Raw genomic sequence first — 71,982 nt, forward strand, 5'->3', positions numbered from 1 at the left:
GCAAAGGTACATAATATTCCTTCCCACTACGTGTCACAATAGAGACTGCTTGGACTTGTTCTTTCCTAGACCCAATTTGATGATTAGGGTTACCTATTGGTTGACTAGGTAACTAACCAACCTCCCTCCTACTGATGGCATCAGCTAGTTGACCAAGTTGGGTTTCTAATTTGTTAATGGATTGAGAATGGGAATGCAACAATTGAGTGTTTTGCTCTAATCCACTAAGTGCTTTTAGTACCTTATCCTCAAATGATGAATTATGTGATGGTTGTGGAGATGATGGTTGCTCATTCCTATAGGCATTTTGGTGCATATTAAATGGAGGTGGCCTATAAGGTATTTGATTAGAGGGATTGGGCATTGAGTTTTGCCCTGAAAAATTGGGGTGATTTCACCATCCTAGGTTGTAGGTATTAGAATATGGATCATTGCCCAATTTAGAGACTACTTGGGCCAAATGTGCATGCTCTTTAACAAACTCAGGGTATTGTGTAGCCAAACAACAATCAATGACATAATGGGATAGGCTAGAACATAAAACACATGCTTCAATCTGATTAGGTGGAGAGAAACTTGTAGGAAGTGGAGATGGGGTTTGTTGTCCTAATGACAAGAGATGGTCCAATTTCTTTGATAGCAAGTCAACCTTAGTGCTCATCTCAATGGTAGGATTGATCTCATAGAGACCACTCCTCTTTGGTTGCCCAATGGATGGAATCTCAGTCCTAGCTGCTGAAGCATGGTGTTGGGAGTTTTCACTAAGTGTCTCAAAAAGTTCCCATGCCTCATTCTCATTCTTGTGCATGAAAGTCCCACCACAAGAAGAATCAACCATTTGCCTATGTCGCTCTCTAAGGCCATCATAAAAACATTGAACCAATTGCCATTTAGGAATAGCATGGTGGGGGCACTTTCTAAGTAATTCTTTTAGTCTTTCCCAGGCCTCATGAAATTGTTCTCCTTCTTGTTGGGAGAAACTTGTTATCGCTCTCCTAGTGCTATTAGTACGGCCAATGGGGAAGAACTTTTTAAGGAACTCCTGTTGCATTTCTACCCAAGTAGAAATTTTAACATTGTCCAAAAAATGAAGCCAATGCTTAGCTTTATCTTTAAGGGAGAATGGGAAAAGTAGTAACCTTAAAGCATCAACTTAGAGGTTTTGAATTTGAACCGTGGAGGACACCTCTAACAACTCATCTAAGTGCTTATAAGGCTCTTCATTGGCAAGTCCATAAAAATATGGTAGCATTTGAATCACACTAGATTTGATCTCATATTGAGCCACTTCTATGTTAGGCAACTTAATACAAGAAATCGGAGTATATGTCGTAGGAATGAAATGCTCACTCAAAGGCCTCATTGGAGGCTCATAGTTTGCCATGGTTCTTTGCTTTCTAAGGTTGGCCAAGGTCTCTTCTAACTCTAACTCAGGGTTTAGGGATCGACGACCATGCATACACACAAAAAACAAGCTAAATAAATAAAATTAGAAGAAAATAACTACAGGAAAAGAGAGAGTTTAGGACGTACCTGAAGCGCAATCCATGTGATCTTTCGAACAAAAGTTACACATTGGGATCTGAGGGATGGGGATTTAAAAAAAATTAACCTAAACAACCCAATCTACTGTAAAAACTAGAATTGAAATGTCCTAAATACAATTATATCTAAGAAATAAAAGATAACAACCTAAACTAATTATCGAATCGCTACTCTTGTAGTTACCTACAAAACAAAAGAAAAAGAGATTAGTTAAATAATCAAAGAAAAAAATTAGAAATTAAAAACTCTAAAATTACTCTAAAAATTATGTCTAATTGAAAAAAATCAATCTTAGCAACAGTGCTTTAGTTCCCCGGCAATGGCGCCAAAATTTGATCGTGTCACTAACCAATCAAAAATAAAATCTTATACTAATCTAGCAAGCAGAAAGTACGGGGTCAAACTATGGAGAACTAAAAGGCTAAGTCACTAAGATTGAATTCAACAAAACTAAATTTAAATTAAATCTACTAATTAATGCAAAAACGTTAACTATGAATATGTGAAGATCTTTGAGATTTCGAATCCCCAATGCTTTCCCCTAATCGATATAACTCTACACTTCAAAGTAAATTATGGATGGTCTTCCCAGATATGCCCTATCTTCGCAAGACTATCATCCTTCGCGGAAGCTTGGCACGCTTAGTTTGCCGAGCTATAGAACATCTTTGGCCAAATTCAAACAGAATCAACTAAAAGATATAGAACAATCAAATTAATGAAATACGCATGGTTCATCTAAATCCCAAAGAAAAGGAACTAGTTACTCATTATTAGAAAGTTCATAAGAAAAATAAAGTTGAAACATAGAGGGAGAGAGAGAGAGAGAGAGATGTAGTCTTCTTCTTCAGCAATGAGAGAGATGAGAGCCGCATTCGCCGTCTTCCTCCTCTTCTCTGTGGCTGTCTTCTCTTTTATGCATCCCGCACACAATGAATCCCCTCTCTTTACCCATCGATTTGACCTTTATTCGTTTGGATTTTGGAAAAACTCAATACTGTAAAGTTGTAGATATTTTCAATATAGTTCCATAGAATCTTGAAGCACCAAAATCCAAGCTCATACGAGAGATATATGCCAAAATTACTGAAGGTAGGTCTGTTTACCCGATTTTCAGATTTATTACCAATTTTGTTCCTTAGACCTCCACCTGTTTCCAATTTGGCTAAGATCTCACTTTTCATGATTTCTTCGGCAGCAAGATTGAATGCCATGATTTAAAATCCACCAATATCTAATATATTTGCCAACTTTACTCTATATTATCTCTAATAACCAAAATCACCTTATTCTTGAAAAATACACAAAAATATTCCATTAGCTCTCTTTAATTAAATAAGTATGGGAATTAAATCAAATAAATAATGGTAAATGCATGCTTATCAGAAACAACTGTCCTTGCCTTAATTGACTTCGATGGATATCCGAAGATGAAAGAGAATGGTTCCAAAGTTAGCAAATAAACCCTAAACAAACATAGATACAACATTAGGAAAGAGGCCTAGAAGATTAGAGGTCAAACAAATCAAATCTGACGAAGAACACAACTACTGTCAGCCTTGGTCGATTGGGTAGTAGCTTGGTCCAATTGACCAAGCAATCGACCACATGAGTACGTAGCAGAAATCAGAATTTTGATCCAAAACTCATCTTCCAGGATTCAAAACACTCTGAAATTTCAAGGGATCATTAAGAACAGTAATCTAAGACTACCTAGCATAGATTAGACACCAACAATGGTCAAAAGCAATACTTACTAATTTGGAAACATGACTTTCTAATTCGGTAAAAATCATAGTTTTCAATGAAAACAAGCTATGAACTCAAGAGAGGAACTAGAGATGATAAGATATCATTCTAGTATAACATAAACAGTAGATCATACATGAATCTATCATGAAAACAGATCTAACATGCTAAAGAAATCAAATCGCAAGAATGATCATGACTTCATGAAGAAATCATAAGAATTATTGCTATGATCAAGTATGAAGATTATTGGAATGGATGGAGATTCATTCCCAACCTTGAATACTGTAAAAAGAGGTGTTGCAAGTATGCAATACCTTCTTCATAATCATAGTACAGAGGTTAGATCATGCAAGAGTAAATCAGCAACAAGTATGAGAGATTACTAACCTTGATTGAGGAACAATCGATGAAAACTTTGAAAACTTGCAAATAGATCTCCTTCATCACAAGAGAGGCTTTGAGAGGGGTTCTCCACGTTAACTAAGGGTTTTAGTAACAAAGGAGGCTAAGAAACACGTACTTGTATTATATAGAGCACCAAAAGACCTAAATAGAGGATCTTGACAGATTTTGTCCGTGTTGGTCGACCAAGCATGTCAGCAAGGCCTAAACTAGGAAATGAGAGCCTAAACTTAATCCAAATCCAATGGGCTTCTCCCAACTCAACATATGGCTTACCTAGTATAGAGGAATGCCTTCAAATCATGTCCAACTAAGCTTTAAGTCCATCAACTAGTCTCATCTTCATCAAGGTGCAGTTTCATTTCCAAATCTGTCAAAGCTTCCAAGTATGGAACACAATCATCAACTTTCATGAGTTCTGGGTCAAACACCATGTCTTCCACTGAGATGGCCAATAGTTGACTTCTTCCTTTACTTCGGGTCTTTGGACCTACAAACAACAGGGTTTCCGGGTCAAGGTTAGGGCTGGGTTTCAAATATTCGATTGAGACACAATTATGTGAGACAATTATTACTAATGAAGTGATTACCATCGATTTCGTAAGATCCAACCAAAATTTTGCAAATCCATTAATGAAAAGTCTTACAAGGAATTTGGTAAACAATACTACAAGAGGGATGGGTATTAAGCACATGTCCAAGATCACCAATAGACAAAACTCATCTCATTTCAATATTTGAAATTTCAAGATTGGGTTCAACAAGTAACGTACTTTATATGGAGCGATTTGCAAGCACTAGACACTGTAATCATCTCAAGGGTAAGTGCTTGGTAACTATAATGTGTAGAGATGGAGGATGAATTATTTACTCTTAATAGACTTATAACAATTTTTGTTGAGGTGCTATGTTACAGGGCAACTTTTATAAGATTATCCAAGCGAGTGAGTGAAGTGGGGCCACTTCTATTGGGATTTTGGCTTAAGCTCTAAGCCGCTCATGCTACTAGGATATAGACACATGGCCTTTATACGTGTCGGCTTATAAGTGTACTTGTTGAGATGATGTCAAGTTTTTGAGATGCGCCCGCCTTGTCATTCATGGATTACCAGTTCAAGGATTTATCTACTATGTACTTTTGATTCGCATTGATGAGTTCTATTAAGTGGATGTTCAAGTCAAAAGATACCTACACTTATGCATTTGATCTCTAGGGTTGTTTTGTAAGAGTTCCATTATATTCAAAATGGTGGGGGATTGTTGTAATATTATAAACATAATGAATTTACTTTTTGGAGCTCATTGAAATTAATTAAAGTGTTTTTTTCTTTAAATCATTCTTTATTAGGAAAGTATATCATTTAGTCCAACATTGAAAAACTGAGGAATTAGAATCCGAATTAATAGGTGATTCCTATTAACCGCATTTTATGATAATAGGATACACTAATACTTGTGACAATATACAAGCGGGTACGGTTATCGTTCGAGAGCACACGGGCACCCACATGCACGGTGTGGGCTATGGGCTATTTAAGTACTTTGAGAAAGATCTGATCTAGACCATTTAGTTTAATCCATGGTCAATCAAAGGTAATGGAGGTAGATCCATCAGACTTCAAGAAGATCCGACGGTTGGATTTGCTTAAGTAATCTAATGATTATAAGGACCTTAACCAGCCAAGTAAGTTCAAAAGGGATCCCATTAGAACTCTCTTTAGACCTCTACAATAAAGTAAGTTCTGCTTGGGTGATGTACAAGGATAAAGCAATAAAATCCATGTGTCCCAGGAGTGCTGGTGGGAGGTGTCATCCTGAGGAAGGTTGGTTTAAAGTCAATGTGGATGCAACATTATGCAAAGGCAGGTTCAGTCAGATAGGAAGTTTAATTCGAAACATAGACGGCAAGTTCTTGGGAGGCTTCATGAAGAGAGCAACGGAGACTAATATCTTGGAAGCTGAGCTACAGGCGATCTCTGAGGGACTCCAATTTGCAAGCAAGAGGGGTTTCATGCCTTTATGTTGAATCTGAAGGAGAATAGAGAGAATTGTGCATGCAATAAAGGACAGAGAGGGAACTATTGGAGTAATAAGATTCTAACATGTACATCGGGAGTCCAATAATGCTGCTGAATGGCTTATGAAGAGACTGATAGCTTCAGAGGAACCTTTGTGAGTCTTTCTGGATCCACCCTAGGAGTTCAACTATGTTGAATGCATCTAAGGGATATATGGGAAGATGGCAAAAGAGGCCTTCATTTTCTTTCAATCTTTTTATGGAGGAGATCTTATTGGCGGATAAAACTTTGCAAGCTTGAGTAGTGTTTTTGGGTTGATTAGCCCCGTTTGTTTGTAATAGGAGAGTAAAAAAAAAAAAAAAAAAAAAAAAAGACCTTAATCAATATGCTTGACCAATTTGGACCATTGGATCATGTGCCTAAACAATCCGACGGCTCAGATTTAATCATGTAAGGATGTGACTATATAAAAAGGTACCTACATGTATCAAGTCATGACTATATTGAATACGGTACCTTTGCCAAGAGACACCCCCTAATTTACAAAATGAGCTATTGAATTTTTATAAGAACTCTGTGTGGTACAGGCAAGTTAGTGCATGACGAAACCTAGAGCAACAAGTGTTGGTCTTCTTGCATCTTGGGAGATTGTTCAATGTAACCTTTTTGCACACACTGGTGGAGGAGAATAAAGTCTTAAGCGACATCGTAATGCATCTGAGAGTGCCAACATTCAATCTCTAATGTGCTCTTCCGGATTTCTTTCCCAACAAAAAGGAACTAGAATAGCTAAACTCAGAGATGAACTGACAAATAAAGCTGGAAAAATGTGAACTTAACATAGGATTTTTATTATTCTTTGTAGCATAGTTTTGGGGATATTCATATTTCTTACATTAGATCAGTTTTTATAGAATCATTTACCGTACAGCATTCCAATAGGTCAAATGGTTTAAACACTATCAATAGATTGGAATATTTCCCTTAACATCTGAACCTTCTACATAGGGTATTGATTAAGGGAATTGAAGTTGGAAATTCCCTTAATCCAATCATGTAAACTGAACTAAATCAAATTTACAATGGTCTTCAAACAAATTAAAGCCTTTTACAATATGATAAAAGAAGGATGTGAGAAGATGTTCTTTGTTACTATCAAAGTATCACTTTCTTATCCACATCTTTGCTTCCAAACCAATGGCAAAAAGCAACAAAATTGCAAGAATACTGCCATAGCCTGCATTCCAATTAGTCCCTTCATGCCCTAAATGGATTCCATAGAAAACATTTGCTATTGCGAACACAACCATGATCCTTCCAATGTTGTGGTGATACCAATTCCAATACTTACGTACTTTTGAAGTTGGATGTGGCCGAACAAGAAAGGCCATCACCTGCACAATTCGATAGAATGAATTAATTATCAAATCATTGATGCTTATAAGATGAAAAAATAGAAAAGTTGCTGCATAAAATATGATTAAAAAATGATAAAAAGAGGCTTTGAAACACATTGAAGTATTCATACCTTGAATTGCCCTTATCTACTAACTGCAGCCACCTTATCACATCTTATACTTCCTTTATGGTCCATGAAATTGCCCTGATCTGCTTTTGGTTGGCATAGATGGCTCTCTTTGAGTCCTTAAACCCAAGGACTTTCCTGAGCTTACACTAAAGACATCTTTTGCAAGGTCTAACTTTTCAGTACTCCCTCAATACCTATAAGGCTTCATTGAGGTTGGATATATGGCCCCTAAACTAGACTCTTGACGAGCATATTTTTTACTCATAAAATGTTTGAGTAGCTTCATTATGGTAGATTATGTTTGCATTCTTTAACCTTAAAGGGATATCCTTGTAATAGTATAGGTCCTTGGCTATGTACTGGAAAAGAAGAAGAAAAAATCCTTGTCTTGATGGAACTAGTTGTTAATTCACGCATTCTAATCTAGCAAGAATATGCATCCATGAAACTTATAATCTCATGACATGTAGTGGCATCAACAAGCACATTATTACAAGAGAATACATAGATTATTTGGGGAAAACATTGTTTAGGTTGGTATAATTTGTGCAAGTCCTCTGCTTCTCACTAGCTTTAGAAACTAATACCACATTAGCCACCTAGTAGGGATAAGGGATTTTGAGAATCTATGCTTAGGATAACTTGTTAGGATGGACAGTATGAAATCATGAACATAAACATAAAGACTTGACATGGTTCATACCAATGCAGTGTGCTACATCCACAGGAGAAGAACTTTCATTATTTAGGAAGATTATAATGGAGATCTCTAAACCAATCGCCAGAACTATGTTACAAAAGCACTACCCAAAGGTGCAAATCTTACAATTACCTCATAAGAGAATACAAGGTACATATTTATAGAATTTCAATTTGGAAAATGGGTTGAGCTATCAGGTGGTATCATATTGTACTGTAGGAGTGTCACACTCGCACCTTCATAAGAAAACAAGATCAATGATGGGCTCTTGGCTTGGGTTGGGCCTCTACTTGCATCACAAATCTCACACAATGGGTCGTTCAGGTCACCCACTAAGTATGTCAATGTTAGTCCATCTGCAATCTTAGGTACAAGATTTGGGTCACACATAACAAATCTTCACTCGACTTGATTTGTTCCAACTAAAAAGCACATCGTTGATTTATCTTCATCTTCTCCAAAACCTCACTTAATGGTCTAAGCTCTAATGCGACCAACACCAATCAAGTTCATGCAATGCTCAAACTTGACAATACAAAAAGGCAATCAACATATCAACTTGATACCAACCTTTAACACCTTGATATTACCTGTAGCAACTCTCTCTGATATAATGACACTGGACATCGGTGTGCTTCGTCCTCTCATGATACATTTGATCTCTAGACAAGCAAATAGAACTCTAGCTATCATAGTGGACAACAATCATCTCCTTATCCATATTGAGTTCATCAATCAAGCCTCTAAGCCAAATAGCTTCATTATCTTCTTTAGTCACTTGCACATGCTCTAGTTTTGTAGTAAATAATGCAAATGTAGCCTACAAAGAAGCCTTCCAATTGATCACACAGCCTTTAATAGTAAACACATATCCTACGAGTGACCTTTTTTTGTCAAGATCACCAGCATAGTCTGAGCTAACATAGCCTTTTAAACTATCATCGTTCCTCTAAATCTCTAAACAGGCACCGGAGGTCCCTTTGCATGCAAGTATCGATTTTACAAATTCCCAATGAATTTTATCTAGCACGATAAATATCTTCCCACCACACTAGTTGCTGTGAATGTCAGATCAAGTAGACACCATAGCAAACATAATGGAACCAACTACACTAGAGTATCAAACACATGACATATTATTCAACTCTTCATCTTTTGAGGTGATGGAGGCAGCTAGAAATGTGAGATGCAATTGGAGTGCTGATAGGTTTTGCATCTTTCATGCCAAAAGGCTTCAATACCTTCTCCATGTATTTCTACTAAGATAGCCATAGGTTCCTTGCCTTTCTTGATTTCCATACCAAGCATCTTCCTTGTTGCCCCCAAGTCCTTCATTTCAAACTCAATCACTATTGCTTCAACCTAACAATCCCAATCAACCTCTAGCAATGATCATTATAACATCAACGTGTGACAACAAATATATGAGTGAACCCTCTAAGAGTCTTCTAAATTATACACAACAGTCATATTTGCACCTGTTGTAGCCTGAAGTATCCATAACAAAATCAAACCTCTTATACCACTGTTTAGGAGACTACTTCTGTGAAATCCCACCTAACCCTAACCTTGCTGCTGTGCCAAATGCATACATACCATATGCATTGTTTGATTTATTCTCTGTCGTATGAATTGCCTAGTTTCGTTTGGTAGAAGTTTACCCTCGAAGCTGATCCATTCTCTATATTATTTCTTTTAGTGCCTTTTATTCCCTTTGATAGGAGGGTGATCTTAAGTCATTCCCATGATTGATCCTTCTATCCCTACTGTTCTAGAGTGGATCTCCATACATTCTATAACCTTGTGAATTCTCCACATGATGATTTTGAAAGGAAATCAAGTGTGATCTTCATGATTTGTTAACCCTTCAAATTGTTTCTGATTTCAAAGCATGTTAGATTTACTCCTTTGTTTTTCTTACAAAATACTTATTGTTATTTGTTTCCCGTAAATTTTGGAAGAAGGAAGTCAAGATTAAAGCAAAGTATCTCCATCTCTTTGAAAGCCAAGTACCCTCCCAATTTCGAGGATGAATTATTTTAAGGGGGGAGAATGTGAAATCTAGCCCAACCCTAGCCTAGACACCCTATTTGTTTTGGGTGAAGAAGAGCTTGTTTAATGTTTGACCTTGAAGTACCGTGTTGTTATCCTTGGAAGGACCTAGGAAGTCAAGTCAGACCTCTCCCTAAGTGTAAATCCTAAGATCCGAAGTGAAGGAAGAAGACTTTGTGGGCCATCTCAGTAGAAGACATGGTGTTTGACCCAAAACCTATGGATTGATGATGGTGTTTCCTTATTAAAACCTTACTTGATTTGGAGTTAGACTACTCATTGATGAAGAAGAACTTCGCTGATGGGCCTAAAGCCTAGTTGGACCTGGTTTGAAGTTATCCCCACATACTAGTTAAGTAGTATGATGTGTTGAAAGAAGCCCATCGAAAAATATTGAAGTTAGGCCCACTAAATCCCAATTTTTGAGCAAGCTGCTCAGGCAGGGGCAATTTGGTAAAATTCTATTTTTAGGGTTTTTAAAGCTTTATTTATTGGAATTTCGTGGTAAACAATCCCACTATGTTTCTAACCCTCTAGAGAACACGGGAAGGACCTTAGAACCTCCTCTTTGACAACCAATCAACCAACAAGGGCAGTTTGGTCAGTTTGGTGAAATCCTGGTAATTCTTAAGACTCTTTCTGCTATTTAAAGGGGGGAACCCCATGTTTTCACTCACAATCAGTTCTAAGCCTCTGGAGAACGTGGGAAGAGCCCTAGAACCTCTCCTCCAAAGCCAAGGATGATCCTTAAGCATCCATTCAAGTTTCTTCATTGGTTCTTCTTCTTAGAGGTTAGTAATTGATTCGTTTCTTCTTGGATTTGTTCTTTCTTCTATACTTTGAATCTTTTGAATATGAGAAATGTATTACACTACTGTAATGGCCTCTTCTCTAAATCTATTAGCCCTAGAGTGAATCTCCCAATTCACTCTATGTTCTTGAAGCCATATAGCGATGATTCTTGAAATTGACTTCACCCATGATCTTGATCACTCCCTCATTATTATTCTACTGATTTTGGTGATTGTGGGAAAGGTCTCACATCAGTGCTACAACATTTCCTTCTATCCCCATGATTGTTAGGTTGATTCCTTCTTTCCCCCATCCTTGGAAACCAAAAGTAAGGGTTATTCGATGAGAGCTGATTTTGGGTAACTCTCATGAGAGGTAACCAAATTAGGAAACCGTAATCATTTATTAATTGTTAGACCCTACCCAATACCTTTCTTGATTATGTATTTCTACTCTTGTTTTCCCTAGGATGAATATTTGTTCTCTATAAACCAAAAAGAGGGTGATTTTTGTGAGAGTCCAAATTGGGTACTCTCATGAGAGGTAACAAAATTGGGGAATCCAAATCCACTTTTAATTCATTGGATCCTCCCCAAAACCTTTCTTTAATATGATTTCTTTATCTTTATTCCCTAGGGTGAACCTTTATTCTCCCTAGTCTTTCTGTGGGATACACAGATTCTTGTTGGTAAAACCCTAAATGTAAGATTATAATTTCCTTACTTTGATTTAATTGAGAACCTTGTTTTCTCTCATTGTTAGACCTTTCCAATACCTTTCTTGTGTTTGAAATGCTATTCTTTCTTTCTTAGAGTGAATTCCCCTATTCACTCTATGTTCTTGAAGTTCTTGAAGTTCTTGAAACCATATAGTGATTTTCATGTTTCTTGATTCTTGACTATTCTTTCTTTCTTAGAGTGAATTCCCCAATTCACTCTATGTTCTTGAAGTTCTTGAAACCATATGGTGATGTTCTTGTTTCTTGATTCTTGACTATTCTTTCTTTCTTAGAGTGAATTCCCCAATTCACTCTATGTTCTTGAAGTTCCTGAAACCATATGGTGATATTCCCTAATGTTATTGATTCTTGATTTTACCTGAATTCTTGATTACCCCTTTGTATTGTTTTCCTACAAAGTCTTTGGTTGTGGGGGAGGTCTCATACCATTACCATGACCTTCCCTTGTGCTCTCATGATTGAGGAGTTGATCCCTAATGTTTATTGGACAATTGGAAACCCTTATCTGAAGAGATTTTGGGAGGAAACCCTTGGGTAATCCTCATGAGAGAATATCCAAATTGGGTAACCCTCATGAGAGAGTATCCAATTGGGAACCCTATTATTTCTAATCCTCCTCAATTGCATTCTTTGTTTTGAATTACTAAACAGATGTTTCCCTTTCACTATGTGAACCTACTTTGGGTTATTTTGAGAACCAATCTAGGGGAACCTCCATGAGATGATATTTAATTGAAAACCCTAATCCTTTTCTAATTTTTGGGTCCTCCCCAAAGCTTTCCTAAGAAGTGGTTTTGTACTCTTTTATTCGCTAGGGTGAATCTTTATTCACCCTAGCCTTTTCATGAGAGCCATGGTGGGTATACGTTAAAACCCTAAATCTTTATGGCTCAATCAAGAACCTATATTTTGACCATGACTTGATGCTTTGACCTTCTTGGGTAGTCCTAATATGTTCTGGGATGCTCCCTTTCGAATTTCGGACCAATCGGACTTCAAACGAAGAAGTTATGATCAAATTCGGCTTTGCAGCCCCGTATTGTTCCATTGGTCGACTGGTTGGTCGACTAGGTCAGTAGACCAACCAATTGACCAACACAGACAGTAGCCTCAAAACAGCTCTGTTTCCTTCCATTTGACTCCTAATCTTCTAGGTCTTATTCCTAATCATTATTATATGCTTGCTTAGGTTGTAATTGCTAGTCTTGGACCTCTTCCTCATTTATTCTATGGAATCCTTTAAAGATTACTTAAGGTAAGGATGGTTGATCTCTAATAACCTAATATGCATGTCTACTTGTATTTTTTTTAGAATTACATGATCATATCACTACTATAATTAGTTTCTTATATGATCATATGGCTACTGTAGTTCTTCAACTATAGTAGTACTTGTTCTTATTCAATTGTTATTTCAATTATGAATGATTATATGTTGTATTAACAATTATGCTTGTGAATGACTGATTGGGAATGTGATTGCCTAGGTTGTGATTGGGGAATAGGGAATGGGGAATGCTCTTTTGGCGTTCTTGCCTCTAGACACCAGTGGAGGTGGTATGGGACATTTTCCTATGGTGCCCCTTGGCGCTTTCCCTGATTACTGGTTGACATACCTAGGGCATGTCTAGAAGTGTTTGGCTAGGATGTCCCTATTATATCAGACCCGATCGGAAGGGAATTGAGACCGAGCAACCCATGGTAGCAATGGGGATTTGTGGGCACTTCAGATACTAGGTTACATCTGTTTAGGACTTGAATCACATTGCAGGTACAGTTGCAGAAGTGGAACATGTACCCCTGAAATCAAGATCGGTAACCAACCCATGAGAGGAAACAGAAGTACCTGTTAGCTTGATGTAACTGGCCAATAGGGTTGATGAGTCTGTAGTCCAAGATGGTGGATTTTACCATAAAGATGCGATGACTCTAGGGTGAAGGGTACCGAAAAGGATCGCCCGGGGCAAGGAATGGAAGTATCTGGAACTAAGTTGATATAACTAAGTAGAAGACTTGCATTTGGCTAGGCTTAACCCTGACATGTGCCAATACTTGACCAATGGTGATGTGAGAGAGCGGTCACCTAAACCCCAGCCACGGAATGTTCGAGAGGGATGCCTTAACCCAACTACCACAACAAACCCAAGATATCTTAAATGGATGAGGGGGAGTGATAGACGACCCAAAGAAGTATGGTGCTATGACTTAAAGCATGTCTGCCAATAGAGACCAGCATACATAGAGTTAGAAGCATATCTGCATTGTCTGTTTCATATCATTTTGCATTCTGTATGGTTTGCTTCTATGTGTTATTATGTTATTATGGATTGAACTGCCCTGCAGAGTTCTTTTGAACTCACTCCTTTTTGCAACATCTTCTGTTAGACTTCTCTGAAGGTAATACTACTACCGTTGACTATGATGGTCAGTATTATGAAGACCAAGTTGATGACTCATACTATGCTGGCTATGGTGATTGCGTTGGTGAAGACTATCAGTACAAGGCTGATACTTATCAGGAGTAGTTCAGCTTTAGCACTTGTGTGCCAGCGATGGAATATCATTCCATCCTCTTTTTGACTTTTATAGATTCATTGAGACCTTAGTTGTCCATTCCCCCTTTTTCTGTTGGGAACCGTTTGTAACCTTTTGATCTACCTTCCACTTGTCTGTGGAGTGATTTTCCGCCTCACTCTACACTTGATTGGTATCATTTTCCGCACTCTGATGTTCTTTTGTGATCCTTTTGAGATCCTTTCTTGACTTTTATTATCAAATTACTTGAATACAATGATTTATTCTTGCTTTTTATTATATTATTGTGCTAAGTGGATATGATCATTCCAAACCTTGATCTTCGAGGCTGTGGATCACTCCTTCGGGTATTCCAAATAGGGCACCGGCTGACAAAATACCCAGCTAGCTAGCCAGCCGATACCCTATCTGGAATACCCGGAGAAGTGATCCACAGCCCCGAAGATCCAGTTTAGGAACGATCATATCCCTTTCATAGGAGAATAAAATAATCAAAAGCAAGAACAAATCATTGTATTCAAGTAATTTAAAAATAAAAGTCAATAAAGGATCTCAAAAGGATCACAAAAGAGCATCAGAGTGTGGAAAATGATACCAATCAAGTATAGAGTGAGGCGGAAAATCACTCCAAAGACAAGCGGAAGGTAGATCAAAAGGTTACAAACAGTTCCCAAAAGAAAAAGGGGGAATGGACAACTAAGGTCTCAACGAATCTATAAAAGTAAAAAAGATGATAGAATGATATTCCATCGCTGGCACGCAAGTGCTAAAGCTGAACTACTCCTGATAAGTATCAGTCTCGTATTGATAGTCTTCACCAACGTAATCACCATAGCCAGCATAGTATTAGTTATCAACTTGGTCTTCATAATACTGACCATCATAATCAACGGTAGTAGTATTACCTGCAGAGAAGTCTAACAGAAGATGTTGCAAAAAGGAGTGAGTTCAAAAGAACTCAACAAGGAAGTTCATTCCATAATAACACATGGAAGCAAACCTACAAAATGCAAAATTATATGAAATAGACGATGCAGATATGCTTCTAACTCAATGTATGTTGGTCTCTATTGGCAGACATGCTTTAAGTCATAGCACCATACTTCTTTGGGTCGTCTATCACTCCCCCTCAACCATTTAAGATATCTTGGGTCTGTCGTGGTAGTTGGGTTAAGGAATCCCTCTCGAACATTCTGTGGCTAGGGTTTAGGCGACTGCTCTCTCACATCACCATTGATCAAGTATTGGTGCATGTCAGGGTTAAGCCTAGCCAAATGCATGTCTTCTACTTAGTTATATCAACTTAGTTCTAGATACTTCCATTCCTCGCCCCGGGCGATCCTTTCCGGTATCCTTCACCCTAGAGTCATTGCATCTTTATGGTAAAATCCACCATCTCGAACTACGGACTCAGCAACCCTATTGGCCAGTTACATCAAGCTTACTAGTGCTTCCGTTTCCTCTCATGGGTTGGTTACCGGTCTTGATTTCAGGGGCCCACGTTCCACTTTTGCAACTGTACCAATGAATGGACTCTCACGAGTATCCGCAATGTGATTCATGTCCTAAACAGATGTAACCCGGTATCTGAAGTGCCCACAAATTCCCATTGTTACCATGGGTTGCTCGGTCTCAATTCCCTTCCGATCGGGTCTGATATAATAGGGACATCCTAGCCAAACACTTCTAGACATGCACTAAGTATGTCAACCAGTAATCAGGGAAAGCGCCAAGAGGCACCATAGGAAAATGTCCCATACCACCTCACTGGTGTCCAGAGGCAAGAACGCCAAAAGGGCATTCCCCATTCCCCATTCCCCAATCACAACCTAGGCAATCACATTCCCAATCAGTCATTCACAAGCACAATTGTTAATACAACATATAATCATTCATAATTGAAATAACAATTGAATAAGAACAAGTACTACTATAGTTGAAGAACTACAGTAGCCATATGATCGTATAAGAAACTAATTACAGTAGTGATATGATCATGTAATTCTAAAAAAAATACAAGTAGACATGCATATTAGGTTATTAGAGATCAACCATCCTTACCTTAAGTAATCTTTAAAGGATTCCATAGAATAAATGAGGAAGAGGTTCAAGACTAGGAATTACAATCTAAGCAAGCATATAATAATGATTAGGAGTCAAATGGAAGCAAACAGAGCTGTTTGAGGCTACTGTCTGTGTTGGTCGAATGGTTGGTCTACTGACCTAGTCGACCAATCAGTCGACCAATGGAACAATACGGGGCTGCAAAGCCGAATTTGATCATAACTTCTTCGTTTGAAGTCCGATTGGTCCGAAATTCGAAAGGGAGCATCCCAGATCATATTAGGACTACCCAAGAAGGTCAAAGCATCAAATCATGGTCAAAATATAGGTTCTTGATTGAGCCATAAAGATTTAGGGTTTTAACGTATACCCACCATGGCTCTCATGAAAAGGCTAGGGTGAATAAAGATTCACCCTAGCGAATAAAAGAGTACAAAACCACTTCTTAGGAAAGCTTTGGGGAGGGCCCAACAATTAGAAAAGGATTAGGGTTTTCAATTAAATATCATCTCATGGGGGTTCCCCTAGATTGGTTCTCAAAATAACCCAAGGTAGGTTCACAGAGTGAAAGGGAAACATCTGTTTAGTAATTCAAAACAAAGAATGCAATTGAGGAGGATTAGAAATAATAGGGTTCCCAATTGGATACTCTCTCATGAGGGTTACCCAATTTGGATATTCTCTCATGAGGATTACCCAAGGTTTCCTCCCAAAATCTCTTCGGATAAGGGTTTCCAATTGTCCAAGAAACATTAGGGATCAACTCCTCAATCATGAGGGCACAAGGGAAGCTCATGGTAATGGTATGGGACCTCCCCCACAACCAAAGACTTTGTAGGAAAACAATACAAAGGGGTAATCAAGAATTCAGGTAAAATCAAGAATCAATAACATTAAGAAACAAGAACATCACCATATGGTTTCAAGAACTTCAAGAACATAGAGTGAATTGGGGAATTCACTCTAAGAAAGAAATAATAGTCAAGAATCAAGAAACAAGAACATCACCATATGGTTCCAAGAACTTCAAGAACATAGAGTGAATTGGGGAATTCACTCTAAGAAAAAAAGAATAGTCAAGAATCAAGAAACAAGAACATCACCGTATGGTTTCAAGAACTTCAAGAACCTAGAGTGAATAGGGGAATTCACTATAAGAAAGAAATAATAGCATTTCAAACACAAGAAATGTATTGGAAAGGTCTAACAATGAGAGAAAACAAGGTTCTCAATTAAAGTCAAAGGAAAGAAATTATAATCTTACATTTAGGGTTTTACCAACAAGAATCTGTGTATCCCACTAAAAGATTAGGGAGAATAAAGGTTCAACCTAGGGAATAAAGATAAAGAAATCATAATAAAGAAAGGTTTTGGGGAGGATCCAATGCATTAAAAGTGGATTTGGATTCCCCAATTTGGTTATCTCATGAGAGTACCCAATTTGGACTCTCACAAAAATCACCATCTTTTCGGTTCATAGAGAACAAAGATTAATCCTAGGGAAAACAAGAGTAGAAATACATAATCAAGAAAGGTATTGGGTAGGGTCTAACAATTAATAAATTATTAGGGTTTCCTAATTTGGTTACCTCTAATGAGAGTGACCCAAAATCAACTCTCATCAAATAACCCTTACTTTTGGTTTCCAAGGATGGGGGAAAGAAGGAATCAACCTAACAATCATGGGGATAGAAGGAAAGGTTGTAGCACTGATGTGAGACCTTTCCCACAATCACCAAAATCAGTAGAATAATAATGAGGGAGTGATCAAGATCCTGGGTAAAGTCAATTTCAATAATCATCGTATATGGCTTCAAGAACATAGAGTGAATTGGGGGATTCAATCTAGGGCTAATAGATTTAGAGAAGAGGCCATTACATTAGTATAATACCTTTCTAATAGTCAGAAGTATAGAAGAAAGAACAAATCCAAAAAGAAACGAATCGATTACTAACCTTTTAGAAGAAGAACCGATGAAGAAACTTGAATGGATGCTTGAGGATCATCCTTGGCTTTGGAGGAAAGGTTCTAGGGCTCTTCCCACGTTCTCCAGAGGCTTAGAACTGATTGTGAGTGAAAAACATGGAGTTCGCCCCTTTAAATAGCACAAAGAGTCTAAGAATTACCAGGATTTCACCAAACCGACCAAAGCGCCCTTGTTGGTTGATTGGTTGTCAAAGAGGAGGTTCTAAGGTCCTTCCCATGTTCTCTAGAGGGTTAGAAACATAATGGGATTGTTTACCATGAAATTCCAAAAAATGAAGCTTTAAAAACCCTAAAAATAGAATTTTACCAAATTGCCCTTACCTAGGCAGCTTGCTTAAAAATAGGGATTTAATGGGCCTAACTTCAATATTTTTGGATGGGCTTCTTTCAACACATCATACTACTTACCTAGTATGGAGGTATGTCTTCAAACCAGGTCCAACTAGGCTTTAGGCTCATCAACCAAGTTCTTCTTCATCAATGAGTAGTCCAACTCCAAATCAAGTAAGGTTTCAATAAGGAAACACCATCATCAATATCCATGGGTTTTGGATCAAACACCATGTCTTCTACTGAGATGGCCCACAAAGTCTTCTTCCTTCACTTCGGGTCTTAGGATCTACACTAAGGGAGAGGTCTGACTTGACTTCCTAGGTCCTTCAAGGATAACAACATGGTACTTCAAGGTCAAACATTAAACAAGCCCTTCTTCACCCAAAACAGATAGGGTGTCTAGGCTAGGGTTGGGTTGGGCTGGATTTCACAACTTCAAACCATATACGGACTTCTTCACCAAAGAAAACGAGGGCCTCTTTTCCTTCTACAACAAAACCTCGAACTTATGCATATAAATCCGTTTCTGGTTTGCCATACAAGAATGCACTTTCACATGAGTTACTTCAACACCAAATTATGTATAGCAACTAAAACGAGCAACACATGAATAGAGTTGTGCTTAACGACAGGTGAAAAACCATCATTAAAATCAACTCCCTATACCTGAGCATAGCCTTTTGCAACCAATTGTGCCTTGTATCCGGCATCTTCAACAACAATGGTAGACTCTTTCCTCTTGTAGGTAGACCCATTTGGAGCCAAAAAAAAATTATTCCCTTATGATAGATTAACAAGCTCCCATGTTTGATTTTATAAATGACTCAATCTTCTCATTCATGCCAACAACTTCTTTGAAGAATCAATTACAGAGATTGCTTTTGAATATGTTGCAGACTCATTGTTTTTAATTACATCTACAATAGCCAATGCATAAGTGACAATTGCAGCATGCCCATATTTTTCTAGTGCCAAATGTTTCTCCTTGGCCTATTTCTAGCAATGTTATACTCCTCTTCTCAATTCCCTGGAGCATCTTCTTCTTCAATAAAAATGGGCAGCTAAACTGACGTTGATTGCGCTTATTTTGAAGATAGACCGTCCACTTTACTTTTCCCTAGAATTTTTCTGGCTTACATCACTTTGAACATAGGATCTGAGTAACACAACTGACTCATCAGATGTTACATTTATGCTAAATATAAACTTAGGATTCTTTTGGATTAGGACACCATAACCTAAATCCCTTAAATCTAGTCCTTACCCAAGAGAAATACACTTTTCAGCCCTAGATTCCAACTTCCCATCATTCACATATGTAAAAGGAAGACATCTAAGAGTCTTTAAGTTATAGTAACTAGTAGATTTGTGAATCCCCTAGATTCCTAACTAGATAACCCATCATTACAGGTCCAAGAATTCAAAGTGCTGAAAGTAGACAACTTTGGACCATCGAGTCGAGACCGTGAATTCAGGGGTTGAACTTATAGACACAGATAAGATAGGTGATGACCTAGCCACCTTAAATGATTTTGGAAGGAGAAAGAAAGCCAACCTGTATGGCTTAGGAAGGTGGATTTGGCACACACATAAATCAAGGTTGAAAGACTCCAATGCCCAGGTAAATGTTCCCATTAAGTCAAGCATGGTTAGGAAAGTATCCTGACCATAGCCTAACGAAAACCGCTTTTGGATGAGAAAGATATAAGGGCGGTCTCCCAGAGGCAATTGGTTCAGTTGACTGACTTGCCCCTACCCAAAAAAGGGTATTTTTGGGTTTTTGATGTTTGAAAACCTATTTTATTGTTCTTTTGCCTCTTACATGAATATTTTATATTATTGAAAGCTGAGAGCTTGGGAGAGGAGAAGATCTTGGGGATTTGTGGAATCTTTGCAAGTTTGGTGGTGCCGAAGCGCGAATAGCAAGGATAAAGGCATGTTGAGGTAAAGAAACCTTCAAAACCCTTTTTTCAACTATTCTATTTAGGTGTTTATGTTGATAGATAGCACTGATGGTGGCGGCTGTGGCAGTTGGTAGGAATTGAATGTTTATTGATGATTCTAATCATGTCTCCCAACCCCATTGAGTGGTGATTTGTGTTGTTTCTCCCATTTGAGTTTGATTTGCCAACTCAAAGACACTTGCGGGAAGCTCTTTATTTACCAATTTGGGGATTTATGTAAGGAGACTTTGTTAGATGTTTTGGGAGTGTTTTTGGAGCATTACTACTATTCTATTGCAGCTTCAAAAGCCTACCAAAGGTGGGGTTTCAAAATGAAGCAAGAAGAGACCAAACTTGGTTCGCACCCAAGGGGTAGTCGACTAGCCCTTTTAGGCTCAACTGACCAGCCCATCCCAAGTTCGATTAGGTAATTTGTCTGGTCTCAATCTGGTTTGATTCCAAATTTTAATTCATAGATTCCCCTTATAATTGATAGGTTTTGGATGATTTGTTGGCCTTCTTTTGGTGAATGATTTGATACTTCTAGGGAGTGCTGACGCCATGACAGGTGAGAGATACAACATTATGTATTTGCGTATTTAATCCATATTCTAACTCATGCTATTAGTCTTACTTGTGTGTGTTCTTATGAATGGTAGTATAGGGCATGCATGCATGGGTGGTGATGTTAATATATTTCTATATACTATTCATTTATTTATTTCATCTCAATTTATTATTGTGAATATGATATGTTAGGAATTGGGTGGTTATATATTACATGTACATCTACTTGGGGTTATGGGTTTGCTCATTGCCCCTAGTGCCTTACATTCATTTGGACATTTATGTGCATTACTTTTAGGTTTCTAGACATGGCTAATTTACCCTTTTTACGTGCTACTACCCATTCAGCATGGGTTTGAAGCCAAGTGGCCCATGATAGCAGTGGCTGGGTATTGTGGGCATCCAACAAAGGTAACCAATCCATGAGGAGACACAGACCCACTATCGTATCTTGCAATGGTGAGGTTCCCTATGTGGAGGGTTGGGCTTGTGGTCATCCAACAGAGGTAGCCAGTCCGTGAGGAGACACGAGAGCGTCTGCCAAAGCATATGTGTACGACTATAGGTTTTACAGAATGATAATCCAAAAGAAGTAGCTATTCTATGAGGAATAACATTCTAGGTGGAGAAGTATATGCGGACCAACAGGGCATTAGTCCAAACCACATGTAGTATGAAACGTAGTTGACCTTGCATTGGGCTAGGCTTATCCTTGATGTGCGCCAGTACTCATACCAATGGGATAGTGAGAGAGTGGTGACCTAACCCCCAACTATGGTGTGGATGTAGACCGTACCCCTATATTGCGGGATCCCAATAGAGGTAACCAATCCATGAGGGATTAGAGTGACGAGACTTCCCAGAGGAGGTTGATGTTCTGGCTTCATGTGTGTCTACCATAGAGACTAGCACCAGTTAGAGTTATTGGAACATACTTGCATACATGCATTATTTCATTTCATTTACATTTACATCTCATATTTGGCACATGTGTTAAATGCTTGATATGTAATTTTGTTGATCTCACTAAGTTTGGTGGAACTCATTCCTCGAGAAAACATATTTCTTTAGATTCTTTGACAAGTTATGAGAACTCCATCCTTCTGGAGTACACGGAGCCATTGGAGCCATTTGATATCCTGACAGATGAGGATGTGGAGGCCCACGATGACTTGTGTCCAAGGATGGATTGCTCTTACACTGTTCAACTCTTTTGATCGCTATATAGGTGATTATTTTTAGGGATGTGATGGAGTTTGATTAGGATTGCATTACCTAAATCTAGGAAATTGAACAATTAAGCTAATTACACTTTTAAACATAATTCAGTCTTAATACTTTAAACTTAGACTTCCGTTGATTTGACTTTGACATTAATTCTAATTTTCATTTTGGATAATTGTAATTACATTATATTTTGATACCTTTATTATTCCTACTCCTTGATTATGCTATTGTGTGTGTGGTTATGGATTGACCATAAACCAAGATCTTGTGGTTATAGATTACAACCACGGGTATTCGAGTAAGTCCAATATTGGTTGTGTGGGGTTTGACAAGATTCACTAGAGCAAACATCCTTTGGAGCCTTGCACACTATAGTTGCATTGAGAGACCTCTTCACCATCTATGTTTCTGTATTTATTGCTTTTGCTCAGAATTCCATGCCTAATCCTACATTTGACAACATGCACATTGCCTTCTCTAACAATGTTGTATCAATGCACTCTGCTACTCTATTTTGTCATCTCCACAACTGGATGGTGTGTTGCAATTCCCTCATTCCTATGGAACTCATTGAATAGAACCTTTAATTTTCTTAATCACCTTGTTTGTCTTACCACCACTAATTCTAGGCTCCAAAATAATAATACTATTCGGTCTGTACTCATTTTTATATTGCTTTAGGGTGGTAGAAAAAGTTTTATTACCTACACCCTACAATTCCAAGAAAAAAAAATTCATTAGACTAATAACAATCTTCATCCATCTTCGTAACATCACCATAGGGACAACTTTGCCTAGCATTCTCCAGCGACACAACATTTGTTCAATTTGGATATGAGAGAATTCGATCAGGTGGCTTTGCTTGATTATAGAGAATAGCCAACTCACCTTTGTCGATTCTCTTTCCTAACTCCAAGAAAGAGAAACCTTCCATCAATAAGTTTTGGTAAATATTTCTTCACCTAAAATAGGTTCCATATAAAGTTGCATCCTTTAATTACTAATACTACCCAAATCATCTATTGGACTCACCCGCACGTCATCAAGCATAGTGTAAGGCATCCTTATCCACAATCTCGAGGATTGAGCAATAAAAGAAGACTCCCCAATTGGTCCATTATTGCCTCCAACTTCCATAAAATCCTCCTCCTTCACATTTCTAGTATTGAAATCCAACCAATTAGCATGGAAGGATTGACGAGTATTTATGTGGCTTCTAAAATTATTCTCCAGGAGCCCCACTTCCCTATCCTCTTCATTATCTTCCATTCTCAACACATCAAAACAAGAAGTTCAAACTGCCAGCATATCTTGGTTTCCATTCCCGTCATGGTTCAAATTGCCTCTTTTCAATTGCTTGATTACCCCCACCAGTACCACTTCTGGATCCACAGCGAGCATCTTTATAAAAATTTGGCTTTTGAGCACGCATCCAGGGACCATAGGTGTCCACTGTTTGCTTTATCCAACAGTGGAAACAAATGAAAGTATATGTGGCACTCATATATTGAGTGCCACTAGATGGTTGCTCAATTCTAGGCCACAGAGGATTTCAACCCCTTATTCATAGTATGATTCTCCTTATGACGACTAAACGAACCACATTCGTAACAGAGAAGGTGCAAAGATTTTTATAGAATATGATGAACCCTCCCTTGAGTTTGAATTTGGATAAAAGAGGTTCTTCACACCCTAAAAACTGATTTTGCTTGGGAGCAGCGCTGCTCTCAACAATCAAAGGCCTAGATGCAATTTGGAGTTCATAGCAAATCTAGACCGTTGAGTAAAGTGTTCATTCAACGGTCCAAATTTGCTTTGGACCCCAAATTGAATCTAGACCATGCGCTATTGAGAGTAGCACTGCTCCCAAGCACATTCCCTCAAAAACTTGCCCCTTGTCGCCCGCTCTATTGTGAAATCAATCTTAATGGCCCCCACTTTCCTCTTAGATTAGTGAGAGACCTTCTATCAAAATATTCGATAGATATTCTTGGGAACCTCACCTAGACCACCAATTTCCTCAATTCAATGCTCATGGAGTTGAAGTCAAGTTACGGATTGAAAGATAATGATTAGCAACCATCCAAGGGCTTTTTGTGCACTTTCCCGTAATCACCAATGAACCCAAATTTTGCCATATAGTAATGGGGACAAATCGTCTTTTGTGCACATCTCTCTACTGTGCGTAGCAGTGCAACACCACAATTTGACACGTGTTATCTTCTTAATAAATTGTGAAGATTAGAAAGCTAGTTTTTAGGTCAAAGAGACTCATTTTTATGACCAATTTTGGCTAAAACCCACCCATTTCTAAGACCCGGTTCTAGAAATGAGAAACCCACCATTTTCCCCATTGTTTTCCCTTTCAATCCATTTCTTGGTCTCTCATTCTCTCACTCCATCTCCCATTTCTTAAGCTAAGAAATGGTACCAAGAGCAGCTACAGGTAGAAGGAGGCTTGTTTTCTTCTCCCTATGAGTAAATTTATTTGCTTGTATTGGAAACCGATGTTCTACTTCCACAGTACAAATGCTGTATTTCTAGTGTTTCTTGACATGGTTGAATGGCAGAGACATATTGGACAAAGAAAAGAAGAACAGCAGAGACATAAAATGCAGACTAGAGGCAGCATTTAATAGAAAACATAGATGTTGCTACAACCATGAAATTGTATTTGAGTCTACAATTACCAAGCACTGAGAAGCAATGCCAACCTGCACTTGAGATCCCTAAGAAGTTTCTCAATCTGTCAGTGAGTCATTGTTTAGTTATTTACTTTGGGGTAAACCACTATGGATGCAAGTAAAAGAGAAAATAAAATAAAGAAGAAGAAGAGAAACAAAAGAACATGCAAAATAAATTCTAGCTCTTGGTTTATGTTGTTCTTCAAAGAGAAATGCCTTGGCTGCTTGAGGATGTTTTCACGAATCAATGACTTCCATTGAGTCGAAAGAGATGAAGAAAGGGATTCTCAAATGGGAAGGAACAATAATGAAGAACAAAGCAAGAGATGAGGAAGAGACACCATGGAAGAATGGGAGTAAGAGGAAAGGAAGGTTGAGTTGAAGAGGCAGGAAAACGATGGGAAAAATGGTGGGCTTTCTCATTTCTAGAACCGGGTCTTAGAAGTGGGTGGATTTTGGCCAGAATGAGCCATAAAAATTGGTCTCTTTCACATAAGAACTAGCCTTCTAATCTCGTCCATTTATTAAGAATATGACACGTGTCAAACTGTGGTGCTGTACTGTTGTGCACAGGAGAGAGATATGCACCGCAGATGATTTTTCCGGCCGTAGAGTAATTGCAACTAATGTCAATCAATTCCAAAGTCCCATTCGGCTTCCATAATTGCTGAAGTCTCCTGGACAAAAATTTAAAACCAAGAGATTTTCCAAGGAGTTTGATGATCAAGGATTGCCTAAATGATTTCAATAGAAACTCCTCTCAAAAATCAGATAAATCATTCACATAATAAAAGAAAAAATCAATTAATTACCATTAAAGGATTGGTTCAGTTGGCAATAACCAATGCTACTTAGTGAAGAATTTAAGGCTCGACTCTCTCTGACGGTATATGTATGTAACAACAACCCCCACCCCTATGTATATAAAAAATCACTAATTCCAAAAAAACAGTCTGCTTTAATTACCAATATATATCCAAGGTCATTAAAAATGCATTTAGTCCAAACTAATTAATATTGGAACAGTCAGACAATGATATATATATTTACTAACCTGGAGGCAGCCAAGGACAAAGATGAAGATGCCAAGACCCCTGTGTGTTGAAACCTTGACATGGAGACGATCCTTTAGGACGAACCCTAGGATTACTCCTATAGTTCCCAAGATAAAAGCAGATACTTGGATGCAAGCATGAGAATAGAACCAAAAGGGATCCCAATGCCTCAAGTAGCGACCACAAATGATTCCAATTATCGGAAGAAGACCCCAACCCATCATATTCAGGATCCCATGGCCCTTCCTTAGTCTTGAATATGGCCTTTCCACGTTGCTTTCACCTGCAAATTATTTCAACCGTACGGAATTAATTTTAAGTTAAGTTCTCCACTAAACTAATTCATCATGGATTGCATTAAGGTCGGTCCGATTTTCTAAATTGCTAACCTAATGCTCTAGCTTGGCCTTGACCTAGGGTGACCCTACAAGACTGGGTTAGACCAAGTCAGGCTAGATACTAATCTTGCCCAAACCCTCACGATGGCCTCGACCCTAACCTTGTAAGGTAAGGGGTGAATTGGCTTACGTATCCGGATATCCGAATATATATAATTGGGATCTTTCCTATGGATAGAAGATTAAGTTTTTTTTTTTTTTTTTTTTTTAATATTTATTTACTATATATTTAGAAGGGAGATTCAAACATATGGTGGAGGGGTGTGATAAGAATATAGTCGTAAAATCCGGACTTTTATCAAGCCCATTTCCTTTCGACAAAGAAATGGACCATCTATTTTCCTTTAGATGAAAAACACATGTCTATCTGTCACATTCAAAGGTTTGATTAAATAAAAATAAAAATTTTCTATCTTCTAAATCTTATCTCAACCTTTGGATGTAACTGATAGACATATGTCTTTCATCTAAAGGGAAATAGATGGTCTATTTCTTATATAAAATTCTCGTATAATCGTCTATCCTTATTCTTACCACAAAAAAATATATCTATCATGTCAATGCAGGGTTGATAGAGTGATAAGATCCATACTTCTCAGTGGAGAGGTCATGAGTTCGACCCTTGCGGACGACAAACATCCCCCTAAGGATGTAATCAAGGTGCGCAAAAGCTGGCCGGATGAACCTCGGATACCAAAAATAACCCCCCCCCCAAATTCTTCGACTAGTCTCAAGATGACCCAAAAAAGAGAGTTATAAGATTCAATCACATATAATATTTTAATTTAAAGATACTCATTACCGTCAAAGTTCAGCTCAATTGATAATAATCAACGCTTTTAATAGAGAGGTCATAGTTCGATCCTCCCGGATGATGTGTAATAACCAATGTTTTCAATGGACAGGTTAGAGTTCAATCCTACCTAATTATGTATGTAATAATCCTCACATCCTATTCCTAAAAAGTTAATATAAAACACATTTTTTAAAAGAAACATGCTCATCAATTTACCTTAATCTTTAAATTAAAATATATATACATAACTAATCTTAGAAATCACGACACATTATTTTTCAAACCCTCCAAAGAAAAGATGCAAACCCATTGTACATTCGTAGTCCTCACGACAAATTCCTTGTGGTTTGGATGCTCTTCAATTCAAAGATATTTGGCTACCAAAGAAAAAAATTTTGAAGAAATTTTAAATATGGGGGAGGTGGTGGCTGAATAGCCGTGTAAATTTTTTTTATTTTTTTTTAAGCCTCCCCATGAGAGTTTGGCCTTTTAACTGTTCAACTAATCCACCATTGGTATGAATGACCATACAAATTGCTTGGTTGGATGGTCCTAAAAAACATACTATTAAATTTGGTAGAATTAAATCTGAATCGTCCATCACAAATAGTTCAAACTTAATTCAATAGATTTAATGGTATTTACATAGTCGTTCAACTACATTTATGCTTAAATATATATATATATATACTTTTAAGTCTGAAATTCTCACACCAACCCCACAATCTTCAAATTCTATATCGTACATTTTCTTTGTTTTTTTCCAATAAATTTATGTCATGGATATTCACCACGTCGAAAAATGGATAAGATATAATAATTTCTTCCATATTATTTTCATGATCAGTTCAACAACACTAACCTTCTTCTTTCACCACACGGCAAGTAAATTAGTGATAGAGAAATATCATCTAAGCTTTGATGAATGGGTGGGTGGACAATCTCTTTCTTTTTCTTAAAATGAATGGATGGGTAGGTAGTCTTTTTCTTTATATTCCCATAGGCACCAAACCTCTCAACATGAAATTGTTCGCACCCGGTTTTTAATATAAATGGAATCTTTTACTTCATGAGGTTAGGTACACATTTCACCTTTTTTGTGTCTACTTGTCGATTTTTGTATTTTTTTTGGCTAATCGTTTAATTGTCGATGTCATGTAGTTAGTTTTAAGCAATTTCTTTTCCCTTTCCTTACCAAAAAAAGTTGGTAAACTTCTTTTCCCTTTTTCCATCTTTCTTTATTATTATAATAAAAGAAAATAACGCATAAGTCTTTGGATTTACCAACTAAAACATATAATTATAAACATGGTTAGTTTACAATCACTTCCACTCGGAATAGTATAAAACACTAATTTTCATCTATCACACAATCAGGTAGGATCTCTATCTATAAAAGCCGACAAAATGAGACCCCCTCATTGTATAATGGCGAAAGTAATGGACGGTGTTATGTATCATCCTCAAGAAAAACAGATCGAGTTCTTATCAAGTTTTGATAGTAAAGTAAATCCTAAAAAGAGTTGTAGATCAAAGTTATCCAAAGTTATCCACCCTGTACCCCTTAAAAAAAAACAAGATATGCTAAGAAAAGTAGACGTTTGTAATTAAAAAGAAAAGAAAAATACTCTGGTTTGTAGATTATTAACTTACACCTTTGAATGTTTTCTATTACAATGTCATCCTTATGTTTTAGATTATATATCAAACGTATTACGACCATTAGAACAATAAGTTTAAGTAATAACTCAACATCTATTGTATTTTTAAAATTTTTGTATTATCCTCATTTACTACAAGGAATATATATATATTTTAAAAGGAATTGAGAAGTTAGGATACTTTCTATGTGATGTTGTGTATTCTAGTTACTTTTAAGTATTTTCAAATTTTTTCGTAATTATACGAAGATACAATAGCAACAAATATATATTTTCTATTTAAAACTAACAGTGTTAATTTTAAGAGTAGAGTGTAGATCCTCAACCCATAAGGGTAAAAGACTATAAAATAAAAGGTAGGAGTAAAGTCTAGATCTTCTGAGGATTGAGAAGGATAGTCTTACTTTCACAAACATAGTATTTGTGATCGTGCTTTTAGCATGATGGTGACAGCCTCTTGCGTAGAGGTAGTAAAACTAATAAGATATTTGGTTTAAGTCTTTATCTTTACGGATCATTTCCCTCCCCAGCCTCTCATTTGATGATGACCAAGAAATGAAAAATAAATAAAAATAAATAAAAAAGCCCAGGATCCCAACTCGAGGGTGTATACGTAATTTGATAAAAAAAAATATTAAAAAAAAAAATAGTAGAAGAAACTGGAAATTAATCGGGTAGTAGTGCTAACCACTCACCTGTGACAGAATTCCATGAAGTTGAGATCTGATCACGATGTTGCCTCAAACGGAAATCCGATGCCGGCAACCAGTTTTTGGGTCCGACGGAATAAATGACATTCGGTTGAGGTTGTGATATGTTCAGTTGGAAGGCGAGGTAGATCCGTGGTGTTTGATATACAATTTGAGAAGAATTCTCAACCACCGGAAGGTTCCCTTCATCTGGTACGACCAAATTTGGTGAAGTTCCTGTCAGATGGTACTGCTTAATCACTCCATTCCCATCCAGTTTAGTCCAACCCACCATTGCACTGCTTCCGACCATGTTTCCATCTTTGGAGAAACCCATGGCAACAAAAGAATTTGTATAAGGTGCTGATAACACAAAGCTCCATAGGTTTGGTCCAGTTTGCAGATACTGAATTCAGAAAATATTCTTCTGTTATTGTAGTGAAGCCATCCGAATATAAAACTAAACAGAACAACAACATAAACATGAAGTGATGATGATGAAGTTCTGAGTTCTTACCCTGAGGATGTAATCTTCAGTTTCCCAAACAAGTTGGCATTTGAAAGAACTAGTGTTGAAATTGATAATACCACTGAAATCGACATTAGAACTGCATGAATCTGTCTGAGAATACACAAGAGAATGAAAGGTAGATAACAGTAAGAAGAATAAGAAAGATGTCTGCAACTTCATGTTTATCTCTTCTTTTCTTTCTGATCAACTAGTTTGGAATGATGGGTTTCTTGGTTTGGAGTCAAATAATTAAGATCTTAATTTGATGCGCTGGTACTGATTTTATAAAATGGGGGCGGTTGGGGTATTATATTATGATTTTAATTTAAAAACAACGTCAATCTGAGATGTTTAATTCTGATTTTTTTTTTCTTTTTTTTAATTGGTTATATACTTTATGATAGAACAGCAAATCCCAAGCATGAATGTGGTGTTAGTATTATTAGCTCATCTTCCACGATGGTGGAGTGGTTTACAATATAATTTTATGGTACGTTGAATAAGGACAATTAACTATTCACCTGGGGGCCCCCCTGCGGGGTTCCCTTGCGTTGGGGGCTTTATTTTGTATAAAATAAACACCAAAAAAAATAAAATTCATTTCTTTGTGTGGTGTCTCGTCCCCCCCCCCCCCCCGCCTTTTCTTTTCTTTTTCTTTCCCTTGCCCCCTCCCCCTGGCGTGGGTGGGGCCGCAGCGCGCGACGCATCTCCTTCTCGGTCCGGGCGGGGGTGGGGGGGGGGGTTGGGGTTGTGTTTTTCTTTGTTATATCCTCTCTACAATTTTTGAATATTTTGTTAATATGATTTTGTTTTTGTGTTATTTTCCCCTTAACATTTACTTTATATTTTTATTAACTTTTTATATATATTTTTATATAGGTTAAAAACCCAAATCAATTTAAAGAGAGCTGGTCAAATGATCCACTGAAGGAACTCCTCTATACCTTGAGGGGTTTCTGAAAGAAATGCGTAGGAGACTCCAATGTTGTTGTTCTCTTCGCCATCCAATCGGCAACCATATTTGCTTCTCTATTAGTATGAGTAATGATGATATTTCCATGCAAATCTACCAACTCTCGAATCGCCACAATAATCCTTGTCATCCTTCCTTGATGTTGAGCACTCAGTTTCAAACAATCGATTGCTTGTGAAGAGTCGGACTCCATGTAAAAGGTAGCATATTTCTTTCTCTTGCATAGCATATGCCTACACAAATAGCATGGAGCTCAGTTTCAAGAACACTTGTCTTGGGGATTCTATGCACAAAACCTCCCAAGTACACCCCTTTTGAGCTGCGAAAAACCCCTCCAATTTGATTGAAATCTTCTTTACCAACTGCAGCATCTACATTGCATTTTAGCCACCCTTCCATTGGTCTTTTCCACTTTGCCTTTCTTCTAACACTTCGTGATAATGATTGTGGATTATTTTCCTGGGTCCAAGCTGCCTCCACATGTGAGTAGTATTCTTTTATCATTTCCACCCCTCCTCCTGGTCGAGTGAAGTCTTCTTCATGAGTATCACGATTTCTCCAACCCCACAGTAGATATAGTGTGATGGCGAAATTGGCTGACCATCCTTTTGTTGTTGTGATAGATTTCCACAAATGTTTAGGTAAAGCCAATCACGACGATCACAATTGAAGAACTGTCCTTGTTGATTCATTGGGATTAATCGTTTCCATACTCCACTCGCATATTGGCAATCTCTAAACACATGTAGACTAGTTTCGGCTTCATGAAGACAGAAGTTATAGAATGAGTGGTTCATGAGTCCCATTTTCCACTTCCTATCATTAGTTAGCAGCCTGTTCAGACTTAGAACCCACATGAAACAAGAGATTCTTTGCGGCACCTTTAACTTCCAAATGGCCTCCCAATACTTGTTATCAAAAGAAATGTCCACACCAAGACTATTGGAATCTTCTAACACTTCATATGCAGATTTTATTGTAAAACATCCATTCTGTGATGGATTCTATAGCCATACATCCTTTCCTCCACTTTGTACTTGGTGGTGGGCATGCTTCAATTTTAATGCAACGATCGAGAAGGTAATATATTTTCAAAATTTTCCTTTCTCCAACCTCCATTTTCATCCACATATGATGATATTTTTTCCTTACTCATTCCACTGGGTATATCATATATAGCTTTTGACTTAAGGTTCTGCCCCACCTCCAGCCAATTATCTTCCCAGAAAAAAGCTGAAGTTCCATCGCCAACATCAACTTTGCTGTTGCTCGGCACTTTGGGAGCTACGGTACAAATTGCTTTCCCGGATGGGAGAGTCACTCGGACTAGCTTTGAATTTCTCTTTTCTTTTACTACTTCCATATTTTGCTGCAAAACTGATTTCAGATAGTATTATAATTTAAGAACCCCCAAGCAAGTTTCATCCGGAAAGCTTCATTCACCTTAACAAGATTTCTAAAGCCCAATCCACCTATCTCTTTTGGTTTTGCGAGATAGTGTCCCACCCAATGAGATGAGATCGCCTTTTGTTTTGAGTATCACCCCATAAAAAACCTCTAGCTGATTTTTCAACATCTTGAAGTATTCCTTTTGGTAAGGGTCCTATTGCATAGAGTAAACTGGAATAGCCATAATAATTGATTTAGCAAGGGTTATTACGCCGACCCAAAGAAAGTGAATTAACCTTCCAATTCGACAGTCTACTCTTCACTTTAGCTAAAATATGGTGGTAATTTTCCTTCTTAACCCGTCCATTCCAAATTTGGGTTCCTAGATATTTACCAATTTCTTTTGTTTCGGTGAACTTGCTTGACATGGGTGATGTCTCTAGCTTGATTGCGATGACATTTCTAGAAAAGAAAATTCTGGTTTTCAAAGTACTGACCTTGCTACCAGAAGCCATACAAAAATTGTTGAGACAATCATTGATTGTTGCTACCTGTTTAATCGTGGCTTCGGCAAAAAGAAGTACATCATCTGCAAACATTAGATGATAAATGCATGGCCCGATCCTCCCAATTTTGATAGGTTTCCATCGCCCATCACTTACAGCATCCTGTATACAATATGATAACCTTTCTATGCACATCACAAAAATATAGGGTGACAAAGGATCTCCTTGCCGAATGCCCCTAGTGGGTTGGAAAAAAGTTGTATCTTCCCCATTCCAAAGAACACCCAGCTGCTGTGGTTATACACTTCATAATCACATCAATCAAACTACTCGGAAGATTGGCAAGTGTGAGGGTTTCTTGTATGAAGCTCCACCTAATCCGATCATAAGCTTTCTCAAGATCAATCTTGATGGCCATAGTGAGTTGTTTGTTGGATTTCTTGCACATAGTATGAAATATTTCTTGTGCAGTAATGATATTTTCCTGTATATGTCTCCCTGGAACGAAGCTAATCTAATTTGGAGATATGAGGCATGGCATATACTCTTTTAATCTAGCAGTAATAACCTTAGTAATTATTTTCATGCTCACATTACACAGAGAAATTGGCCTGAATTGAGAAATTAACTCAGGTTTGTCCACTTTAGGGATGAGGGCTAGATATGTTTCATTCAATTTGGCATCTATTTTTCCTTCAAAAGCATCTTTCACCATCCTAGTGATTGCTTGCCCTACCACTTCCCAAGATTTTTGGTAGAAGGCGGCTTGGAATCCATCGGGACCCGGTGCCTTCCATGGACTAATCTATCTAACCGTCTTGTAGACCTCATCTTCATCAACCATTTTCCCAAGTGACAATAACCAATCATGATTTAATGTAGGAAAGCAATGAAGGGAGTGAAGTACCTGGCTATTTGATTGCTCCTCAGAAAATAGATTTTTATAAAATCCAGTGACATGTGCCTGTAGCTCAGCTGGATCGCGAATCCATTCACCTTCATTAGATTTTAGTTCTTCAATCTTATTCCGCCGTCTTCTGATGATGGTTGAAGTGTGAAAATATTTTGTGTTTTTGTCCCCATGTAACATCCACATTTTTCTAGCTTTTTGTGCCCACATAATCTCCTCTCTATCAAGAAGATTTTCCAATTCAGCTCGCAGTTCTTTTTCAAGTTTCTTGAGGAAAGGGTTAAGTAATCCATCTGCTAGTCGTTTCTGAATACCCCCTAGCCGAGCATGCAGTCTTTTCTTTGCCACATTAATACTCCCAAAATTATTATAGTTCCAAGTAACCAAATGATTCTGTAAAAAGTGAAGGGCTTCTGGAATCTCTTTATTGCTTTCCCATCCATCTGCAATTACTTTAGGAAAATCTCTATGAGTCATCCACATAGCTTCAAACGAAACACTTTCTTTTTCCTTTTTTGAACTATATGTTGCATATCAATGACTAGTGGGTGGTGATCAGATTTAATTCTAGGCACAACTCGAACTACAACATCAGGATAAAGTACTCTCCAATCAGCATTGCACATACCTCTATCGAGTCTTCTATACGTTCTCTTGTAACCCTCCCATTTAGGTCCACGCCACGTGAATTTTGGTCCCATTGCTCCCATATCAATAAGATTACACCTGTTAATATATTTGCTGAAGTTCTCACATCTTTTAATCTGAACTGCTGCTCCTCCCTTTACCTCTGATTCATCTAGGACATCATTCAAATCTCCAGCTAAAAGCCATGGTAGTTTAAATTGATCAGCTGCAGTTGCCAATTCTTCCCAACAAAATCGTCTATTGCCTTCCTGTGGACTAGCATATACAGCAACAAAAATCCAAGGAATATTATGTTTATCCATAATTTCGAACAAAAGGAATTGGGGGTGTTCACAAAGTAACTTCACCTTCAATTCACTGTTTAAAAAAATGCACCAAATTCCCCCTGCTAGACCTATTGCATCACTCCGATAACTAGCAACACCTTTCATTTTCTGTATAACTTTTGCTGCTCTTTCACCACTTATTCGGGGCTCCATAATTACTATGCATTCTAGATTATAAGTACTTCTGTAATGCTTAAGAGCAGAGGTGAAGGCTTTACTCCCTGCTCCTCTGCAATTCCAACAGAAAACTATCATTAAAAATCAATTATTTCGGGGAATCTCCCCATCTATCATCATCTCTTCCCTAGTAGCGGAATTATCTCCACTGCTCTTTTCACATAAATCATCCATCCTCTGATCCTTCAAGCATGGTTCTTGGCAATGATCCGGTGGCTTCCCATGGTCCCTTAATATATTTGTTTTCCTTCCTTCCTGACTCCGCTCTAAGGCAGAATTGGTTAGTGTTGAATTTTGAATATTCGGATTTCGATTTTCCTGATTTGAAGGAGCTACCACTGGATTATTGCTTATCACTTGATCATTGCTGTCCTCATTTCCAATCCTGAATTTTGCATTCGCTAAAACTTCGGTATCCTATAGGGAGTCTTTGTGTTTGAGGCTCTGTAATTTCTTTTTTTCGGCACATGTCTCTCAAATTGATTACCATCCAATACCACATTATAATCCTTATTGTTTTGGCTTCTAATCTTCACATGTCTGTATTGATTCAAAGAATTTAGTTGCTGAGATGAGGCCACATCAACTTCCTTAACTACATTAGGATTTTCTCCCAATATATCTTGGTTATTCTCCGTAGTAAGGGCCATGAATCTTGATCCAAATACCACTCTTCTAGTTGAGTTTCCACCTGCCACAAAATTCTCTACCCTTCTATCACTCCCACCGGCTTCCCCTCCTCCCATCATTTTCCTCTTGTAATGTGGTTTTTGGGCGATCATCCATGGTCCATAAGTATCAAGAGGAGGGAGATTGTTTCTACCTGTAGCATTGATCAGCTCTGCTTGGGCTTCCTCTCCTTCATTAGTAGTAGGTTCTATTATATCCTCGTTTCTTATAGATGGACACTGATCTTGATTATGACCGAACTTCCCGCACTTGAAGCACAACAGATGTAGCGATTCATAGAGGATTTGATGCACTCTTCCTTTCCTCCTGAATTTAGATAATAACGGTTTTTGCAAATCTATCTCCACACAGACCCTTGCAAACCTTCCTCGTGTGGCAGCCTCCGTAGTGGAATCAATTTTAATAACCTTCCCTATCCTTCCTGCAAGATTAGATAAGAAGTGTGTATCAAAGTATTCAATTGAAACTCCTGGGAACCGTACCCACACCACTAATTTTCGAACCTCTGCTTCTGCTGGGTTAAAATCAGGTTCCCACTTTCTAATGGAGAGATAATGGTCGCCAACAATCCAAGGACCCGTAGTTAGCACTTTCCTGTAGTCTTCCTGTGCTCCAAATTTTGCAATGAAAAATTCATTCCCTATATCAATTAGGTCTAGAGAGCCTACCGGTTTCCATAGTGCAGGCAAACGCTTAGATAAGAACAGGAATCTCGTTGATCGCCCTACTAATTTAATTATGAGCGATTGTTGCCAAGGAGCTCGTAGCCTCTCCTTTTCCTTTTTTGATAACACAATTGTTGGGCATAATTTCTCTTCCTCGTTAAGAATTTCTTCATCAATCTCCTCACTATCTGTCTCCCAATCTGAAAGCCCCTCATAGGAAAACTCATCGTTGTCATATCCTTTGTCTTCCATCTTCTGGTCATCTTCTATTCGAGTGGTGGATCTTGAGCCTCTAACCATGTCGACATAAGAACGAGAGGAAGGAGAAATCCATGCGTCTCTATCCATGTCAACCTGCGAACAAGGAGGAGAAGAAGAATTTTTTGGATTATCCCCTTGGCATGGTTGTCCACGCTTTACTTTCTTGCTACTTCTTTTCAATTGATCGAGTTCCTCCGTCGAAGCACCAATCATCGCTAAGCTCTCTTCCGATATCATCGCTAGGGTTTTTTTTTTCTTTTTCCCTTCTATAAATATGTTTAAACCTTATTTAATATTATTTTATATTTTTATATGTTTTAATTGTGTCTTTTATCCTATGGTTTTTATTTAGTCCCACATCAGGTTGAGAGGAGCTGATTATTTAGTTTATATATAGTAAGGGCCTATGTAATATTAACTTGGGTGAATCCAACCCTGTGCGACGCTAACCAAGCCTGAACCTTGTTGTGACCCTGCCATGGTTATATAGATATATATTAATATTAATAATACTATATATGACTTGGGACCTGGGCCCATTTTGTCATGGGCCCTATTCCGGAAAGCCCACTATTGGGTGAAAACGTAGATGCTATAAGAGAGGCACTTTTCTATAGGGAATTGAACTGAATAAGTACCCTCACAAAGAGAGGTGACCTTACCCTTTCACCCACAGCCTTCTTTCTTTCTTTCTCTCCTTGTTGTTATTCTATTAAGCAGTGAACATCACCTAATTACACCTTATGTAACCTTTACATCACCTGATTACACCTTATGCAACCTTTCTGGTGTGCACTTTATGTAACCTTTTTGGGGTACAACCTTTACACAATTTAGGGTGTCTAAATACCTTAAAGAAAGTACCCGCCCCCCTCCACCTAAAAAAAGTGCTCTGAAGAAAAGAACATAGTGAACCTGATTACACCTTATGTAACCTTTCTGGGGTACAACCTTTGCACAATTTAGGGTGTCTAAATACCTTAAAGAAAGTACCTAGTACGTTTCAGCTCTGAAGAAATATTGTGATTACAACAACAGTTCAAGTGTGTATACAAATTCTTAAACCGGTTTCAGCAATTATTTCTTATTATTTTCATTTTGTTTTTCTGAAGAGATCAATTTGTCAGTCTTGTACTATTGCAATACCATTCTTCGGTAAAAGGAGAGACTGAAGACCTTGAGAAAAAGTGTAATGGGATTCCCTTGAAGTTCTGTCATGTTACATAATTTGATCATAGGTGTGTATTACTTTTCCTTCGTCAGAAGGTGGAATTTTTATTTATGTGTACATTAAAAATGGTGGCAGAAAAGAAGGAAATCCATTTTACAATAAGAATGGTTTCAGTGATGCAGTCAATACTGTTTTCATGTTCTGATAAAAGCCAGGTCAGAATTGGAATATGGGTTTACTGGTCTTTAGCATTATTTGATGTATCTTGTAATGTTTTATTGAGGTTAGAGTTTCATTCCGTTGTATACTTAGTTTGGGTTGGTTAATTAAGAGATCAATTTTTGTTGCTTGTTTCGAGTTTAGACCGGCACTAATGTAACTTTTCAACAAGAAGCTTTGATTCTCTGTTAGAAGCTATGTTGCATGGTCTTGTGGAAGTTAGTCAAAATTTTGCTTTTCATAGCTAGGAATTTAGTTGGCATTAAATTTGTGAGCATTCCTGTGAAACTTATGTAATATATCGTCAAATTGTCTATTGTGCTCGAGCGTATTGGGTGGAACTTCTTCCGATTCCTCCTTAGTTTAAGGCATTTTCTTTTCATCAAAAAAAAAAAAAATTAAAGATTTGCTGCATTTTTGTAGACTCAGTTGCTAATGGATCAATCTATTGCTGTTAACACTTGGAGTTGTTTATTGTCAAAACACAGTAGCTTGCAAATGGTGGATAAAATTTAAGCAAGATTGATAGGACTTCTTTCAAAAGTTGGAAGGGTAGAACCTGCAAAGTTGATGATTTCAGGAATGCTAGTCCACAAACCACAATGACTCTCCTTTTCCTTTTTTCGGGTGGAATTTCTCTGTTCACTCTTGTCCAAAATTAGAAAAATTTCGTGATTACTGGTGTTTATATAGGACAATAAAGTTAGTATGTATCCTGGATCCCCAGCATTATCTAGACTTGGAATCTACAAGCAGCAAACAAAAGATCTTCGTGCAAAGAGAGAGGCCATTGGTCTGAGGATAAGGACGTTCTAGAGACACAAATAGGGCATGCCTATGCATGCTGTCATGATAGATAAAGCGAGGTAATGCACTGATAAGTTCTTTCTGTAGAGCTTCTTATGGAACTAGAAATGAATCTTTGAAGGAGGGTAGCAAATACTCATCTATTTTACCAACTTCTTATGGCCTTGATGGGAAGATTTTGAGGACAAAGCCACAACCATATCTGTAATAACCCACGAAATTCTAAACTGGAATCCGTATTGCACACTCAATTACCCGAAGTTCCAGCCGGAAGAAGCTGTGGGCTATCTCGATTGAATCCCATGATCTAGACTCTAAACCCATAGATTTAGATACAAAAAGAACTTACCTTACTGGGAATCTGAAGAAGATCTAGTGGAAACATGGACGGATTGGACAAATGGATTTCCTGCATGAGACAAGTCGAGTTTGAAGATGTACAAGATTAAGATAAGAACTCCCCACGTGTTAGTTTAAGTTAGATTGGCATTGAGGATCAACCGGGAGAGCAAAGCAGTACTGAAAAGTACTAGGGGGCGGTTGCTTAAGGCAGTTGATTGACCCAACCAACCGCCCCAAGCGACCAGTTGGTCTGGTTGCAACTTTTAAACCCTGTTTTGGCCCCGGCCCTCTATAAATAGTCATCAACAACATAATTTCGTATTATTATATTTTTTGAGGTTACTGTGCACTGAGGAGAGGTTGTGTACACGTGGTTGGTGGTGAAGAACCCTCGATTCGCGAAGAAGGCTTGGATCTTGCTTTGACATTCAAATCTTTTTAGAGTTTAGTTAACACACACTCATTTTACTTGAATTCTATATTGTTAGAGAGTTATTCCTCCCTCTAAAATTATGTAGTGGTGAGTTGAAGTGTTTAGAATGCTTCCCATTAATGATCTCGACTAGATCACGCCCAAAAATGGATTCCTATATCCGGATCAAAGGTTGATTTGTCAAATAAGATGAAGTGAATTTTAGATCCTTCTCTTCTATGATATGGTATATGATGATCTCTCTAGAGTCCTAAGGACAAAATTCGGATTTGAATCACCCCAAAATCATATCGATAATGAGTGATCAAAAGTTTGAATTTCGGACTTGAAATTCTACCCGATAGAGGGGCGGTCGCTCAGGGCGCGCAATTGACCCAACCAACCGCCCCAAGCAACAAGCTGGGTCACAATGGCTATGTCAATGATTGTTTTGCTCCGTTTGGATCTTAGACCTTAATGAAACTTCTCAACCAATCTGTGGGAGTTGTTATTTGAGAGACTTAATACGCTTTTTGGTGATATATCCGCTAAGATAGGTAAGGTTACAATTGCATATATGATTGACATATGTTATGATGAATTGCCCATCACTTTGAACATGTATGTAGTCTTATAGCCTGCTGTAACAGTAGCTAAATATGATTACTGGATGATGACATATTATGGATGATGTTAGATGTATTTAATTTATTATTTGATGTAGAATGATGTGTTTGGTGCGACTATGATTGAGGGTTATCCTTGTTGCGTATTCATTCCTAGCTTGGGATATCAAGAATTGTGGTATGAGACATTGTTCTCTGATACCCCTAGCACTATCATGGTTGCTGGATTACATACCTAAGAGGACTAGACTGCATGGTTAGGTACCCTTATATGCAACCACCCTTTTGGCAGGGGTATTAAAGCCGAATGACCCGTGATATCGGTGGTGTGACATTGTTTCATTCTACAGTAGTAGCTAGTTCGTGCGAGATTTAATGGTCCACTATTGATCATGTAATGGTAGAGTTGCATATGTTAAGGTTGGGCTCATGGGCACCCAATAAGCAGCTTGGGAGTCGTGAGGGGACATGAGAGCATCCACCCCAATAATATATGGATGACCATAGAGTTAGGAAATGGAGTCTAACAAAAGTAATCAGTCCATGAGAATTCTCATTCCTAGGTGGAGAAGGATACTGAACCGAGTTGGCTGGTGTCATAGGGGAGTTATCTAAATCACATGTATTATGTTACCGTAGGACCTTTCATTGAGTTAAGTCCCCCCACATGCACCAGTACTCATGCCAATGGTTGTGGTGAGAGAGTGTGGACCTAAACCCTAGCCAAAGTTGATTGACGAAGACCGTACCCCTTGCCTGATATCCCAACAGAGGTAGTCAGTCCATGAGGGATCAAAGTGACGAGACCTACCCAGAGGAGGGCTGCTATTATATCTTAAATCATGTTTGCCTTATTAGAGACTTGCATGGTTAGTTCCTAGATGCATCCATACTATTGCTTATCTCTTCTTTATTTTTACTCATTATGTGTTTGTGATGTCGATGTGTATATGGAATTGTTGCCTTACTGAGTTCGTTAGAACTCATTCTTTGTGGATTATCTCTATTTTCTTCAAATGACTATATAAATGTGGGAGAAGTTCCATATATATGGAAAAACTCTAATGAAAAGACTATGGAGATGTTAGAGATGTCAACGATGCAGTTTGGGGCAATTTTGGGTTGGGTTTAATGATTTCGGGCTCAAAAAACACATTCAGCCCAAACACGGCCTGTTAGCAAAATAACGGTTTCGGGCCGGTTTCGATTTGGTGCGGTTTGGGTTCGGGCTAACTAACAGTTTGGGCTAACAATTTATGGTATGCAAGAAAAATAACAAAATGAAATAGTTGAGTATCCTACAACAAGAGCCAAAATTCTATGGAAAGCAAAATTACTATTGATCAATTCCCAATAAAAAATGAAAAATCATTCTACATTATAGAAATTCCGCCCACCGTATAGAAATTAATAACTCATATAGTAAGTAATAACATAGAAATTGCAAGCTCATTCCTTAGGCTCCGCTAGATAGTCCTCCTGAAACAAATTTTCAAATTAAGAACCCTTTTAAAATTCCAACTTGTGCTATGATTAATTGTCTTAAAATTGGGTTATTGTTTTGTGAGAATGTTGGTTTTTTCCCCTTCCATAAAATCCGTTTCTTTTTTGGGTTGGTATTTAGCTTGATATGCAAAGAAATACCTCTGGATTGGATAAATATTTGCTTAATTTAAATAAACTTGGTACATTCAATTCGGCATTCATACTTAATCATTATAATTGTCCTTTACAAGTAGTAAAACACTATTTGATATTTGAATTCATGCTCAATTTTTCTGATAGTCTATACCAACTACCTAGTGGTAATATGATGATTCAAACAATATTTAATGTAAAACCATAAAACGGGTTGTAAAACAATTTATAACGGGTTGCGGTTTGGGTTCAGGTTGGTGCGGGCTCTGCCACTCTCAGCCCAAACACAACCCATTAAGGTTTGGTCAGGACCGGTTCGGGATATAACGGGCCGGTGCAGTTCAATTTTAACGGTTCGGGCTGCAAATTGACACCCCTATGAGACATCAATGGGAATTGGTGGTACACAACACAAAGCCTCCAGCGGGTGCATAGAGTGCTCTTATGGCACCTATTGACAGCAAGAGGATCCAAATGGTTCGTCATTTGGATAGATCGATGAGAGAGGGTTTTATGACACCTTTTATTGAGAGATTAGAGGAGCGTTGTGCCAATCTTGAGAAAGACAAGAACAATAATTACACTTTGAAATTTTCTTTGCTTCTGCTAAAATATTCTTTTGGATACATTTCTTTTGATTCATTCCTTGGAATACATTTGTTACATTTCATAGGACTTTAGACTCTTTGTTCCTTTACATTAATTATTGAACTATTCTTTGCTCTTGATTTGGCGTCATGTATATTTATTAATATTAATGGTTAAACCGTGGATCTTGTGGTTGTGGATTGCACCCACGGGTTATCAGGCGGGACCGATGCCAGCAGGCGGGGTGTGACAGTATCGGACTTCATTTGAACAGTGAATGGACTTCCCTCTTAAATATCAAATGAAGATTAGTGCACACCCATTTTTTGCAAGGTTCTAAAAGGATCTCTTTTTTGGTAGAAGGTTTTGAAAAGAGCAAATGTACACAATCGAGAACACTCTTACCTTTGTATCTAGCGAGACTATTCCCAGGACTTGATACAACTCTATTCAAGATGTTCTTTTTTTTCTTTTCTTTTCTTTTTTCTGATACTATTCATGGATATATTACAAGGTAAAAATGATCAGAAATGAACGTATGAACCATTTTGCATTTAATGCAAGACTTAGACCTTCATCTTTTTTTTTTTTTTTTTGCTAACATAAAGAAAGTTATATTACTTAAAAACACTAACAAATATTAGTTTGCAAACCATTAGCTTCTATCCCTAAAAAAGTAGCCCTTAGACCTAGGTTACTAATCCATTGATGGAACACCGGGGATGGGAATGCATCAAATCTAATAGTTTGTGTTATGTTAGCTATCTGCATTAAATTAACTCTTACGTGTAGTGGCCAAAAAGTAGCGACAGGCTTGGGTAAGAAATTTGATAATGCCGGGTGGTTACTCCAAATTTCTCCCAATTGTAATCCCTACTCCTTCGCAACTGTAATTCCTACTTGTAAACCAAAGAGTGTTGCTTCCAATGCATCTTCAGTATTCAACTTGCCAAAATTGACGGACATAATATGTCCATCTACTGCAATCCCCAGGCTCCATCCAGCAGTTTTCATCTGTTTGTTAAAAATCCATGCACACATTAACACAATATTAGATTCAGATACAAAAAGAACCTGCCTTACTAGGACTTTGAAGAAGATCTAGTGGAAACACGGACGGATTGGACAAATGGATTTCTAGCATGAGACAAGTCGAGTTTGAAGATGTCCAAGATTAAGATAAGAACTCCCCACGTGTTAGTTTAAGTTAGATTGGCATTGGGGATCAACCGGGAGAGCAAAGCACCCAAGTATTGAAAAGTACTAGGAGGCGGTTGCTTAAGGCAATTGATTGACCCAACCGACCGCCCCAAGCGACCAGTTGGTCTGGTTGTAGGTTTTAAACCCTGTTTTGGCCCCGGCCCTCTATAAATAGTCATCAACAACATAATTTCGTATTATTATATTTGTGGAGGCTACTGTGGACTGAGGAGAGGTTGTGTACACGTGGTTGGTGGTGAAGAACCCTCGATTCGCGAAGAAGGCTTGGATTTTGCTTTGATTTTCAGATCTTTTTAGAGGTTAGTTAAGCACACTCTTATTTTACTTGAATTCTATATTGTTAGAGAATTATTCCTCCCTCTAAAATTATGTAGTGGTGAGTTGAAGTGTTTAGAATGCTTCCCATTAATGATCTCGACTAGATCACGCCCAAAGATGGATTCCTATATCCAAATCAAGGGTTGATTTGTCAAATAAGATGAAGGGAATTTTAGATCCTTCTCTTCTATGATCTGGTATATGATGACCTCTCTAGAGTCTGAAGGACGAAATTAAGATTTGAATCACCCCAAAATCATATCGATAATGAGTGATCAAAAGTTTGAATTTCGGACTTGGAATTTTACCCGATAGAGGGGCGGTTGCTCAGGGCGGGCAATTGACCCAACCAACCGCCCCAAGCAACATGCTGGGTCACAATGGCTATGTCAATGATTGTTTTGCTCCTTTTGGATCTCAGACCTTAATGAAACTTCTCAACTGATCTGTGGGAGTGGTTATTTGAGAGACTTAATATGCTTTTTGGTGATATGTTCGCTAAGATAGGTAAGGTTACAATTGCATATATGATTGACATGTGTTATGATGAATTGCCTATCACTTTGAACATGTATGTAGTCTTATAGCTTGCTGTAACAGTAGCTAAATATAATTACTGGATGATGACATATTATGGATGATGTTAGATGTATTTAATTTATTATTTGATGTAGAATGATGTGTTTGGTGCGACTATGATTGAGGGTTATCCTTGTTGCATATTCATTCCTAGCTTGGGATATCAAGAATTGTGGTATGGGACATTGTTCTCTGATACCCCTAGCTCTATCATGATTGCTGGATTACATACCTAAGAAGACTAGACTGCATGGTTAGGTACCCTTATATGTAACTACCCTTTCGGCAAGGGTATTAAAGCCGAATGACCCGTGATATCGGTGATGTGACATTATTTCATCCTACAGCAGTAGCTAGTTCGTGCGAGATTTAATGGTCAACTGTTGATCATGTAATGGTAGAGTTGCATATGTTAGGGTTGGGCTCATGGGCACCTAATAAGCAGCTTGGGAGTCGTGAGGGGACATGAGAGCATCCACCCCAACAATATATGGATGACCATAGGGTTAGGGAATGGAGTCTAACAAAGGTAATCAGTCCATGAGGATTATCATTCCTATAGGTGGAGAAGGATACTGAACCGAGTTGGTTGATGTCATAGGGTAGTTATCTAAATCACATGTATTATGTTACCGTAGGACTTTGCTTTGAGTTAAGTCCCCCCCACATGCACCAGTACTCATACCAATGATTGTGGTGAGAGAGTGTGGACCTAAACCCTAGCCAAAGTTGATTGACGAAGACCGTACCCCTTGCCTGATATCCCAACAGAGGTAGCCAGTCCATGAGGGATCAAAGTGATGAGACCTATCCAGAGGAGGGCTGCTATTATATCTTAAATTATGTTCGCCTTATTAGAGACTTGCATGGTTAGTTCCTAGATGCATCCATACTGTTGCTTATCTCTTTTTTATTTTACTCATTATGTATTTGTGATGTCGATGTGTATATGGAATTGTTGCCTTACTGAGTTCGTTAGAACTCATTCTTTGTGGATTATCTCTATTTTCTTCAAATGACTATACAAATGCGGGAGAAGTTCTATATATATGGGAAAACTCCAATGAAGAGACTATGGAGATGTTAGAGATGTCAACGTGCAGTTTGGGACAGTTTTGGGTTGGGTTTAATGATTTCGGGTTCAAAAAACACATCCAGCCCAAACACAGCCCGTTAGCAAAATAACGGTTTCGGGCCGGTTTTGGTTTGGTGCGGTTTGGGTTCAGGCTAACTAACGGTTTGGGCTAACAATTTATGGTATGCAAAAAAAAATAACAAAATAAAATAGTTGAGTATCCTACAACAAAAGCCAAAATTTTATGGAAAGCAAAATTACTATTGATCAATTCCCAATAAAAAATGAAAAATCATTCTACATTATAGAAATTCCGCCCACTGTATAGAAATTAATAACTCATATAGTACGTAATAACATAGAAACTGCAAGCTCATCCTTAGGCTCCACTAGATAGTCCTCTTGAAACAAATCTTCAAATTAAAAACCCTTTTAAATTCCAACTTGTGCTATGATTAATTGTCTTAAAATTGGGTTATTGTTTTGTGAAAATTTCCCCTTCTATAAAATCCATCTCTTTTTTGGGGTTGGTATTTAGCTTGATATGCAAAGAAATACCTCTGGATTGGATAAATATTTGCTTAATTTAAATAAACTTGGTACGTTCAATTCGGCATTCATACTTAATCCTTATGATTGTCCTTTACAAGTAGTAGAACACAATTTGATATTTGAATTCATGTTCAATTTTTTTGATAGTCTATACCAACTACCTAGTGGTAATATGATGATTCAAACAATATTTAATGTAAAACTATAAAACGGGTTGTAAAACGGTTTATAACGGGTTGCGGTTTGGGTTCAGATTGGTGCGGGCTCTGCCACTCTCAGCCCAAACACAACCCATTAAGGTTTGGTCCGGATCGGTTCAGGCTATAACTGGCCGGTGCAGTTCAGTTTTAACAGTTCGAGTTGCAAATTGACACCCCTATGAGACATCAATGGGAATTGGTGGTACACAACACAAAGCCTCCAGCGGGTGCATAGAGTGCTCTTATGGCACCTATTGACAGCAAGAGGATCCAAATAGTTTGTAATTTGGATAGATTGATGAGAGAGGGTTTTATGACACCTTTTATTGAGAGATTAGAGGAGCGTTGTGCCAATCTTGAGAAAGAAAAGAACAATAATTACACTTTGAAATTTCTTTGCTTCCGCTAAAATATTCTTTTGGATACATTTCTTTTGATTCATTCCTTGGAATACATTTGTTACATTTCATAGGACTTTAGACTCTTTGTTCCTTTACATTAATTATTGAACTATTCTTTGCTCTTGATTTGGCGTCATGTATATTTATTAATACTAATGGTTAAACCGTGGATCTTGTGGTTGTGAATTGCTCCCACGGGTTATCAAGCGGGATCGATGCCGGCAGGTGGGGTGTGATAGTATAGGACTTCATTTGAACAGTGAATGGACTTCCCTCTTAAATATCAAATGAAGATTAGTGCACACCCATTTTTTTACAAGGTTCTAAAAGGATCTCTTTTTTGGTAGAAGGTTTTGAAAAGATCAAATGTACACAATCGAGAACACTCTTACCTTTGTATTTAGAGAGACCATTCCCAGGACTTGATACAACTCTATTGAAGATGTTCTTTTTTTTTCTTTTTTTTTAATTTTTTTTAATTTTTTTTATTTTTTTTATTTTTTTTATTACTATTCATGAATATATTACAAGGCAAATGATTAGAAATGAACGGATGAACCATTTTGCATTTAATGCAAGACGTAGACCTTCATTTTTTTTTTTCTAACATAAAGAAAGTTATATTACTTAAAAACACTAACAATTATTAATTTGCAAACCATTAGCTTCTATCCCGAGAAAAGTAGCCCTTAGAGCTAGGTTACTAATCCATTGATGGAGTACCGAGGATGGGAATGCATCAAATCTAATAGTTTGTGTTATGTTAGCTATCTGCATTAAATTAGCTATTACATGTAGTGCCCAAAAAGTAGCGACAGGCTTGGGTAAGAAATTTGATAATGCCGGGTGGTTACTCCAAATTTCTCCCAATTGTAATCACTGATCCTGCGCAACTGTAATTCCTACTTCTAAACTAAAAAGTGTTGCTTCCAATGCATCTTCAGTATTCAACTTGCCAAAATTGACGGACCTAATATGTCCATCTACTGCAATCCCCAGGCTCCATCCAGCAGTTTTCATCCGTTTGTTAAAAATCCCTGCACACATTAACACAATATTAATATTAAGTGGTATAAATGGACAGATATGTTCTTCTACACAAGTAGATAACATAACATCATTAATTGAATCATCAAGTAGTATCTCAAGGTTCTCATTCGCATGTTGTTGTAACTGTAAAGCTACAATCCATCTATTAACCTGAAAGAGTACCAATATTGGGTCTGGTCTCTTGTGTAAATACCCTAGAGTTTCTTTCTTGCCATATAAAATAACCGGTGATTATAAACACAGAAAAAATCCATGTAGCCGTTGACTTATCTGCTTGACATAGAGTATTGTGACACATGCTCAATAGTGATGTGTCATTCCAATATTCCGTTATCAAGTCTAATGGCCCAACTGCATGAATTCTCTTTGTCCAATCACACAATATCAAGATATGCCAAATGGTTTCCATTCCCTTCCCACACAAGACGCAATCAGGTTGAATGTTATTCCATTGAGCAAGTTTCGCTCTAACTAGTAATCCTTCATTCGTAACACGCGTGAAGAAGACTTTCAATTTTGGGTGAATTGGTAGTTTTCACATGAACTTCCACCATATAGCCACCTAATCTGCTTGTGGTGATGATCGCAAATCAAGTATCGCGCGGAGAGCTAATTTAACCGAAAAATCTCCATTTGGGGACAACCTTGATAAGCAAACATCATCTTGGTCCAATAGAGTAAATGGTAAATTTAAAATGGGGGTGGCGTTAGAAAAGTTTGAGGAAATCTCCATGTCAATCATTTGGAGGTCGTTGAACACTTCAGCAACTGTAACGTGCCTTCTCCATAGGGAAAAATCTTGGACATTTGACAGCAATTATTGTTGTTGTGGTAGCCAGGGAACAAACCAGAAAGAAGTCTGTGTTCCATTCCCTAGCTGCCGACTCACCATTGTTTTTAGTTGTGGGAGTATACTCGAGATACTATTTCCCTATTTTCTTACCCACTTTGGGATAAAAAACCAAACAATTTTTTAAGTATCTCGCTCTCGAAATCCTAATCCACAGTGACTGCGGTTGAGTGATTTAAGTACCAACCTTGTTTAAGTAACAAAGCTGAGTTATAATCATCCATTTTCTTGAATCTCAGTCCGCCCTTTTCTTTAGGTTGACAAAATTTCTCCCAAGAAATCATGTTTAATTGTCTATGTTTCCCTGGATTCCCATTTCAAAATCGTCAATATATTGCATCTATTTTAGTGCATATGTTCTTTGGGAATCTGAGGCATTGCATCCGATAGAGTGCCATTTATTGGATTGCAGACCACATTAATATTCCCCTTCCTGCAAATGATAGATTATTTGCTTTCCAACACGCCATCTTCCTAGCCATCCGATTCAGCCACTACAAAAAAAGGCAATTGTCGCCAAAAACCCATAAACCGTCGCCAAAAATAATGGGCGATGATTTCCTACCATCGCCACTGACGTTGGCTATACCAGCGTCGCGGAAAACCCGCGACGGTCTTTTGGGTGCAACTGGGAAAATGGATTCGGCGACGGTTTATCTATAATCGTCGCCAGAAATTGGATTTTCGGCGACGGTTACTTGTTAACCATGGCAGAAAATGATTTTGTTTATTAGTATTTTTGTCGTATTTTTAGCGACGGTTTTAGATCAACCGTCGCCAAATATCCAAATTTGGCTGACGACTTCTCATATAACCGTCGCCACAAAAAGGACTTTTCGGCGACAATTGCTTGTTAACCGTCGTTGAAAGTGACTTTTGAATAGTATTTTATCGCTTTTTTAGCGACGGTTCATTGTATAACCGTAGCCAAAAATGCCTTTTTTTTTTTTTTATTCATGAAAATCATCTTAATCCAGAAAACAGACAGACACCTAAAATGACAAATAGCATTTAAAATTATCAAAATCCTAATATATATATATATATATATATATATATATATATATATATATATATATATATATATATATATATAAATATATATATATATATATATATATATGCACTATTTTTCATGTACCAGTAAAGAAAAATATTGTATAACAATCAATCATTATATAATACAATGAAAAATTGTTACAATTGACCTGAAGTACATGAACCCCTAGCAATTCCAAATGAACAAAAATATATAATATGTTACTACAACGAAAGGAGAGGGAAAAAAAATATTAGTATTTTTACAAAGCTTGGTTTGAAAATGACTGATGTTTCTTGTTATATCAACATATTCCTGACAATGCTAAGTCGCCTAGTTTTAGCTCCCGCGCCCCGCAAGAAAAGCTGCATGCCTCTACGAACTTGGATATCAGTTGCATCAAGTTCATACCCTCTGGCTAGACAGATCAGCTTTTTCATTCACTTCTGCATCAATTCAAGTTTCTAGAGAAGCAAATTGGATTCATTTTCCATACCTGAAACACACAAGGAAAAATCATATGATTTCATATAGAATCCTAACCACTACATGTGTTAAAAAATGTTACCTTTAATGAAAGAAAATGATGAACCACCTGATGCAGTAGCATTATTGGAACCAGATACAATGTGTGTATTATCATTTCTTGGAACCTTGAGATTGAAGACATAAACAGTGCCCTTGTCACTTAACACAGCAAGCCGCTCTGTAGAGGAAGAGAAAGCCAGACTGTAGATCTCTGCCCTATCAGTACCCCTACACACCTGCATCATATATCCAGTGAATGACAAGGCCCAGAAAGCATGTAAAAATATACCAAATGATGAAAACCAACATTTGAAGTACAAACTCCCAAAGAAAATTTATACCCACACCAGATATAAGCTGAAAGAACCTGCCACAATTATCTATCCAAAGTCAATAGAGCCTCTAAGAAATGAATTTCCAAAAAACAGCCTCTAAATGTTGTATATGCTCCCCTTCTTGTTCATCATCAAGTGTATAGGAAGTTGAAAAGTTTCAAGTACTCTACAAGATTTCTAGAGATCTCCTAAGAGTTGGCTCTTAATAGTGCCTGCATCATTTTTGAAGGGTGGAATATCTCAAGCAATTTGGACCCAAAGAATAATGGGCTGCATTCTTATCATCAAGGATTTGTTGAACCATTGATGCAGATTTTGTGTTTAAAGGTACTAGCCACACAACTAATGTAACCATGCATCACTAGTATACACCATCAACTAGTATACAGTACTCAAAATGTAACAACCAAAAGTACAGTGAGAAATCAAGCATCACAAGCTCAAATTTGAGGAAGAGCAATATTCTACACCCAAAGAACACCGAATGGAAATTATATGGCCAAATAAATGAAAACAAGCAGCAACACTTTAGGTATTAGTCGGAACCACAAAGAACCCTATATACCCAAGGCAATGTCCTGTTACTTTCTTTAAAAACTGGCGATTTTCAGTAATAGATATTTAACCCAGGAATGGAAGTACATGCAAGAAGAGACTCAGATTGTACAACACCACAAACATTTAAATTTTAATTTAGTAACTACAGAGAACTCTCAAGGATAAAGACCAATGCCTTAGCCATCCTCCCAGTCAAAATACCAATGTCAGTTATTCTCTTGATGTTTGCCTTGAAAAAGCAGGATCCCCTCCCTCACCACGCCCAATCCCCACCCCCACCCCCTCCAAAGGAAAAAACAAAGAAGAAGAAAAGAGCACAGATTTCACTAAAAACAAGTAGAAAATTTTCTTACAATCATATGAAAATTGCTTATTCTTTTCCTTTTCCTATGAATTATCATCAGATTTCATGAAGAATTTTCATATCTTGGGAGATTTCATGAAGAATTTTCATATCCTTTTCAGATTTCATGAAGAATTTTCATTCCTTGTGGATCAACTTTGGTATAGAAAGCATCCCAAGTGCACCACCCAAACCAATCTAAGTTGTCCAGGATCTATTTGGTTAAATCATTGAAAAAGAAAATGCACGTAAAACATTGCTCAATTGCTCATCCTTCCAAAGACAGGGAGTGTACATGACGGAAAACAAACTAAGTTGACCCACCACCAAAGCCTTCTTTTAAGGGTCAATTACTTTCAAGACCACTGCTAATAATGCCTAGCCTCCTTGGAAGAAAAGTATTGTCTCTGCTAGTAAGATCTAGCTTAGAATATAGTCACTAAAAACTAATTGATGAAACCAAATAAATAACTCAGCAACCAAGATCAGAACCATGTAAACATTAGATAAATAAATCAAGAAATACATAAAACCCCATCACTGACAAATACTAACTTGGTAATGAAAACGAGAAAACAAAGTGAGAACTTTGTGGTGAAGATAAAGAAAAGGATCAGAGCAGGGATACAAGACAATGATGAAAACCTAATCCTGTTATAAAGGACCCAGAGAATAAGATCATAATGTAAGTTAGAATGGATCTTGGCCAGCTTGCACAAAACCTTTGGGTAACCAACTTAAGTATGAATAAGCCTTAGATGGTGGAATTGCATAACGCCTTCTATAGCTAAACCAAGGTACTTAGGCTAAGGAGCACCATGTTGCTTATCACACAAGACAGAACATTAGACTGTAATCCAATAACATTAATAATAGGATCCATATGCAGCAAGAACATTCATGAAAGATTTCACCTCAAAATAAATGCTGGCACATCTCAAATTTCAAATCTATTTACAGATTCAGGAATTACCAGGCTTAGAGTTAGACATAAGTGATATGCAATGATTTATCGTTACCTGAATGCATAAAACCAAAAAACCCCATAAATCCTAGTATAGTAAAACATTGCCAAAAAACCAAAGTGTAATAAAACATTCATGTGTTCTGAAGTTGAAAATCAAAGTATTCTCATGATTCTAAGGTTACTGAAAAAATCAAAGTATTCTCATAAACCAAGAACAAATACTGAAAAAATGCAGCAAACCTATCTGAATTAAACTTGCCTAAGATGAAAAGAAGCACAGAGACACAAATAAGTGAACTTTCTTATTGCCAAAGCAGTGTCTTAGGCATCTGTCAAATGCACAGCAACAACTATACATATCTAACATTACAAAATTTATCGGTTCAAAGCTTTGATCATCTTCAAAAACAAGCTTTGATTATCTTTAGAAAATGTTTTTAAGTGTAGAACTAGTAATAAAAGAAGTGGAAATCCAACATTTCTGGTCACACACGACTCTTAATGTTCATGGCTTGATATTGAGCCAGAGACACAGGTGTACCATTGCCAGGTTTGGGGGGCCCTCCCCCTGGTAGGGTTACTTATATTTTCAAGCATTTCCCATGTCAAGTTAACCTCTGCTCAGCCTCTCCAGGTTTATCACTCTTTTAACTGTTTTGGGGAAGGTTGAACATTATTGTAAATTCAAATACTTTAGGCTACAACTCAAATACTATATTCCTGCCCATTAACACATTACCAATTGTAAAGTTCTTTGAGGTAAACCACGGAAAACAAATGCTGCTATATTCAACTTGATAGGATGCTACAAGAGTGCATATGAACACAAGAAATAAGAAGCAGAAAAATAATAGAGGAAAAGAATTGAAGACATGGCATCTGATTATGTACCAGAAACCAAACTTACACAACAACGTCGCCACCTATCACCGGAAATTCAATAGACAAGCATACAGTTTAGCATAGCAGAGTGGTTGATGAGTGGATCAACAAATACCTGTGATAGCAAAAGAATGATGATAACCAGCAGAAATTTGTACCACATTCTTTTTCAGCCCTGTAACTTCATCTGACTCCTGCAAAATCCTAGGAAGGATTAGTAAAAGAGTCAATAAAAACTACAAAGAATTGTTAATACAATTTGGCACAACTTATTCTTTTTGACTCTAGTGTCAATAACCAGAGTTGAGTAATTGTGATGAAAATCTATACCTGAATAGATGAATTAGAAAGCTATATCACTTTCACTACCAGTCCTAAGATTGTGTGTGAGGAATGAACCTGCATGACTTTGGCAAATTGAGACATTGCAATCAAACTCTTAAGGTCTAAAAATTGAGGTAAGGAGAAACCAAAAGTTTCATTTAATGGTCCAGTGTACCTCAAGAATTCCAAAAACCAATATAATCTGGGTCACAATCCTTCTCTTGGACAACAAGAACTTGCAGACATCATAAAAATATTTCCCTTTGCGTTAGCAAGACTACATTCCCTGCAACTGTAATTATATAAACAGTGAATTACAATAATTTGAAAGAGACGGGGCAAGATTAGGACCTTCTTGAAATCCTGCAGTTTCAAATAACAAGCTGCTTGATTAGAATGTTGCTGGCTTACCAGTTTACATGGAAAATAAGCCTTGGCAGACTACAATCACAGATGAAGGCTTCTTCAATTGAAAAACTAGGGAATCTCTCTCACAGATTGAAGCTATTAAAAATGACAATTATGATTCAAGAAAACCATCAAGAAATTGTAATGAAAAAATTGTTTTATAGTGTTTATGGTTTAAATTGATAATATACCTATGGCTCAATAGAATCTGGAGGTTGTGTAGAGTCTGTAGACTGTGTAGATTGTGTGGACTGCATTGACATGAAATAACGTCCCATCATTCGTAGCTCAGACTGCATTGTCTTCATGGTTTCTCCTTGCTCTTGTACTTTGTGCTTCCATTGAGATAGCTCCTCTCCTTGTTTCGACACAACATCTTTTAATTTCTCATTTTCCTCTCCTTGTTTCGTCACAATATCTTCCATTTTCTCATTTTTCGATCTTAAGTCTTCAAATTGAGATGCATTATGTTCCTCACGCATAACCTCTTGCCCCACAATTTTTTAGCAGTTACTCCAGCACCCCACAAGCGCGCTTTCCCACGAGCATAGGTTTTAGCAACTTCTTTAGCAGCAATTTCAAAGATTTCTTCCCGCACCTCAATGCTTTGTTGGTTTTCTTCACTTTGCTGACTCAATTCATCTTGAACTTTCTCCTGCAGGTTATATAAAACAATAACAATGAGAGTGATGGGAGTTTAAGAGAAAGATTTTATCACCACTATTAGATACATAAGTTACAATGTAAACCATAAGCTTCTCTGATGCAGGATCAACATATCTTCCAGTTTTCTTTGACTTATGTGTGATGTCAAACATGTCAATGCGAGTAGGAGATAAACGTTCTGGATGCTCGTTTTTCTTAATAAAAAAAATATAAGTCAAATATAAATAAATATGAATCTATGAAAAATAAATGATTAATATTAAACAACTATAAATTTAAAACATATACACGTACCTTCCTTTCACGTATCACTACAAAAGTGGTATTCCCCGTCGTATGACGCATAATTTGTTTGGACTTGTTCTTAGAATTCTTCAAAGAGATTTCCTATATTGAAATTGTTATGCAATTAAAACAAGTAGAAAACTTATAAAATTTACACTCAATACAATGAAAAATAGAATTTTTACTTGATGTTTTCATCACCCCACATCTTGAACATTATTTCCCACTTTTCTTTGGGCATAATTTGTAAATCAATGTTTGCCCACCGCTCTGAATCTGTTTCATGACAAGTATAATAATCTGCTTTCAATTGTGACTTGTAGTCTCTCCAACGATTACAAAGTTTTTCTAGAATTCAGTTCTTACTAGATTCATCTATATCAAATTTTTGCTGCAATAATATGGCATCAATACAAAAAGCTAGTTAGGATAAGTATATTATTATGCACATAACCCATACAAAGTGATAGTTTTCTATAAAAAGAATACCTTTATTTTAGCATATGCATCTTCTTTGTATGGTTCTGGTACTAACCGCCAACTGGGGTACGTGAGAGGTAACAAAGAAGTATTCCTAGATACTATACCAATCCATATAGATAACTTCTTTGTAACTTCACTGGAAGATTGGCCAAACTGATTAACATCAAGATGGATTTTCTCCCCAACTGGCATATTTACAATGTCAGGAGCCAATGTTCTCCCCTTCTTACCTTTTCCCTTACTAACTGTAAAAGTTATAACACAAGAAAGGAATTAATATATGATAAAAAAAACATATATACATGCTTGATATGAAATTTAAATAGTAATGATATAATTGGCAAACCTGTAACACTAATGTCACTTTGCTCTTGACTCATTTTTCAACCTTTGAAGCTTATTGTTTATTAATAGAAGCAACAAACAATAAACGAAAATTTTTCTCACAGCAATAGCCTTAAACAGAAGAATTTAGAGGGTCTATCTACATTCTTAAAGTAGGATCCGATCATTCATATTATGTATAAAATAAAAATATGGAATAACAACAATTGAAAAACCATACCTCACAGACCCTCTAGTTAATTCTGCTCAAAAAAGCCAACCAGGATGACATACCTCACAGACCCTCTAGTTAAATGTGTGCCAATTGGCTACTAATACCTATCCTAACCAACCAATTAGACTCAACAATATTAGAGCTCCAAATGCAAGAGACGAGAGTATTTAGTAGAAATTGGGACATTTTGGCTCCAAATGTGCTTGGTCTAGAAATAATAGGAGGTGTTTCCTAGCCTAGGAGAATCCACAATACATGATAATCTTTTGGGTAATGCAGGCTTGCAATGAGGGATCAAAATTTAATTCCAACAATTGCCTACAAGCACTGCCTTGCTATAAGGGGTCCAGCCAAATACCCTTTTTAGTATTAAAGTGCAAGGAAATATTAAGAAACATTCACAGTGGATGTCAACATAATCCAATTAATACACTATTCTGATGTGGGAGTGGGACTATATCTTTATGATTCCAAACATCAGAACCGATTCCAGATGTAGCTCTTTGATTCCAGATGTAGTCTCTTTTCCCAGGCTCCGACCACAATATCTGATAAACCTACTTGCTTCAATTATTCCTTTGAGAACATCTTATCTAATTCTGATAGCTTCAATAAGATAAGTTAATGCACCAAAATTTTAAGTTACAGGTAAAAACTAAAGAAATCCCTTTGAGAAATATCACTTAAAAGCAACATTTACTTGGACCATCTCAATCTAGTTCTGGTATCTGCAGGCCCTCATGGAGTCATGGTGCTTATGCTCAGCAAGTGCAGCCGTGGGGACACTTACTTTCAGAGCTATCTCTCTCTCTCACACACACACATTCATGAGAAAGCTATTATTATTCCACTCCAAGAAGTAAGGAAAGCGTAGAAATAAAAACTGGGCAGAATTTAATTTACTTCTGTGAAAAACCAGACTTCAAAACTATTATAAAACAGCAGAGAAGAAAGACTTTTTTCAGTAACCAATGGTCCTTCAAATGGATACATCATGATGTGAAGCAAATGGATTTTGCCAGCAGGCAAAGCGTGTGGACCACATGACTCCCATAATTCTTGCTTTCTTTTCAAAGAAACTAAAAGCAATAAGGGAGATGGGGAGACCAAGTTCAGGTCGGTGAAGTGCAAAGAACAAAGCAAGAACTGTGACCAAAAACATTTAGAGCTTAAATTAGAAAATTAAATCTTCATTCAAGCAATTAATCGAATGGGTTTAATCCTGAAACAGAAACAAGTAAAACAATCCATTCATCAAAATGGCGGGCAGCTAAATAAGGGCCATGGAACCAAATTAATTAACAGTCATTTCTGAATCAAATTCATCAAAGCTACACGGAAAGAAGCTAACAGAAGCTAATTGAAGCATAAAAGAAATTCATCGCCATTGTTGATCGATACCACCAGAAGAAAAACCCAAAATCCCAATGATTAGAAGGTAGAACACAGATCTACCAAAAAACCCAAAGCTTAGAAAGGAGAAATTACCGGCAAATGAGAGCAATGCTTGATAGTAGATTATCTATTGCAGATACAGCGACGGCAAATCAGATACCCTTATCTGATGTCCGACTCTGAAGTCTTATCTTCTAATCGGTTGGTCCAACCTTTGAGCTACCGGCAAATGAGAGCAGTGCTTTATGATTCCAAACAACAGAACCGATTCGAGAGGGAGAGAGCGAGAGAGCTGAGGAAAAGCGAGAGCGAGAGAGCGGAAGGCTGGAAGCACGATGAACGCAGGGAGAGACCAAGAGAGCGAGAGAGCTGAGGCAAAAAGCGAGAGCGAGAGAGCGAGAGAGCTGGAGGCAGAGGGAGAGAGCGAGAGAGCTGGAAGCAGTGAACCAGAGGGAGAGAGCGAGAGAGCTGAGGCAAAAAGCGAGAGCAAGAGAGCTGGAGGCAGAGTGAGAGAAAGATGGAAGCAGCGAACCAGAGGAAAAGAGTGAGAGAGCGTGAGTGAGGCAGAGATAGAGAGCGATCAGGAAATTAAAAGCGGGAGAATGAAAAGATTGGGCGCGCCGAAAATGAAAATACTGTATATAGCGACGGTATCTCATAATCTGTCGCTGAACATATTATATTCTTATTAAGCATTTAAGCACTTTCGGCGACGGTTTGTAACAAACATTAAATTTGGCGACGCTTGAAAAAATAAGCGTCGCCAAAAATGACTTTTTTTGTAGTGAGCATAGATTGTAGTAGTCTTGTTTTTCCCTTTCCCACCAACAGTGTTGTCCCTAAGTAAGAGGTCTCCTTTTTTTTTCTTGTCACTTGCAAAATAGCCAACATCTGATTTCTGTCTTCTCTCGGTACACTCTTGTTGAAGAAGGCTCCACTTTTGTTGAAGTTAATTTCTTGGCCTGTCAAGTTAGAGAAAAGTTCCAAGACAGCTGTCAAAGCAAGTATTTCTTCCGTCTCAGCTTTACAGAAAATAAACGTATCATCAACAAAGAAGAGGTGGGAAATTTCTGGTGCCCCTCGTCCCACCTTTATTCCACTCAGAAGGTTCAGATTCTTGTACTCATTAAGTAAGCGAGATCAGACCTCCATGATAAAAAGGAATAGATAAGGACTCAAGGGACAACCTTGTCTTAATCTTCTGGATCCAAAAAACCAATGGTAAGGAGACCCATTCAGCTTAACTGAGAAAATAGGTGAAGAAATTAGAGCTTTGATAAGTGTGCACCATTTTTCATCAAAACCAAGAAAATTAAAGAGTTTTACAATAATATCTCTATTAGCTCTATCATAAGCTTTGGACATGTCCAATTTCAAAGCTAAAAACTCAGTCTTGGTTTAAGATGTTTTCATATAATGAAAATTTTCATTTCATGAGCAATGATGACATTATCAGTGATTTATCGGTTTGCCACAAAGGCCCCCTAGTTTGGGGATATAAAACTGGGAAGAAAGGGTTTCAGTCTTTTAGAAAAAAATTTTGCAATGATTTTATAAGACACATTACACAAGCTAATAGGTCTAAAGTCCGATACTTCCTTCAGCTCATCCCTTTTAGGGATAAAACATAACAGAGTATGGTTAACTCTTCGGGGTGGGCATTCATCATGGAAAAAGGATTTAACAAAATTAACCACCTCATCTTTAATTAACTCCCAAAATTTATGAAAGAGAAAGCATTAAACCCATCCACCCCTGGAGCTTTAAAGGGTCCAAGGGAAAATACAACATTTCTTACCTCTTGAAGATACGGACAAGTTTTGGCATCTAGACTCAAGTGAGTGGACAAAGAATCTTGTATACCCAACAAGGCACTCAAAGCTGGCCGATACTCCGTGGGTATTTTGGTCATTTTCCAAGCCCCCTTTTGGGGATGAACCAAAGAAGGAAAAATCTTTTGGAAGTTGGCAACACAAAAAAGGCAGTTGATACAACTTTTACCAAAAATGTCGGTGAAAATTTGTCAATTCATCGTTTTTATCAAAATCTCACGATATTTGGTGATTTTTTGCCGACTATAAAGCTTCATTCATCAATGCGTTGGGAATCCTTGATCTCCTCTTTCGGAGCTTCTTCTGGTTCTTGTTTAGTTTTGGGTGGTTGCTCAGGAATCGGGGGTTCAGCGGGTTTAGGCGTGGGAATAGAAAGTTTACTAGCATATCGAAGGAGATTTTAGTCGTCAATTGTGGGATTAGAAGACCTGAGAGAATTATTGAGCCACTTTGGTACGCAGTTCTTTACCACTGCTGATTGGATTTGCTTTGTTCTTCACCACTTCTCTATTCAGAAATCGATCATATCTGAGACTTCTAACATTATCGATCCTCTCTCTCTGCAAATGTCTTCTAGGGTTTCAGAGATGTAAGATTTCCCTCCTCGTGTGGAACTTCTCTATTTCAGCAATAACAAACAGGGCCACGAAAAGTACGAGAAAGCCTGAAAGAGGAAGTAATTCAATTGTTCTTTTTAATCCAAAATTGTTATAATAAACAATCTCTAGATTTCAAGATGCTTTTGCCAAAACATACAGAAACCCAGGTCAAATGTTGCCGAAATTTCAGCAATATGTCAGGGGTTCGATGGTTTCAGCAACCATCGAAACCCAACTTATCACCGAAATCTGAAACCACCGAAACCCCAACATATCACCGAAAATTCATACCTTGGGTTGAATATGGGTCTTGATAGATTCCCCTTGATCCAAGGGTCAGGGATCTATTTTTATTTTTCTATTTGAGTCAGTAGTTTAAGAGTTACAGTTCATTCTAGTTAGGGTTGAGTTGTTAGGATAGGGTTTCTTAATTTTAGGAACCTTATCTTAAAGTAGTATAGTCACCCTCCTAGGACCCTCTTTAATAAGAACCAGCAATGGTAAGGGTTGGCTGCCATAGGAGTCTTCCATGGTGCTGTCTGCTGTTGGTTCTTGTAGCTTTGATACCATTGACGCAAACCCGGGGTCTAGGGTGAGATAACTAGGATTGATTAAGGACTTTAAGTGTTTCCCCCAAGGGCTTTAGAGGCCAATAATGCTGCTGGGATTGTATTTCAGATCTGAAATTGTATAGGATTTCAAATTTCAGATTTGAAAGTCCAAACCTAGGTGAACTAGAATTCAGCTAGGTTAGGGTTTGGGGTGTGGGGAGGTAACCTGCAGTTTAGAGTTGGTAATATCTCTGTTCTGTAGTTTAGGGACTACTTAGAGGAGGTAAGGGCTGAGGTATGAAGGTTTGAGAATTTTCTGAAGTTCTAAAATTCTACAGCTTCTCAAGGAAGACGATGAAGTGCAGAAAATTTCATTACTCAAGAAAGAAGGCTGGCTTGGGCAAACTGAGGTTAGATCTTGGTTCAGCAGGCTTGGCCGATCCAAAAGAGGGTATAATGGGGTGTTTTGGGGCTGGAATGAGGGAGTCCTAGTTGGGATGGGTTCTGAAAACATGGAAAGAAGAAGAAATGGCGGTTAGGAGGGAGGGAGGGACTTAGGAAAGGCTGTGATGGGTGGTGGGGGGTTGTCCACTTATTGGCTGAAAGCTGGAACTAGTACTTGAAGCCTGAGATGATTGCTGGAATTACTGAAGTGAACTCGAGAGCTTGAGGAAGATGAAGATGCTGTCTGAGAATTTCAGCCCAGGCCGCAAGGGTTTCCTTCCCCATGGCCCAAGCCTCTGTTTAACTCAAATCAACCAATCTACTTTATTCAGAATTAGAAGGCTATTTATACCTTGAATACAAGACTATTTGACTCGACTTAGGATTCTTTAAGTGCTAAGGATCCCACTGTCGACTAACCATTGAACTTGGACTCTTTAACTAATAGGGAATTGGACTCAGGTGGAGTCTCATTTTAGGATACTACCACCTTACGCAGACTCTTACTTAAATTAAACTCTTGCAGCCTCATCTTGCACTCCACTCTGTTTTCCTCTGTGTTCAATATTTCTTAACCCTAGTTTGGCTTTTGATTTCTGGAAAATTCTGAAAATTCTGCAAATCCAAGGAAGAAGATGGAAGTTCAGGTTTTTGTTTAACTTTAGAAATATGGCTGAGTTGGGGATAATAAGATTAGGACTGTGTTCTAGGCTTAAGGGTGATCAAAATGTAAGGGAAAAAGGTTCAATTGGGGTTGGGAATATGGCTCCTATTAACACAAGGACTAAAAACATGGGAAGAAGAAAAGGAAGGGGAAGGGGAGCGCGATGGGGATGGGGCTGTTTCTAAGGTCTGAGAATGAGGGGAAAGGGCTGGGGTTGGGGATGGGGTCTTCTACTTACTTGAGGATGAGGATCTTGAGTACTTGAATTCTGGACTGAATGCTTGGAAGCTTGAAGATGCTTGATTACTTGAATTAATGCTGCTGGAATGCTTTGAAGAAGATGAAGTTGCTGCTAGAATTTCTAAATTTTGAGAATTACACTCCAGCCCAAGCAGTAAGGGTTTCCTCCCCTTTTATTGAATGAAAATAGAGTTTGAGAATATTGGCTGGTGAAAGTTGTGGGATCCCTGGGAGGGTGACCTCTGGCTGGTTTCGAGTGTTCCTATCTTCAGTTTTAAAAACCATAAACGTCTTAAGCTCACCTGCAGATTTTCCAGCAAGCTCGCCACCATTCAAGTAAGTTAAGACCCCCGCCCAATCCCCTTCAATTGCAGCCATTCCCCAACCCAAACCCTAACCACATTTGCTCCTTTCCCCCTCTTCTTCTTCCTCACGTTTTCAGTCCTAACCCCACTAGGATTCCCTCAACCCCAGCCCCAAAGCCCCCCATTATACCCTCATTAGGATCGCCTAGGCCTTAGGAACCCATCACTACCATTAGTTTCTTCTAAACAGTCCATTAAACTTAAGTTCTTAGTTTCCCTATCATTAGTTGCAACCCTTACTAGTGATATCATTGATTTGAGTTAAACAGAGGCTTGGGCCATGGGGAAGGAAACCCTTATGGCCTGGGCTGGAGAATAATTCTCAAATTTAGAAATTCTAGCAGCAACTTCATCTTCTTTGAAGCATTCGAGCAACATCAACTTAAGTAATCAACTATCTTCAAGCTTCCAAGCATTCAGTCCAACATTCAAGAACTCAAGATCCTCATCCTAAAGTAGAAGACCCCATCCCCAACCCCAGCCTTCTCTACTTCTGTCCGCAACCCCCAGTCCTTTCCCCTCAATTTCAGACCTTAGAAACAGCCCCTTCCCATCACAACGAACCCAAGCCGATCCGATTTAGGCTTAGGACCCAACTCAGCAGCGGCGGAGTTGCTTATGAAAACCTTGAAATCCTGATATGATAGATCTGTTGCGGACGGACCCGCCCTTGAGAGATGTTTTCGTGAAGGACGACAACCACGGGGGCTACCTAAGGCGGGGTGCTCCCTCAGGCATTCTTTTGACAACTCACCCCTTCCCCTTCCCTTCTTTTTCCCCATGTCCTCAGTCCTAGCCCTAATAGGAAAGTCACATTCCCAACCCCAATTGAGCCCTTTTCCCTTTCCTTGGGGTTGCCCTTAAGCCTAGAACAGAGTCCTAACATTATTAAACCCAAATCTGCTCAGTTTTTGGACTTTGAAAAACCTGCAACTCATCTTCTTTGTGAAGGAGTTGCAGAATTTTCTAAGATTTCCAGAATTCTTAGAACTCAAACTCAGCCCTAAACCCTTGGAATAGCTTCTGAACTCTTGAACAGCGGGGTTTCAAGTTCTGCCCTCACTTACAGCCAACTCTAGCCCCTTCCTAGCCTTGACTGAAACCCAAACCCCAGTCCTACCTGGTCTAGGATTTTATTTTTCGAGTCTAAATTTAAACTCTTATATAAATTCAGATCTGGGCCTTCAATTTCAGCATACCTGGGCAGTGTTAGAACCTATAAAAACCCTAACCAAAACACCTAGAAACCCTAACCAGTGCTGATTATTATTAAAAAGGGTCCTGGAAGCCAACCCCAGACAGGTTTGCATCAAAAAGCTGATGTGTTTTGACCCAGAATTCTGAAAGGATGATGACTTTGGTGATATGATCTTCAAGTCTAGGAATGTCTTCTTCAATGAATCAGGAGGACACGAGGAGATGACTGGTGAAGCTTTTGGAGTCCTTCTCTGTCAGTAACTTTATTTTGACTATGGCTATGGCTTTGAGGAGGTGGTTTGCATCTTCATCAAGAACTTGGATATTCAAGAAAGGTCCAGTATGTGCAGACGGGGGTCTAGTACCGATATGGATTTTATGGTAGCAACTTTAGCACTTCAATTTTGGAGCTACGGAGCTTCTTAGATGCACCCTCTTTGTTAATTATGACTTGATCTTCAAAGGCCTTGATCTCTACCTGATTCTCCATGACTGGGGCTTTCTGGTCTTTTTGGGATTCCTCTATAATTACCTTGGAGATCAAGAGCAGCAACACTGTACTAGTGGCTAACTAATATGCTCTTGCGGCCTGTCCAAGTATCCTTTACTATCAGAAGATTCTTCTAGGTTTGCTTTTAAGGGTGGACATTGTACTTCTTCTAGAGGGATTGGTTGGTGGTTATGGGAGACTGGTTCTTCCCTTCTTCGAGGATACTTACTGGCTAAATAATTCTGTGTGTAGCTACAAGGGCTGTTGATCCCCCACTTTTCTTCCAAATTTACAAGCATGAAATTTGCCTCAGTTGCTTGAGTGAGAATTTTTCTTAGCAATTGGTTTATTTCTCGCTCATCCATAATAGTGCCTTGGCTGGTTCTTATAACTCTGATATCATTGATGTAGACCCAGATCTAGGGTAAATATTCAAATTTTAGGGTGTTTCAGCTAAGGTAAAATAAAGGCTATAAGGCTGCTAGATTTGTTATTTCAAATCTGAAATTGTATAAGAGTTCAAATTTTAATTTGAAGCTCAAATCCTAGGTCAACTAAAACTCGGCTAAGGTTAGGGTTTGGAGAATGGGTTTCGGTTGGTGGGTTTTAGAGTTTTGACTTCGCTAGTTTTATGTTTCAGATTTAGGACTTAGGGTCTTGGAAAGGTTAATGGGGTTTGGAAAGTCTGATCTAAGGTTTAATGAAGCTTCTAAAAATTCTGCAGAAGTCCAAGGTTGAAGAAGACTTGCAGAAAATTTCAGATTAGGGTAAAATAGGTTGGATAGGCTAATTGGCTTAGGGGTTATGTCCTATGGTTGGTTGTGGTTCTAGGGAAGGGGAAAAGGCTTCAAGAGTTGGGAAAGTAGGGTTTACACAAGGGGAGGAGCTGCTGCTTGTGCAGAAACAGGGAGGGGCAGGGATGGCCTACGGTTGTAAGACGAAGGTCTTTTGCTCTAGGGGAAGGGGCTGGAGAGCCTAAGGGAGTTTGCGATGGGTTGGGGGTGTAAAACTAGGCCAAACAAGAGAGGGAAGTGACTGTTAGGGTGGTGGACAGAGGAGAGAGGGTTAGGATTTGGGTGGGAGAATCTCACTTACTTGAAGTTGAAGAACTGCAGAAACTCTTTGTAGAATTATTGACTTGGTGATCAAAGATCTTGAGGTTAAAGAACAGTGCACAAATCCAACCGCAGGTCACCCTCCCAAGGATCCATGACTTCCCAAGTCTATTTTCTCAACCTCAATTCATCTAATCTGAAAAGAGAAAAAAAAAACAAAAAAAAAAAAAAAGCAAAAAAAAAACTTTCATTAGAAAACTAAAACAAAGGACTCAAACTCAAACTGGGTTACTCTGACTGTTCGGGTCCCATCACAACTTAACTTGGACTTTGAAAAAGGTTAATTACTACGTGATCTCATCCCTTGGATCTGAGATCTCACTTAAGTCACCTAACACTAATTAGATAACTTAAGATTACAAACAAACTGAACCCAAAAAGGAAATAACTTTTCTTAATTTAAGTTATCCTTAAAAGTAGGACTTCTTAAAAAGGAAACAATGTTTTTACAATTCTTCTCTTCAAAGCAAATGACTTGACTCTCAAGACTTCAAAATAAACAAAATTACTGGCCTTTGGTCTTCGTTATAGCTTGATCCAAGGGTAGGAATTGACCATTCTACCCCTCCCTAACTCCAGTTGGGCTTGGGCACCCTTTTTTTTTTTTTTTTTTTTTTTTTGGGGGTGGGGGGGGTTTCCAACCCTGGATACATCACTCATACTCTTCCAGTCCTTTTTATGTTTTTTATTGAACCATGGCTGCACTAACCTGTTTTAATTTCTAGTCCATTTCAAGTAAAGTATGGATCATTTTATTCTTTAATTAGCTATTAGGCTTTATTGTCCTGTTTACGCACAACTCCACAAGTTCTTTTTCAGTTAGAAGTGCTAGTTCTGTCCCAAGTTTAAGTCCTAGTTCTAGTTGTTTTAATTCCTATTTCAAGAAGCACTTTAAATTTAAAGCTATATCTAGACAGCCCCATCGATTGGGAAGAGTGGAGACTCATTATTTTGACATCTGCTTCAGCTTTTGCTGATACTCCGATGGGTGCTTTGCTTGGTTCGGCATTAATTAGTGTAGACTTGGTAAGGAACCTCTGCGGTGGGTTCTTGGTGAAGTCAAGCCGAAACTTGTTTCATTAATATTCGACCAACACTGCTCATCAAGGTATGCTTGAGGCCAGCACCAGCCCCTCTCCTTTCATCCTTCTTTCCATTTCTCAAATTTTGGGGACTCCATAAAATCTCTAAAACAAGAAACTCTATATCTTACAGTTTAGCCATCCAAATCCAACCAAACATGGAAGATCATATCCCTATATCCTAACCTAGATTCCCTCAATGGTTCTGCTCATTTTGACATCCCTAAACCTAGAAACCATGTAGGGTTCTTAGATCTTTGGACTCCCTAAAACCCTAAAGACAAGAACATAGGTCTAGCGCAATTTACCCATCAGAACATCACCAAACTTTAGTGATCATCACCTACATTCCTCAGTGTTTCATCCCCATCCAACTAGAGGATCTCTAGACCCAAGACTCCTGTCCTATATCTCTGTGGCAACTTTTTCTACATAGATCTATTTGATCCTAACTTGACACACAACCTGCTTAGCCCTTCATTATCACACCATCCAAATCCCATTGCCAACAGTTATCCTTGACATCTTCCTCATTTCCCCAATGATATCCTAACCAAAATATCAAGAATCCTTTCTTGGATTCATTTGAGTTGGTTCTCTCAAAAGATCTCTCCTAACTGACTGTTATTCAATTGAGGCTACATCAGCTAAACTGTGCTACTAAAAGCATCAGATTAAAGGCCTCTTCAAGACACAGGTGCAAGGCTGCGTATATTTGCCCCTCCTAGACCCTGCAGCAGTGGGAGCCTTCTGCACTGGGATGCTCTTTGTTTGTTTTAGGCAGATATGTTAGTCATTTCATTATTTTGACTTGTAGGATTTTCATTCTTTTACCAGAAAAATTCATCAAGCATGGTGAAACTTCTTCTGGACCATTTAGTATCAGGGCATGGGATAGGGTTAAATTGCTAGAAAGATAGGAGACTAACCTCTAAAAGTTTGTCTCTATCTAAAACTATTAAACAAAGAAAGGTGGAAGATTAATGGAATAGTTTTCAAAACTAGTTGAAACAAACAAATTATATAAATGGTCTTACGTTAACAGATATAAGATGTGGTTGTTCATATTAAATCAATTTATTCATCTTATTTACATCAAGTAAAAAAACCACTTGGATCTATCTGATAGCTCATCATAATGGCCTAATCCCTCATCATTTTAATTTTCAATCCACTATCATGACAGAGTGAGCATTCTGAGTATTTTCCTTATAATTTTAGTGCCTACCCAGACAAGTAACCATGCAATTATAAAATTCTCAAAAAGCATCTGAGTATTAGACATGGGTGCAGTAAATGTTGTGCACCTGTGTGGAGTGATTGGAGTCCTCCAAAAAGCTGATGCAAGAGATAATTAACCAGTTGGATGGCTCCTGTTGCAATATGGATCAGATAATGCTGATCTGTGTATTATCTTATGTGAGATCCTACTACTCCCAAAGTGAGAATCCCCTCTCACGCACAACCCTTCTTGTTTCAGGCTGTTTGTGGAAATCTCTTTCATTACCAATGTAGTTGCCTCTGATGTTCTTGCTTGAGGGACCACAATCCACTAGATTCCCCTTCAAATTTGGCATTACTTGACCTGCAGTTTGCTTACCAGATAACCAAGCCTGAATCATCTCATCAGTCTTTGGTTCTGGTAAAAACCCTTTATCTTTCATCTCTTCATAATACTTTAAGGCATCTTCCAACTTTCCATTGAGAAAAAGCCCATGTATTAGAACAATATAGGAACTCCGGTCAGGGTTCACTCCATTCTCAGACATTTCCTGCCACAGCTTGAAGACATTTTCAAACTGACGCCACCTACAAAATTTCCTGATCAACATGATGTACGTGTCATTATTTGCACTACAACCCAATTCTTTCATCTTGTTCAGTAGGTCAAACACCTCTTCTCCAGTCCTAAGAATACCAAAAAAAGCATGATAGGTCCTTATTGAAGGTGAGAGACCTTGCCCCAGCATCTCATCAAAGATAACTTTCGCTTCAACAGTTCGACGGGCCTTGCAGAGAGGCTTGATCAGAGAGTTGTACGTAATGACATTCGGGATGAAACCCTTCTCTGCCATTGTCTTCATAAGATTATGGGCTTCTTTCACAAGATTCCCTTTTGCGAGAGCATAAATGACTGCATTGTAAACTTTCCTGTCTGGAGTAATTCCCAATTCCTTCATTTGGTTAAACAATTTCAGAACATCATGAAGATTACTGGCTTTCGAGTAGCAAGATATCATACTAGAGTAAGAGATGGTATCACGGGAAATCCCTCTTCTATCCATTTCCTTCCAGAACCTCTTTGCTTCGCGCAGATTAACGACAATGTTACACCACCCATTAAGTATGATATTGAAGCTTTTGGTATCAAATGGGAACACCTTCTCATTGCAGAAAAGAAAGTGTTCAGCATCCTCTACATTCTTATACCGACATAAAGCACAGAGAAGATCTTGGAATTCTTTAATACCAATATCGAATTTAAACCTCTTCAGAGCATAGAATGTGTTGATTGCCTTACCCACATCATGAACAGCACAATATCTCCTGATCATGATCATGAGAGTGTTGGGAGTAACCAGCGAAGGTCCATTCCTGCCTCCCCTCATCTCATCAACGAGGGCCCAAGCAGTATCAAATCTCCTCATCTTACCCAAAATTGAGATCATTGCGTGGTATTCCCGTACAGTGTGGGAATAATCAGGGCTCTGCTTCGCTGCCCATAGGAAAAATGTAAAGGCCGCCTCCCAATCATTCCGAATCCTAGAGAGAACCTCCATGACCAGTTCAGAAGAGGCAACTATTCCGCATTGATCGAGGATGTGCTTCGCATCAGGGCCACTGCTTCTGAAATTATGAAGAATACCCATGATTGTCTCGACATTTTGCTTCCACTTCCCATCTTTGGTATCCACTTGTCCATACTGGAAGTCATCTTCACCATCATCTTCCTCTCCTGTTTCATCATCATTATCTGTTTCAGCCTTACCGGGGTTCTGAAACACGGAAGAGTTGCTAAAAGAAGATCTCTGACCAAGGAAATAAGCGTTACAAGGATTTACCGAAGGGATTGGAGTGGAAAGCATATATCTGGAATAACCGACTGAATTCACCAATCGGCTTGCATCAAAACTCCATGAATTGAGATGCGGCGACACAGTTGAGATCAAAAAATAGAGTGACGCCAGCTTAGATTTTCTTCTTATGCTCCACATGCTTTGATTATAGCTGTAGAAGTTCTTTCTTTTGAGAAGAAAAATCGTAGAAATCAAAAAGACAGCCGCTGAAGGAAACGGAACCCCAAATAAAATCAATACTGAAGCACTGAGGCTGGTAGCAGTGTTCTAATAAGTTTTTTTATCTTAAATTTTTATTTTTTATTTTTAGAGGGGCAAACGGTGGTATTTCACACGTAAAGCGAGAGAAATAAGGAAAAAACATAGGTATTTTTAAGTTTTAAAAATCTGGTGGGGGCCATTGCCCCCTCAGGCCCCAACGTGGCTTCGCCACTGCATAGAGTTCAGATTCTCTCCACCCAGGTCCACCCCATTTTTTCCTCTCACACTCAACCTGACATAGTTGGACCGGGAGGCTTGTATCAAGTTGATGTAAGAGGAAAAAATGAGTGGATTGTGCATCCGGGTGAGAGGATAAAAAATAAAGGCTAAATTGTAGTTGAACCGATGTGTAGATTGATTTTACGGAACACTCGTTGAGATCTTACCGTTAAATTTATAGAATTAAGTTTGAACTATTCGTTGAAGTTTAAGATTTCTCCCACTACTTACGGGTAATGTTTTATCACCGGTTATCGCTAGTTTTTTATTTTTTATTTTTATTTTTATTAACTTATTGGATAAAGTCAAGTAATCTCCGCCCCCTTGAAAAGGAGGTTTTCTAGGGTTCTTTGGCGATGACGTGTTTCAGGCATGTTCTTAATTCGGTTTGAACAAATTTAATGGGGGGTTTTGAAAGCTTGAATTGAAGGTTCTTTGTTGATTTCATACCCTTTTGAAAACCAACCCCTACTCGATGTTAGCAGAAAAGATCGCCGCCTTTTAGGAGAGAAGAAAATTGAATCCTCCACAACAGTAAGTTTCAGCGGAAGGGACGAAGAAATAATAGAAGCCATCACAACCGATTTCGCAAGAAGCGAGGAAAAAACTCAAGAACCAAAACGACAAATTCATTGATGATTAATGATAGAAGTTTAATGTTAAAGGCTCTTTTTTTTTAATTATAATTTAATGTCAAAAATATTTAAAACTGGTGATAGAAGGCTAACAAAACTAATCCATAAATAAAAGAAAAAAAATTAAAAATATTGTTCAACGATTCAGATTTAGTTTCTCAAATCCGATGGTAGATATTTAGAAACGTTAAGCTAAGAGATTCACACGTCCGTTCAGCTACCACCTGGTTAATACCCATAAGCAAGGCTTAAAGTATTCATATCAACTATCGTATCAGTCAGGTGATTTTAAGAGATGTATCGCCTTGTATCGTACTAGCCAATATATTTTGGTGCAATCCAATATATAGACATATTTATGTCTTGTATCGGTTATTTTCAATATGGATAGGTATCGGCTAGTATCGCACCATATCATGGGATACTTTAAACTTTGCTCATAGGTATTACAAAGTGATCAAAATATGCCTAAACTTCGTCTCACATGGTGATATGGAGAGATTATAATTAGACCGGGTTCATACCTTGTCCGACCCTCGACCCCGGTCGAGACGTAGAGAACCGACTCGCTCCCGAGCGAACCGGATCCAGAAGATGGCTTGCTGAAGAAGAAAGCTTATTTGGCTGCAAGCTGCCCTAATCCTACTTATGGATTAGGGTAATCACCCTAATGATGGCAGACTCGAATTGACGGCTGCAGATAATCATTATCGAAGGGATAAACATCGTATAACCTAAAGGTTATCTCAGGAGTCCTCTACTAGCCCAAACTAGTAGAAGTCTATTGCTCAACGGATCTCACAGATAAGATCCAACGACTACCCGAAGAAGGCTCAAGTGCATCCAACGAAGGAGATTCGAAGGTACACTCTATATAAACCTCACTACCATACAAGGTGAGGGGATCGAAAAGAATACTATCTGAGACTCAGGTTCAGATACATACTGATAGACCTAAACTATCAGCAATCTGCTATCTAGATCACCTTTCCCAGTTCTTCATTCCTTAGCTCTGCGCTTCTAGCAGAGCCGTTTGTGATTAAGTTCATCAACTGACTTAGCCTTCGGAGGTGGACTCCCGATGTAAAACCCAGCCCTAACCTTGACCCGGAAACCTTGTTATTTGTAGGTCCGATGACCCGAAGTAAAGTAAGAAGTCAGCTTTGGGCCATCCCAGTAGAGGACTTGGTGTCTGGCTTTGAATCCATGAAAGTTGATGATGAAGTTCTATTTATGGAAACTGAATCTTGATGAAGATCGGATTAGTTGATGGACTTTGAGTGCTCTCTATCTTGGTTTGAAGGCATTTCTACCTATTAGGTAAGTCACTTGACATGTGTGCAAAACCCCTTTAGGATTGGATTTGATCTGGGTCTTCAATTCCCTGTTTTGGACTTGCTGTCAGCATTGGTCGACTGATTGGTCGACTGGACCAGTCGACCAATCCACTCAACCAATGAGTGCTTTGTCTTTGGCAATTAGGTTTTTCTTGCTCTATTTAAGTCCAATCTCGAGTCTACTTCGTATTTGCTACCTCCAAACTCTTTGGAACGAACCAAAGACCTCTGCAAGTCATCTCCCTTGCATCCTTGGTGATTTTCTTGACGGATCTTCGTCGAAACTCTTCCTTTTCATCAAAAGGTATGTCTACACTCTCTTCTTCTCCTCTATCTCTTATTTTCTTTCCTTTTTGAGTTGAGACAGTAGAGGAGATGCTGCATTCTCTGTTGCAAACATCTCTGGACTTGTCTCTCATGATCATCCTAAGGATTAGAGGCTAGAACAATGATCTTAACCATGATCATTGCAAGCTTTTGAAGGAATCATGATCAAACCATGATCTAATCTTTGTTAAACTTCTGATTTG

General features: G+C 38.1%; 2 protein-coding genes, 1 long non-coding RNA gene and 1 other non-coding gene across 7 annotated transcripts; 1 reads left to right on the top strand and 3 right to left on the bottom strand.

Annotated features, from left to right (window-relative positions):
* The first annotated feature begins 896 nt into the window (after positions 1-896).
* LOC149015772 (small nucleolar RNA R71) lies at positions 897-1,003 on the top strand. Its single transcript, XR_016173783.1, has one exon. It is a non-coding gene; the product is annotated as a small nucleolar RNA R71 (small nucleolar RNA).
* Positions 1,004-6,509: 5,506 nt separating this feature from the next.
* LOC149015773 (Cytochrome b561/ferric reductase transmembrane with DOMON related domain-containing protein) lies at positions 6,510-30,264 on the bottom strand. Its single transcript, XM_089155491.1, has 4 exons — positions 29,985-30,264; positions 29,474-29,873; positions 25,923-26,206; positions 6,510-7,111 (listed from the first exon to the last, which is right to left on the bottom strand). The coding sequence occupies exons 1-4, from the start codon at positions 30,156-30,158 to the stop codon at positions 6,881-6,883; spliced, it is 1,089 nt and encodes a 362-aa protein (XP_089011617.1). The 5' UTR covers positions 30,159-30,264; the 3' UTR covers positions 6,510-6,880.
* Positions 30,265-49,784: 19,520 nt separating this feature from the next.
* Positions 49,785-53,327, bottom strand: LOC149015774 (uncharacterized). The gene is made up of 3 exons (XR_016173444.1): positions 52,349-53,327; positions 50,180-50,375; positions 49,785-50,107 (listed from the first exon to the last, which is right to left on the bottom strand). It is a non-coding gene; the product is annotated as an uncharacterized LOC149015774 (long non-coding RNA).
* A 1,589-nt stretch (positions 53,328-54,916) lies between these two features.
* Positions 54,917-69,242, bottom strand: LOC149015775 (Tetratricopeptide repeat (TPR)-like superfamily protein). Of its 4 annotated transcripts, XM_089155505.1 has the most exons (5): positions 68,986-69,071; positions 67,231-68,879; positions 55,397-55,635; positions 55,093-55,298; positions 54,917-55,009 (listed from the first exon to the last, which is right to left on the bottom strand). In XM_089155505.1, exon 2 carries the CDS (start codon positions 68,791-68,793, stop codon positions 67,354-67,356), a length of 1,440 nt encoding a protein of 479 aa, XP_089011631.1. In that variant the 5' UTR covers positions 68,794-68,879; positions 68,986-69,071; the 3' UTR covers positions 54,917-55,009; positions 55,093-55,298; positions 55,397-55,635; positions 67,231-67,353. The 4 variants fall into 4 exon arrangements, with proteins under 4 accessions (XP_089011631.1, XP_089011628.1, XP_089011629.1 ...); XM_089155502.1 differs by having other exon boundaries at positions 67,231-69,242; XM_089155503.1 differs by lacking the exons at positions 55,093-55,298; positions 55,397-55,635 and having other exon boundaries at positions 67,231-69,242.
* Between the last annotated feature and the right edge of the window lie 2,740 nt (positions 69,243-71,982).

The sequence above is a fragment of the Hakea prostrata genome, chromosome 5 (assembly GCF_041222555.1).
Source record: "Hakea prostrata isolate BN-2017 chromosome 5, UWA_Hpros_2, whole genome shotgun sequence".
NCBI lineage: Eukaryota > Viridiplantae > Streptophyta > Magnoliopsida > Proteales > Proteaceae > Hakea > Hakea prostrata.

Bases quoted from the DNA above. Each gene is read 5' to 3' on its own strand.
- LOC149015775 (XM_089155503.1), bottom strand. From the start codon at position 69,138: ATGTGGAGCATAAGAAGAAAATCTAAGCTGGCGTCACTCTATTTTTTG.
- LOC149015773 (XM_089155491.1), bottom strand. From the start codon at position 30,158: ATGAAGTTGCAGACATCTTTCTTATTCTTCTTACTGTTATCTACCTTT. The intron at 29,874-29,984 runs GTAAGAACTCAG...TTCTGAATTCAG, and splicing joins CTGAAGATTACATCCTCAGG to TATCTGCAAACTGGACCAAA. The intron at 7,112-25,922 runs GTTAGTAAATAT...CGAATTGTGCAG, and splicing joins TTGTCCTTGGCTGCCTCCAG to GTGATGGCCTTTCTTGTTCG.